The 72,089-nt window shown below is 39.5% G+C and overlaps 3 protein-coding genes across 3 annotated transcripts; 1 reads left to right on the plus strand and 2 right to left on the minus strand.

The window, feature by feature from the left end:
- Positions 1–31,845: 31,845 nt before the first annotated feature.
- On the minus strand, positions 31,846–38,530 carry LOC135477984 (glutathione S-transferase P 2-like). Its single transcript, XM_064758219.1, has 5 exons — positions 38,317–38,530; positions 35,645–35,837; positions 34,550–34,684; positions 33,408–33,561; positions 31,846–32,459 (listed from the first exon to the last, which is right to left on the minus strand). Exons 2-5 carry the CDS (start codon positions 35,826–35,828, stop codon positions 32,249–32,251), a joined length of 684 nt encoding a protein of 227 aa, XP_064614289.1. The 5' UTR covers positions 35,829–35,837; positions 38,317–38,530; the 3' UTR covers positions 31,846–32,248.
- An 11,854-nt stretch (positions 38,531–50,384) lies between these two features.
- On the minus strand, positions 50,385–61,553 carry LOC135477912 (uncharacterized). The gene is made up of 4 exons (XM_064758127.1): positions 61,197–61,553; positions 52,147–52,237; positions 50,977–51,293; positions 50,385–50,489 (listed from the first exon to the last, which is right to left on the minus strand). The coding sequence occupies exons 2-3, from the start codon at positions 52,210–52,212 to the stop codon at positions 50,997–50,999; spliced, it is 363 nt and encodes a 120-aa protein (XP_064614197.1). The 5' UTR covers positions 52,213–52,237; positions 61,197–61,553; the 3' UTR covers positions 50,385–50,489; positions 50,977–50,996.
- Positions 61,554–66,789: 5,236 nt separating this feature from the next.
- On the plus strand, positions 66,790–68,136 carry LOC135478109 (protein FAM186A-like). The gene has a single exon (XM_064758379.1). It carries the CDS (start codon positions 66,790–66,792, stop codon positions 68,134–68,136), a length of 1,347 nt encoding a protein of 448 aa, XP_064614449.1.
- The last annotated feature ends 3,953 nt before the right edge of the window (positions 68,137–72,089 follow it).

The following is a 72,089-nucleotide window of genomic DNA, read 5'->3' on the forward strand; positions in this document are numbered from 1 at the left end:
GAACCTCTCCTAATGCAGCTGCTATGAGCTCAAGTCCCGCTCATACTGGCTTCCTCTCTGGCCGTGCGTGAGAGCTACCTGTGGACGGTCGCGGGTTTCTTGCGGGCTCTGTCCGGTTTCCTCCCACCAGAATGCTAGCCGCCGTCGTATAAATGAAATATTCTTATATTATTCCTAAAAACTTCAATCACATTAATGAATCAATTTGTTTCACGCTACGCCTAGGATGATTTCAACTTGTTTTAAACAACGTTACATCTTGGCCAAGCCATTCACAACTTTATCATAAACGGTCACACACTATATCCTGCCTCATATATAAATGATTTTATATGGTCTGTATATTTTGAAGAGCGTAAATCAAATAAGAAATTCAATCAAGATATGTTGCATTGCTGATTTATGCACACAGTGGCGCCCTCTAAGCTAAAATTGCTCTAAAATCTATAATGATAATTAATGTTTCCTGTAAACAGATCAATGAGTACAGTAACTAAGGTCAAACATTATAAGGCCATCTTTATTACCAAATACCAGTGGCGAAAACAATTGGACCCGAAATGACATCACAGTGTTTTGGTAGTTGCTGGGAGCGGTGAATTTGAAAACGTAGCTTAACGATCAGAGAGTTCGAGTTTTGACGTCAGCGTTCCGCTTATTTGCTCATGATCCAATAACCTCTGATTGAAAACATTGATTCACAAACAAAATGTTTTTACGCTGCATTGCTTGGGAATACCTTCCTCTTACAAGCAGAAGGTCGTGGGTTTCCCCAGGCACTACCCTGTTTCCTCCCACCATAGTTCTGGCCGCCGTCGTGGAAAATAAATCAGTTATTGACCAATAAATGCACATTTCCCGCCAGCACCTCTCCATGTCAGTTTGCAACGACAGAGGAATGATGATAAGTGAAACTAACACAAAAAACAGTCAGAAGTAAACGATTTATTTGGTCGAGAAACTGGTAAATTCAGTTCAAGGTGCTTCCTGAGATGGTAACGTTGCCGAGAATTTGATGAGCATGTGGAGCCGATTTCGGCAGACTCAGGCCTATAACTTCTTCAACTCGGGTCACGCGCTGCGTCTGGGTAACGGTTACTATGGAGCCGGCGCGCTGACACAACTCACAGAGGCATCCGACGAGTGGGAGGAAACAACGGTTGAGTTTAAAACACTGCTCAAAGAGAGGGGCTGTTCTTCAGACGGCCTCTGGCTGTATGTAATTCCTCAGGCTGGATTCGTTCCGATGGCCGGTTACGGACATTATCCCAGCGTGGCTCGGAACAGTGGCTGCAATGGCAGTGGTTGGTGTACCGTCAACTGAGAACTGCATCACGGGAGATGTTTGCCATCATCGAGCTTAAACTGTTCACTTCAATCGCTTGCTTCTAATGCACTTATCCAGATATAGTACCTAGACGCTTGTTGTTTGATGCCACTTTTTATATCTCATACATGGGATAAGTGCCTATTAGCCACATGATGTAGGTAACCTGACTGCCTGACCAATTATATGTAAATTCATTTTGCCTTTGCCCTCGGAAAATGTGAGCTGTTAAATTTTGAAGAAAACAAACGTTCTGACAGCACAACCCAGACCCCCTATTTTAATGGCGAAATGGAAGCGTCCCAGCGTCCATGACGATAACGGTAACCGTGTATAGATTATATATTTGAGCACACCATTGCTTTTGGTTTGTACAATTTTTGGAGGTATGTTAGAATACGGCGTGAAACACCAATCAAATAAATGAATAAATCACAAAGAAACAAGTAATATGAGGACAATATCGATGCATTGTAGAGAGGAGATACAGGGACGATTTCTTTACTGCTGGCAAAGTAAGTTGATCATCTCCATAGATGGAGCAAAGCTATTGTCGTTCAACTTTTAAAAGCACAAGGCGCTTGATTTGTTTATCTTACGATGAATTCTCACTGTTGTGACCCGAGATGTCGATCCACTGCTGCACAAAGTATAAGAGACAAAAAAAACATGTTTTTCGTCGTACTCAAGAATATTTCATTTATACATTACAGTAAGAGTAAACTGAGCAAAAGTCACGACCATCCGCAGGAGGCTGAAGACCTTCCTACGTACGCCTAGAGAGGAAGCCAGCATGAGGTGGACTTGAACGCACGGCGACCACATTGGTGAAAGGCGATTGAGTCATAGTATCGTGCACGCACGCAAATTCCTCGGTTACGGAGGACACTCAGAACAAGAAGTTCACATTACATTGGCATAAGCAGAAATAGAGAATGTTTTCTGTAACCTGTTAAAGTAAAATCCAAACCACTAGTCATCAAAATTATTTCACGTTCACTCGATGAATATCACCTGTCGCGAGCTGACAATGCCTGGTATAACATTCCAATGCATAGCCAAGTGTAAACGCCCACCTCACGAGGTAAATAAATTCTGAAAAAAACATTCCTGTAAAAGCACTCAGCAACTATCCAATAGAAAACGCCGTTTCACGCGAAACGTCCTGTTGCCGCCGATGTTTGCAGCTTACTATATCAGTTAAAACTTGCCGGAAAGAAGCGTCACAAACCCAGTGCATGACGGGATTAAACCACGTGTGCAAAAGTGTTAAGACATGTACAATTTCTCCTGCAAGTTCAACACCAGCACTGTTTTGCATCCGCGGCACTGATATTGGTACCAATGCGTACGCAAAGTAACATCCAAAACACATGCAAAACATGACAGCTATAAAAGTAAGATGCATCCAAGACTTCTTCAGCGTACTTCCTCCACCACCTCGTGCATTTCCGCCAGCTACGGACACAGTGGATCTCTTCTTTAGTATACATATTGCACACACTGTCAAACTAAGAAATACCAATAATGGAAGAACCATGTCGAACGTGAGATTATAAAACGCAATAGCCTTCACCTTGGCACTGCAGATAAGAAAGCTCGTGGATGTCCCGTTCACGGGAATAGCCTGTAAAGAAAAACATGCCATGTTTATGTTAAAAATGGATAGCCGCTGACTTTTTGAACCATAACGATTACAATACAGGAGTTACTAAAGTGATGCAAATTTCTTTGAGTTGGTTGACATTTTTCACTGTTCTGCATTATTTTTTTCAAAAATTCAGCATAAGAAGGTAACGAAATGATGCCTCAACACAAAGCAGACTGTAGTTATTTATCAAGTGGGTATGTACCTCATGATGGGTATGTACCTCGTAAGCTATCACTGGATAGATTGTAAGTATTGTGCACATTATCCAACCACAGGCAAGCTGGAGGTGAATGTTTCTTAGAGTGGTTAACTTCCGGAAGTAAATCGGGAACCGTATTGCGCAGAATCGTTCAAGGGCCAACAAAATTAGAGACATGACGCATGCGTAATAACCAAGGAAATCAATGAACACGTATATCCGGCAAATGGTGCTATTTAGTAGTCCCGCCACAGCGATACGAAGAAATATGCACATACCAGACACAGAGTATAGCAGGTTTCCTGTCAACAAAAAAATGCATGTAACAAGCATAAATATCAAAGAAATCATGTTTTAAGTCCTCGTCTGGAGATGTAGCAGTAAAACCCGGAGAAAATCACTCGGCAAAACAGACAATTACAGTGAAAACATTTACTTGAATGATAATGCTGGCCACTGTCGAATAAGTGAAATATTCTTCGGTACGGCGTAAAACACCAATCAAATAAATAAATTTACTTGAATGTTTGTGAAAAGGTCAAAGACTTGAAAGACATATGTGTCGTGTACACGCATGATGCGTTCATTAAAACACATAGCTGGACAAGGAAAGCTTGTCCAAATGTATAAACATAACAAGACAATGTAACAGCTTAATACAAAGGATAAGCTCTTGGAGGCTTTATTTTAATTTCCGCCATCTATTAATCGATTGATCATTTCAGGGAATTCGACCATGGAATGAATGAATAAAGGCATGATTCTGGTAAAACGCCACGTCGGCCACGTTCATCTATATTGCGGCGAGGACATGTTTAACCGGAGAACTGTAAATGGCTTTGGACGCGCTAATAATTTTTAATCGTGGACACCTCTGACACTTTGAGTTTTTCACACTTGATTAGAATTCGGGTATTCGGTAAGCTACATGTTTGTGGTTAGGATTTTCACACTGTATGTAGTCTATACTTCCCTTACTAAAAATGAAAATGTGGTTTTGCAACTTAGGGTCATTTCTCTTTTAATTTCTTGATTATTTTAGGGAATTCCCAACAGCTAACTGTTCATTAATATTTATTTTGATTTATTTGATTGACGTTTTCACGGCGTACTTAAGAATATTTTATTTATACGACCGCGGCCGGCATTATATTGTGGTAGGAGGGAACCTTGTGGATACCCGGTGATTTTTCGTGAGGGAATTCAGCTTTAATCCATGCTCTGAGCGAACTACCAATCTAAAGCTCAATTTTTTTACATTGCCTTCAGTATTTGTCTGCAGCGCTTATATTAAGATGAAGACATCATTATGTGATTGATTCATGTGGCATTCAGCATACATTGACAATTTAACAACTTGGATAGTTAAAAAAGTTCGAATAAAAACAATCCATAAGCGTGGCTGTTGTATTACCTAATCCAGAGTCCTACCTGTGCATGGCGATCGTAATTGTAAACCCTACAATTGTTTATAGCTGATTGCAAACACAAGTTATGCAGCTTGCACAAAGGCATTTATAACCTTTTGAGTTACGATCGCGATCGTACGCCATATCTGAAATAATGCTGGTCTGTATAAATGCAAAATGTATCAGCCAACAACCTGTTCCTGTCGTTTTTGTTTTCAAAAACAGTTCTACGTCATAAAGATTTAACAACTAACAACAGCTAGATGTAAAAAAAATCGTAACATCTTTTTGAGACAATTAAATCGCACATGTTTAAACCGAGTTGAAAATTACTTACAGTGTACGTAATGCAAGTATTTGTCCTTAACGTTAGTTTTGAGACGATTGTAAATATTTACAATAGGGTTGACAAGTTTATATTTCTTCATTGTAAGTTACGACAATTTCTGAGTATTCCTTCTTGAAAGAGGGTGTCATGATCGTCATCTTGGTGGTGTAAAATCAACTTAGGCGTACGATACTTTTATGCAACCATCCCCAGTACACCCATTCAGTAACAGTCACTAAATTAACAACTAAACGCATCACCCTTCAGACGTTCCACGTAATTTAATTAATAAGAGGCCCTCAAAGCTTGGTTGCAGTTTTTGACTAATGCAATTTCAGAAGGCATTTGCAGAAGTGACTGTTTCTGGCCCTGTCTAGCTTAAGCAGTCATAATACACGGCAGCTGCAACTGTCAGGTCTTTGACCATTGGAATTGCCTTGGCTGCAGTTTAAAGGCGCCAGCCTACCCACAGTTTTCTTCCACCTATATATTTTTACATTTATATGGGTTAAAATTTCTAGAGCATGGCGTTAAACACCAATTATAAAATAAATCTCTAAAATACCCTTACGGTAAATTAGAACTCTCGTCCTCATTGCTTTCCCAGTACATCCTCAGCAATGCTAGTCTGATTAGAAGCGCGATGTGGTTGAGCTAGAATGCTGTGGTTCTTACCTGATGCCAAACTCAGTGAATACCTCTTTGTGTAAGGTTTATTCCGAATTTCCCTTAGGAGCACCACGCATACAACCAGATTAGAGAGGAATCCAAAAATGCCAGAGACAAGGCTCGTGATGGCATACCATCCCACCTTGTACATGTATGCTGGCACTTCAGATGTGTTGTTCCGAGTCTCCATGATATTTTGTTTCGTCAAGTATCACAAATTTTCCTGATAATCCCCTAACAGTTTAATCCTTGTATCCATCCTACTATGCTGGTCAAAACACAAAAAGATTTCAGCTTGAAACAGTCCGAAAAACATCCCAACGTCTCAGTGTTGACAATGGATGCGTCGGTGAAAATAGTCGAGGCCTCCAGAATGTAAGGGTGCAGAAAAGTGCGTTAGTCATCGGTCTCCGTATTGTACAAGCTAAGGCACAACGTCATAGACGTTACTGTATACATTGCCAACGAATCAGAAAGGTATTAAGCGCAGCCGCTACTCTAGGCAAATCGAGTGGGATACAACATGTGTAGTTTGTGAATAATATGATAGATTAACGATTCCTTATCCTAAAGGCAGAATTGTCACCATGACCACCTGGCTTATTTGATATATCCCAAAGTAGAGGAGACACGGGTCGCCCAGTGCCTTAAACACGACCATGTGAGATTCTTCTCGCGATGGACTGCACAAAATTGAAAGCAAATTACGTCTTATATATAGGTATTATGTTGGAGTCCTAAAGTAGCGTGAGAATGATCAGCAATATGGTGTAAGGTTTCGTACGTACATGTGGAATCACATAGCTTCACATGACGACCACATGCCGACCCTCCCATATGAGTGTTGAATTACTCATAACTTTCTCCAATGGCTAGAGCAGTTTCGAAGAGACCAGGACTAAGTTCAACAAATTTGCTTTCTCTGTGCGCTAAAACCACCTGAAATGGAAGTGTAAAAGTGTCTTTCCAAAAAGGTCATTCCAGTAGCTACAGTTTTTTGGATGCACACGTTTTTCATAAAAAAAACGAATTGTGCGAGTTTTATCGAAGACTTCTATCGTAACTTCATTCGTCTCACAGTTTGGAACTGCTGTAAACAAGATCGCCGCTGTCACGATTGCTTATTTCTCTGTGATCCAATATCAGTAGTAATTCTACAACATTCGTCGTAGTCTTAACCGTTGTTACACTTGTACAGCAAAGCCGGACCGTCAAATGTTTGGCCAATAGATTCCATACCACGGCAATGGCATCTCACCTTCCTGACAACCTGTGCGCGCAGGATTTCACACACAGCATATATCTATAGGCTTGTTTCAACTCAAATCAAGTCCTGAGTCATCCGATAATGTGAGTTTCTCTCCCTAGACTGTCAGACTATTTACCCAAATCATAACCGTGTAAGTTACTGAACTCGACTCGGTGCCCTACCTAGGCCAGAGTCAACGGATATCTCTTATCACACAGATATAAATGCTTTTAGCATGTTTAGTTTAGATGTTGACGGACACGGAGCGAGCGGCAATTGCTATACCTTCCTTTAACAACAGGGTAATTAGTATGCGTGCGTAGCTGTCCTGAAGCGTTTGTTTTACTCGATAGGCCTTCGGCACAGAGGTATGCTTGATTATTTGCCCAGATCACATTTATGAGGTATTGAGTAATTGAGTAATTACTGTTTCTTTCAAGGTACAAACAAAAAACTATTCATAGCATATGTAACCAAATCAAAATCTATTCTTTAGAAAATCTAAAATGAGCTCCGTCGTTGGCGTGCACTTTGGACGGGTATACGCCATTACAAATTTAGCTCCACCCCTTTCCCCAATACATGAAGCTCACTGGTGGAAAGACAAAGACCCGTGTGGTAGAATGTAATTACCTAGTCTTACGTCTACACACAGTGTCCATAACAATCCTCACATTCTTTTGAAAATGACTACTGAAGACAGTATAATGACATTGCCTTTGAGTTACACATTTTTGTGCGAGGCTCAATACGCTTAGGGATAAATCAGTGAAAACTAGTAAACTAGTAAATTACAACTGCTGATTATTTTCATGCTGTCTTGCCCGATACCCCTATGTTAACCAGGCGAGGCACTTCCGAACAGTATTGATGTGTTTTGCTGCTAATGGCATGTCACAGCAGAAAGAAGATATTTCTAGTTTCCTAATCAAGACAGCGAAATGAACTAAACGACGTTTTTGTCGTATTACTTTAAAAGGTTATTATGTTTGACCTACTTTTGTATTATATTTATTAGCCTGCTAAAGACTAATCGGCACAACAATCACGAATCAAAAACTAAACACTTTGGAAAAGCCATTTTCCCACTTGCACTATTTTTATGCCAGTATATTACTTTATTTTAGGGTAGTATGTCTCTAAAGGGTTTTCTAATATGGCCTTCAAGCCAGTGGACTGAATTAGCCCAAAAATTGCGGGGCACAAATTCAAGTACTGGCCTAAAACATACTCAAGTTTTTGACCGGCCGTTTTCAGTAAAAGCACGTCACAGTTATGCTGAGAAACATGCCTGTTTTCCGCTGGGATTATTGGTTTCTGCTGACAGCTACCTTGAGGACTTGAAGATTGGGTATACATGGCATACATGCACACTGAACGATCGGATCAGGACACCCCGATGGCACGGTCGGTCCATCTGACACGGGACCCAAACACACTGACATCATCAAACAGCAGAGACCACGGGTTACCGTATATAGGGTGAAGACTGCTGCCACAAATTGGTCTTTATGGTATCGATCCTTGGGGACTATAAAGCGATGTGCCAATCTGACGTTTGCCGTGTAAACTGACGTACATCTCATCAGTTTGCACACTGTAAAAATGTTCCGGTATTCCCGATCTATTGTTTTCGGAACATGTGGAGTTTAGACACAGCGATGAAGTAGAGTGCCAGATATTCTGGTAGCTCTGTTCATATTAACTTACACGAGATTTTATAGCCATATTTAAACGTGAGAAAATCCGGGTGAATTGACTTGGAGGAATAACCTTGATACATCAGTTTTGCAAAGACAAAGCAGGAGATATGAAAACAAGATAAAAACAAGAGAAGTATGTTATGGAGCCACTTGGCTCAGTACAGTGTATGAAGTGGAGAATTTCATTTAGGCTTTAATTCATTGTTGATAAAGTATCTTTGAGAAATGCGTGCGCCGGTGTCAGAGATTGTTTTAATTGAATCATAGGGCTCGTGCTGGATCATGTGAATATGTTTCTGTGCAAGCTGTAGACTCTCGTCTGAGGACGGACTTTACCTTTTTTCTGGTCATTGGGGTACGAACTAAAAAAAAACTGCGTTGCAAACGGTATGAATCCGTGAAAGACGTGTAGAATTTCCTGTCATTTCAACCATCGTCCCTTTCTCCACGGATAAAATTAATGAGCATTTTCAAAAATAACTGATCATCGTGTTTCGCAAACACGATAAACCTAGCGGGTCCTAGCATGCCTAGCCCCTGGTTAAGCGAAATTATAGCGCAAGTGATTCTAGACGCTTTCCAAATGTTTACTCACAAGAGAATTATACTCATTGCATAACTTAACAGAGAATGCGCTTGGAATGACATCGAGACACCAGTTTTTACTTCAACAACTGACGCTTTGTCTATATTTACTTACAAAGCAATTATACTCATTGAAAAAAAAACTAATCCATTTGAACTGCGTCCAAAGCGGCGGAGGTTTCATCCCAAACATAATGCATGTATCTATTTATTCAAGTGTCGTTTAACGTGAAACTCAATTTTATGTCACTTAAAGATTAACTGGTGCATGAAATCGGAATCCTGTGGTAACACACCGGCATATCGCAACTTACTGACGAAATTTGCACTGTTTTCATGACATCGTATATTTAATGTGATGGAATAACAGTAGTTCTGAGACGTCTAAAGAAATAAAATTGGTATCATTGCATTTTTATACCTAACTGCGCTAATACTGGGGTACTTACATAAACACATTAGAATAACACCCTTGACAAGAACAACAAATTGACAAGAGGCCGTTTTTCACCGGCTACTTGCGACCATTTGCCAACATAATCTGTGACCAAATCACACTGTCGTCGCTGCTCCTGTTTTACTCTCTACGCTTTATATATATATATATATATATATATATATATATATATATATATATATATATATATATATATATATATATATATATATATATTAGATATATTTTTATATATATTTTTATATATATTTTCCACGTTTGACATAACAAATTGCAATTTACATCACTGCATTTATCTTGCTAATTCTGCCTAAACCATGCTGATGGTTGGGGCTGTAAGTTGTTATTATTTAAGTATTTCCCTAAATAGTTTAAAAAAAAAATAAAAACTGATGTAAACTAACAAGAGGTGGTGCTACCATTTGCCAGTCATCACAGAGTCGTTGTCGCTGCTCTGGCTTAACTCTGTTTTTAAGTTACAGATATGCCTACCGTGTTGGTGGAAAACAAGAGCGTTTTGACGAAACATAGGCGACACAGACGGGTACATCAACGTTTGTCACCAAGGCGGGGTGTAGGGCCCACCCCCTATAAGCGAATACTTCTTAAGTATGGCGTAAAACACCTATTAAATAAATACATAACATTGGAACAGTGAGAGCGTTTCAGGCAGACTAGGGATGGGGTTGAACTCTGACCTTGTGTTCCTAGAAGTTGTAAGTTCGCCCTTAGCTTACCCTCACGGACCACGTGCTTCACACTACATCGAAAGTTCAACACTGACAATGATCTGACTTTGAATCTTCTGACACACAAACATCTGACGTACAAACAACTAGTAGTTTGACCTGTCGAACTACTGGTGTTAATATAAATTTCAATTAAATATATACAGCCAGAAATTCTTTTAACGAGTTACACAACAGTTGAAACATGCTACATTTCTAGCCTGAAACAGTATGCGCATGTAGCATCCTTCAAGAAGGTAGCGCTTTCCACTAAACAACTGTACATAATCTGATCAGGGGAAAAGATAAGCTTGGCAATTTATCCAGCCTGAAGGAGATCCAATCAAGTTTTTAGGCCAAGCCAAGGGACAGTTATCAGTGTAAGGAACATACGTCAAATATAAGTGCTCTGGTTATATGTGACACATTTCCGATAACATAGCGTGTTGAAACCCTGATGCATCAATAACATTTTGAGCAACTCTATAGACAAGCGATTAAAGAACTGCAGTGAATATCCCTATATTTTTCCACCTAATTCTGTTTAAGTAATGTTGCTATAGGAGGCATCAATTTCGCTATTTCGCTATTACTGAAGCATTTACGTAAACAGTTAGACCAAAACCCTGACTAATGTCTATCCTAATTGTCAAGAGGCCGTATTTCACCGGTTACGTTTTACCATTTGTCAACTATCACACTGTCAGGAGGCCGTATTTCACCTGTTACGTTTTACCATTTGTCAGCTATCACACTGTCAGGAGGCTGTATTTCACCGGTTACGTTTTACCACTTGTCAACTATCACATAGTGGCAAATGATCTGGTCTTCATCTCTATCCTTTTTACCTTTGTATACCGCGACATCAGTTGGTCGGTTGGTCCACAATCGTTTTTCAAACGAACTGCTCACCACGATATGGCTGAAATATTGCCGATGTGGCGTTAAGCCATAATCATTCATTCAAACGAACTAAACTAAATCCGTGTTATTGATATATGCCCATATTTAGTTAAGAGCTTTAGGCTTTAGGCTTCGATCAATCTATCTGCGACTACGGCAGTTGATAACAAGCTCGCCAGGTAACCGTATATATTCCTCTCGAGAGCAAATGCCTATAGTCTAGTTTAATGAATTGGACGTTGAATGCTGGCAATATATGGTCTAACACAGTCTTCTTCCCAAATCGGCTAAAGATCCCTGATCGATAAAAAGCTACGAACTTCTAATTCCTTATAGGAAAATACCCAGAGTTTTGGGGAAAGGCCCTTCCGTTAGACGTTGTATCGTTAGCATCAAACGTTAAATTCGTTAGGTTAACTATAGACGGTAACACAATATCTTTTAATTGTAGTTTGGATTATGGATTTTCCTCTTGACCGCATAAGAGTTGTAATATTCTTGTACTTAAGGTTTCTTTTATCTAATTTACAGGGTTTTCCTGGCATTGTCGAACAATTTGATTAGCAATCCACTCAATACTACCATCAGAAACAACAGCGAACGATTCGTCGGTTGGTTCAGACTACATAGCACCATTTAGCATCACACGTTATGCTTACGTCTTACCAATAACTGGTACAATATACATTGTCTTGAACATTTTCTTGCTTGTCTTTATTCGGGTGTTATCTTTAAGCAGCGAAATAATTGCAATATACATGAAAGCAATAGATTTAGCGTAACTGCCAGCTTTATTTTGTTTTGTATCAAGTCCCTTTTTGAATCACCTGCATCTAAATGCTCAGCTAATTACTGTGCTGCATCTTTGAGACTCCATGTTCCCTCTCTTAATTGATAACAAAGGAATAGTTATCCGCGTCCTTCAATAATACAGCCGTCAGTGTTCGAACGACTTTTATTATCTGGGTATTTTGTAACTCAAATTGCATCATATATAGACGTTGATAAAGAAAAATATGACTGATACGTAAAATAAACGTCATAACATGTAGGTGGCTACTTTTTTGCCTTTCCCCTCAAGTTGACTCCATGATTTATTAACACTCGATGTGGCTTACATCGACACATTCTTCACTCACAAAAGACTTGGGTTAAACTGTCGAAGCAAAGGTGTTAATCCATAACACATGTTTAACTATAGGTGCTCTATCTCAGAACTGCTAGTTTCTTATTGTGGCAAGCCATGCAACAGTTAAACCATTCTTAGTTTCGTTCTCTGCTGCATACTTCACGGGAGCCGCACCGTTCACTCAACAAGTACCATAAGATATTTGAGTCAGAAACATTTTGCTGGCGATAATAGAGGCGAAAATATCTGTTCCAGACAAGGTAGGGGTTTATTTAGCTTTAATACTTACTCACCCCAGCATCTGGCTTGTAGGTGGAACCGATCTGTCTGGAAATGTTTAAACTATGTCTTTTACCTGGGAGTTAAGTATACTGCAATAAATCCCTTATTTACGTTTCTCTTGAATGCAAGGTATTTAATATTTGTTGGCTCAAAACGCTATACCTATCTAGTATCTATCCAGTATTTGGACACCAGTTTAAAATACTGATACCTTTGTGTAAGGTAAAGCTTCCGACTATTCGAATGTCTCTTAAAGTTTGCGAGAAAATGACATATTTTCCTTGATTTGGGAAAAATTTAGTTTTATGTGCAAAGAAAAGTAAAAAAAATTGTCCGAGTTAACAGAACATAATCAGCTCAGTCAAACACGATATATCTAATTTATATATATATATATATATATATATGGAACTTTATTTTCGGGTTCGCTGTTAATATTGACCCTAACAGATGGTAAAATTATAACGCCAAATGTTTTCTTCATTCTCATTAACAGGCCAGTCACGGAAATAGTTGGATAGATCCGAATAGTATTTTGAGATGGAAGCCCTCAATTCTAGCCTCAGAAACAATGGGTCTGGTGGAGCAAACAATTCGTTGGCTGGATCTGCCCATAAAGCATCATTTAGCGATACACTATATACTTACGCCCTACCAATAACTGCTACAGTAGGTACTGCCTTGAATATTGCATTGCTTGCCATTCTTCGAGTCTCATCTCTAAGGAGCGAAATAACTGCCATATACGTCAAAGCAATCGCATTTTCAGATTTAGGCTTTCTGGTATTCTCGTTGTTTCCCTGGGTGCAGATGGTTTTCCAGATCAACGTATACCACAGTGTCGGTTTTTGTCAGCTTGTGAACTTCGCCATGACGGTTTTCCCGTCTTTATCTCTTTTCTTTATTCTCTCGTTTGCCATTAACGGTGTCATTTGGAAGACTCGCCCTTGGTTAAGACAAGATCTGCCAGAAGCGTTTGGTTCAAAGATTATGCTTGTGGGAATCGCTTTCTTCGCTGTCTACCTCCAGGTTTATCCATTCTGGTTTTGGGAGTCGTCGTCAGAGACCTCTAACCAGTGCACTGTACATTACGAGAACTCGCTTTACTTCAGTGCATTTTTAAAGTTCGACATGTTTTTAGACATTATAGTACAGGTAGCATTCATTGCACTGGGCGTGGGTTATGGGCTTTTCTGTCAAAAATGCGCCAGAACTAAACAGGCAACTTCCATTTGTGAATCCACGCCTTCACTCCCAGCCCACGCAAGAAACACGTATACTGACATCTATGGTGTATATTTTCGTCAAATCTTTTTAGTATTTCTTGTATCAGTGGTGTTTTTCAGTTTGCCAACCAGTGCTTTTGTGCTGGCTAGGTTATGCTTCCCCACTATTGAATTGCATACCTGGTCGGACTTGATAGGGTTACTATTCTACGTGCACTTCGCTGTCAAACCCTTAGGGTATATAACTTTGTCGACTGAATTTCGAGACATAATTAAAATGGCCATACAAACCTTTGCACGAAAAATACACTTTCTTTGGAATGTTGATAAAAGCTATGTCGGTGAAGAATCTGAAAGATTACACAGCAATAAATAAAATCCTCTTCTTTTTAAGCTTGAGAGGCCTCCGTGGCTCAGTTGGTTATCGCGCTAGCACAGCGTAATGACCCAGGAGTCTCTCACCAATGCGCTCGCTGTGAGTTGAAACCCAGCTAATGCTGGCTTCCTCTCCGGCCGTACGCGGGAAGATCTGTCAGCAACCTGCGGATGGTGGTGGGTATCCCCCGGGCTGTGCCCGGTTTCCACCCACCATAATTCTGGCCGCCGTCGTATAAGTGAAATATTCTTGAGTACGGCGTAAATCATCAATCAAATAAATAATAAGTAAATAACTTTTTAAGGTCTTATGCCTGCCTCCTAAAATATGCTTAGCGAATCCTAGCGAATTGTACTTTAAAAGATCAAGTTTTATATTCATCAATGGTGAAAACGTTTTGTCATGGATTTAGAGTAGACATGGAGAAAATACGTCACTGCTTTGTGCAAAATAGTTTAATTATTGTTGTTTGCGACGCTCTGTATTGTAATGTTATCAATAAAGAGGATCATTTGAATGGGAGGCTTGGGAATGAACGATTTTTACCAATAAATGTTTTAGGATTGAAGACTCACTGGTTGTGTTATAGATAAATACTTTTATCGATATCAGTAAATAGTCGTACTTATCGATATCTACAAAAGAATTAATGATGTGAATGGATGAAGTATTAATATAGATACATGAAGTAAAAAACGAATTCTTGAGGATGGCGTGTTCTCGAAGGCGGCGCTCCCACTGCAGTTCGGTCATTACCCAATGAGATCGCCTTTTCTGATCCAGCGATTGTCGGTTCAACTGAAGCTTTTCATCAGTCTATTCGTCAAGTACCTGGTAAAAGAAGAAATTCTTTCAACTGTTGCAACTTAAGCATTTAATTGGATTGGAACAACTCCACCATGGATCCATTCTTGAATTTAAGTAAGTGGCACATTTAATTGTCACTTTAAATACCCAGTATGTCTTATTATTGCGCCTTCGCCTGCTCGCTCGTGCTCTCCCGCGCACGCGCTGTGAACAGAATACATCCATCTGGTTTGTTGATAAGCAAGCATACAAGTGTCTGCTACGCGAGCAAAGCTAACCCAGTGTGTTCAATATATTGACATAGTTGCTTGCGTTGCTGTAGTTCAGTGTACTTTAATATATTTTTGAACTGGCATTGGTATTTGTATAAAATCTATATTTAATGTGGTTTTCACCTTTATCTGTCATGTCATGTTTTTCGGTGGTTATGAAAAAATGACAATGTTTTGTTCTGAATTTGAATTTTATTGTTGTATGGTCAAAAGCCATGAGTGTTTCCGAACTCTGGCATGTTCTCGCCACTGTATGGCAGACATACTGCCAGTTTAACGTTTAAATTGCCTTTTGTTATTGTGCATATTGTATTTCTAACATCTTGTGACTTACTCTTGGTGAATAAACAAAACGCATATTAATAAAAGTGAATTATGTATTACATAAGACGTAAAGCTATAAATATCAATCAATTCTTTGTATGTTTTTGACGATTAGTTGTACTTGTAGATATGAGTTGTAATAAATGGCGTATTACTTCTAAAATCAAATCTTTTTTCTCTTTGCCTCGTGGTCTACGAACATCAGAAAGTCATCTGAAAATTGTGGACTGCAGTGAATCTTGAAGACTCCCGTCACCCCTACACCCCCCCCCCCCCCACCACCACCACCACCACCACTGTCCTTAGAGAGTCGGACGTCCGTATATTACATTTAGTCCATGAAAGAACGTTTTAAGTCGATAATCACCTGTTCATATTCTGAAAATTCACAAAGTGTGTGTAAGAAATAAATAAATAAAATAAATGAACCATGTAACATGTCAGAGAGAAGCTTTCCGATGATGCAAAAATATTCTAGGCGTGTTATGTGCAGTTGGGTGGGGGCGTGGGCAAATTAATATTTAAATGAAAATTAGCGATATCGATAAATCCTTCATCCATATCAGTAAATTAAACAGCTATTTCAATAAATACATTAGCGATATTAATAAATACTTATCAATGTCGATAGACATTTACCGATATTAATAAATATGTATCGATACAGCTAAATCATTCATCGTTACTGCATTGATCGATATCGATAAATCATTTACTGACATTGATAAATCATGTATCGATATAAATAAATGTCAGCGATTTTATCGATAAAATTAATAATCGATAAAATTCAGTAGTGATATCGATAATTATTTATCGATATCGCTAATTCATTCATTGATATCCACTATATGTAAACTATACCATTATCATACACTCAGAAGAATCTAAGCGTGAATGCCGACTTTTGTGTACACTCATAGGCCACGAAAGAATTGTTCCTAGACGACCATATCCACACTCATGTCCACAATAGCCTTAAGCACCATATACCAGATCCCAAACGTGTATGGAATTAATTATAATATAAATCGCAATTTTAGGTGGTAATATGTAAGAGAGAAGCTAACGGCAGTTTCCAGCGATACGGGAGAGACAGGCGATAGTCTATGCATGACTTATCCAATTTAAATCTCGGACTTGTTTTTCCTTGAAAACTGTCCAGAGCGAATATAAAATACATATACATGTAAGTGTCTGAGTCAGGTTCCGGGAGCATATTCCCATTTTGACAGCAGCTCACGTAATTGGTACCCTAACACAGTTTTTTTTACACCCCATGAACAAAGATCGGTTAGACAGGGTTATCAATTAATATCATAATCTAAGGCAGATATTCCTAGGTCACATTTTCAGCTCCAACTTGGAAAGTCTCTTGACCTTAATAAAAACATGTTAAATCGGCAGAGACGACTACAGTAATAGAAGACTGCAGAAAACATGACGACCACGACCACCGCAGGGTCCTGGCAGACATTCCCACGTACGGCCGGAGAGGAAACCAGCATGAGCTGGACTTGAACTCACAGAAACCGCATTGGTGAGAGGCTCCTGGGTCATTACGCTGCGCTAGCGCGATAACCAACTGAGCCATGGAGGCCCCTCAAGCTTAAAAAGAAGAGGATTTTATTTATTGCTGTGTAATCTTTCAGATTCTTCACCAACATAGCTTTCATCAACATTCCACAGAGAGTGCATTTTTAGTGCAAAGTTTTGTATATACTGTCATAGTATAAGACAGCACCTGATTGTTGTATTTAGGAAGACTAGTTTCTTAAACCGCCATTAAATATTTATTGGATTTTTCCAACCCAATAAGTTATTTTGACAGCGCTCCAACACGTCCCTGTTATCGAGAGAAGTGACGCCACCTGTACTCTAAAGGCTGGTATGAATCGAGACCGACATCTTGGGAAATTAATCCAATCAAACGCGCTGTAATTCCATTGCGCGGTCTAGGATGTGAGGTTGCCTTCACCCATCCACTCCATGAAGTGATAGCTCATAACACCTATCAACTCCACAAGACATCATTCTGAGATTGTTTATAACAATTTATTTACGTGTACATTATCGTGTATACGGGGCTATTCTCACACAGTGTTGTGGTATAGGTGTTTGCTATTTAGCCTACTGACCATCACAGATACAAGAACAGTTGATTTAACGATTTAACAAATTATGTCGGACGGTAGTTTATAGTGTTGCAGCCCAAACCGCATTCAATTCCCAATTAGGCCTCATGTGTTTAGTCAAGCTGTTCAAATATACGAATATATATGTACGGTGAAACATTGTTCATTTCATGCTTAGCAAGCAGTTTTAAACAACAAAAATCAGAGGTAGAGAAAAATAGATCTTCGTTAAGAAATAATTGTTTTCTCTGAATTTACATATAAATTATAAATTATAAATATTATAAATAATTGATTTTTTCATGAAGATTTTTGATTTTGATTAATTATCTTTCTATTTCACTTTTTTTGAAAAAAAAAAAACAGTAAAGCAGATTCAGCAAGAAAGCTGATGTTACAATCCACCACAGCTACACTTTGGATATAAAGGAAGGAGTTGATACAATTCTTGACTCATAAACAGTAACCATGCAGTTTATCTCTCTGGCGCTGATTTAATGGTAATTGAACACAGCTATTCTTCTAAGCTTTGATAAGAATATCAACTTATCTCTCCTGACGGTCCACGCATGCCCCCTAGCCTGCCTTTAGATTTAGACTACACGAACATTATTGTATGACTTACAGTTTTATTCGAATCGCACGAACACCATACTGGCAAATATATTTTGCTTCAGAATCAGCCCCGAAAATATTCATTTAGTGCTTAAAATAGCGAAACTGATTATAACGAACCAGCCACAGTTGACAAGCGTTGGCCTGTGTCATTAACCGAACTTGGGCTTAGATTTATTTTCATGTTTTAAAAATTTAAAATGAATCCTAGTGTTGCACAAGCCTACTACAATGCTGTAAACAGCCCCTAGTGGGAAAAGTCGCCCCGTAAGAGACGGTGACCTGAACTAGGAATGCCCACTGCATCTGCAAGCAAACTGGGACGCGGGTGAACTCTCCGGCGGTAGCCATACATTCTACCGTATATTGCAACTGAGGTTTCCGAGACGAATCCGCAGATATTGAGCCGGTGATCGCTGTGAATGGTAGTAGACTTACTGTACTAAAAAGGTTATTTTACTTATCGAGAGGTTGATCTAGAGTTTGATCAAGAGTTTTACGCAATAGGGGCCAAGCCAAGAATATTGCGCTTATGTTGTCTATACACGGTCGGTTACTTATATTGCTGCAATACTGATAATACTGCGATTAGTCAGAATACATTCATTCATTCGGTTGAAAGACCTTCACAAATGACAATTTTCATGTGGCTTTTATCAACTTACAATGGAATTGCTTGCAGAACAAATAATACAGGCGCCATTCACAAACATAAGGATCATAATAACAATAATTACATAGCAGTTTGAGGGAACTGAATATTATACTATTCCGGATTCTCTCCTATATACAAACAATCTATTATTTATTCCACTGGCATTTTACTCCATTCTCAGGAATATTTCACTTATAAGGCTGCAGCCCAGTATTATGGCGTTAGGAAACCGGGTAGAGCCCGAAGAAGGGTGGGGAGACGTACGAGCACCCGCGGATTGCTAGCCACCTCGGCCAAGGGGGAACAAAATAAACAATTTTTGTGTGTGCTTTTCTAACCTGTAAAGATATTTTCACATGTTTGTTTCGGGGCCTCCATGGCTCATTTGATCAGCGCGCCAGCCCAGCGTTATGACCCAGGAGTCTCTCACCAATGCGGTCGCTGTGAGTTCAAGTCCAGCTCATGTTGGCTTCCTCTCCAGCCGTACGTGGGAAGGTCTTCCAGCAACCTGCGGTTGGTCGTGGGTTGTCCCCGGGCTCTGTCCGGTTTCCTCCCACCATAATGCTGTCCGCTGTTGTATAAGTGAGTACGGCGTAAAACATCAATCAAATAAATAAATAAAAACAATAAATAATAGATTAAGAGGAATAACGATTTTTAAATGGATTTATGGATAGTAGGCCTACTACTGGATTTTGTTTGTTTACTGTTTATATATTTCTTCGCAGCGCCTTGCTCTGTGGTTTACAGCTTTTAATTAGATTCAGGTTTAAATCCTCTGAGTCAGTGTGGAATATGCTTTTTCTGTATTTGCCTCCAAGGGGACACAACTGTGAGTAGCAAAATAACAAAAAAAGCGAAGTTCCGCTCTAATTATGCCTGGGCGCACACTCGACAAACTATTGACAATGCTACGGTGTGGGACGAGACCGGAAAAGGTCACCAGCCGTAACCCTGGCAGTGTACACGGGATTTAAACTTTAGGCGGTAGTTTTCCCAAGTCATACATGTATAACCTACCGATTATTTCAGGGTGAGAGGACCGGCCGACAAGAAAAGTGGGGCACTTAGACAAGCGAGGGGAGAAAGGGGTTGTGCGTGTGGACAGATCAGAGCTGTTAGCAACGTAACATGTGAGTCGTGACTGGTGTCTTCCGCTGTTAACTCGAGATATATGCGTCTGTCCAAGATACACCTGCCTATCTTAAATCGCATGTGTTATTAGTGTTCCTTGCATATCCTATGAGTATACAAAGCCTATCGCTTCCAAAATTTTCAGTTATTCCCAGGCCATAAAGGAGTTCGATTTGGCGACGTATACTTCTGACGGCTATAACTGTGATTGTGAATCCTCAGTTTTTACCTACGACAAATGTAAACATGTCCTGACTGGTGACCTTAATATTATTAAGAATCATGATCTAAGGAATCTCTTTGTGAGGGGTCCTAAGTATAGAGAAAAGAGAAATGTCAACATTCTATCAAACCCAAAAAAAAATATCATCTCGGCAGTTGAGGAGCATGTTAAAAAATGGTCAAAACGGGAGAAAGTGGATTCTTCGGTACTTAACGATTGGCTTGAGATTGTCAAAAAGAAGGTTAGTTTAACTATACACCGCCTAGACATTGATACTCTACCTAAAGTTAAACAGGTTCAGAAGGATCCCACTGTCCAAGAAAAACTCACTGACCTTCATAGTAAATTTGTCATCACTGTAGCAGACAAGGCTCCTAATAATGTCATCTTTATTTGCAAGAATTATTACTACCAAATTCTTGTTCAAGAGCTATGTGCATCTAAAATGACATCCACGTATTCTGCTACTACATGTACTCTGGAGGAACTGTTTAACAAACACAAAACCTTTCTTAAAGAAAGGCACATAAATATACCTACCCGTCATACAGAAATACCACAACTTTACTGGATTCCTAAAATGCATAAATCCCCATACAAGGCTCGATTTATTGCGGGTTCAAGAAGCTGTACTACCAAACTCTTGTCAACCCTACTTACGAGAGCGTTACAAGAAGTAAAGTCATTTAGGAATAAGTATTGTTGTGCAATAACAAAAAATTCAGGTGTCAACTGCATGTGGATTCTTAACAACTCCAAGCGTCTTCCAGAAGAACTTGATGCTCATATGCATATACCGTACAAACATGTATCCACATGGGATTTCTCTACTTTCTATACTACGATTCCTCACAAAGATCTTACTGAAAGAATATCGTCGTTAATTGTCTCGGTATTTACTAAAACAGGTCACCGTTACATTAACGTCAGAAGCAATAAGGCTTTCTTTAGTTCTACTCTTTATAAAGGTTACAACTCATGGGATGTTACATTATTTATTGAACTACTTGAATTTCTCATTAATAACATCTATGTGAAATTCGGAGATACCATTTACCAACAGTGCATAGGTATTCCAGTGGGTACCAGTTGTGCGCCTCTTTTGGCTTACCTATACCTGTTTTCATATGAATACGACTATATGCAGAAATTACTTAAAAGTAATATATTTAAAGCTCGATCCTTTTCATTTACCAAGCGGTATATTGATGATCTACTGGCGTTAAATAATCCCCATATTGCTGAAGCGGTGAAGGAAATCTATCCGCCTTCATTGAATTTAAAGGAGACAACAGATAGTCCTGATGGTACATCTTATTTGGATATATATCTGTACACAGACGAACAAGGTCTCCTTTCACGCCGCCTTTACCACAAAAGGGATAATTTCAATTTTGATATTGTAAATTATCCTTATTTAGATAGCAATATACCAAAGGGTCCTGCATATGGCGTATACATATCTCGCTTTGTAGCATTTGTCAGATCTTGCGTTAATCGTGATGACTTTAATCTGCGTAACAAGTTGCTAGTTCAAAAACTAGTTTGTCAAGGATACTCCATCAAACGTCTTCATTCTAGGTTTCTCAAATTTTACAATGAGTATAACACTCTCGTTGGCAGGTATGGACAGAGAGTTCAGAATCTCTGGCGATCCGTATTGTGATTAACCACATAGACGGAGCTGTTTATCCCTATGTGCATATCTATCACATACATGGTATTTAACAACATAGATGACGCTGGTTGCCCAGTGTAACCGTCTATCTTGTATGTCATGTGTAACATCATAGATGGCGCCTCTTGTAGTATGAGATCTTTACATATTAACGGGGAAGACGTACTCGTCCGTTACTTTTGAATCGCAATCTGATCGGTTAGGGTCTGTAACGCTCGTCATTTTCAAACTGTATCTAATACCGCTTAACCTGGGGTTAGGGGCCGTAAAGGTAACCATGCTCCGTACATCGGCATGATACCTTTATGAACAGTTGCAATTAAAGCGCAACTGAGATACTTGTTTAATTGTTATTTAATTGAATTTGAGCTTTGATATAGAAATCATGCCTGGAATATTCATTGTCTGCCTGGCATCATTGAAAACTGATGACCGCTTCTCTCTTGTGTGTTACCGGCTTTATTTCTCATTTGTATAATTTCTTACATACCTTTGTCTTTGGGAGTCAGTGTTATTCGTTGTTTTGGAAATGGATCTTGCGATTATCGACTCGGAACGCCCTTTACGGACTACGAATGGTATATGAATGTCGGACTTGACGCTTATATTCCTAATGTAGTCAAGGTTTATTTGAGTGAATAGAAGATCAAGGACGTTAAGACCGCCAACAGTTTGGCTGATGAATATGAGTTAAATCACACGACTAATGGGCAATAATATCAGCCTAAATTTCAGAAGAAATGGAATTCCGTTAAAAAAAATCTTCAAATTTTAGCACTGACAAGCAGACCGGTGAGCAGCATAGGTGAAAGGTGGGTTTTTCTTCTGACAAGAAAACTTTCCAGTACAAACCTCATGATGTAAGTCCACCTTCTTGCCGTTAATCAAGAGCTTAGGACACCTATTATCCGCATGCCCAGAAAAGGAAAAAGGAGTGAATGTCAGTAGCTTTTGTTAACTCTAGTTGTATACCAGTGAGGCCACAAGTAGTGATAGGTCAGCGGGTAATATAAATTTGTCTGAAACTTTCATGATATTGATGGTGTAGAGGGTAGTTAGGAATTAGACCAACATGTGTTCTGTCGATCTGCTGTGGTTAAACAACAACAGTCAGATCCTGAGTCAACGGAATTTATCTGCTTTATCTTGGAAAGGAATAGCTGATGTACCTGTTGGTTATTACAAGGAGGATAAGCTGTTCAGAACAAAGTGTAGACCCATGATGGATTAACTACTGATTATTGAGTAATTTTTAATCAAGTTGTCATACCTCTAAGGTGCAGTTCGTGCTAATTTGAAGACCTCTACGGAGAAAATGAAACTATGCTACGACAAGAAAGCTAAGTCAAGAAATTTTTCTCCTGGGGATCAGGTTCTAGCTTTGTTGTCCCTACCTCAGGAACGTATTATGGCAAAGTTTAGTGGGCTATACCAGGTGCTGAAGAAAGTTAACGATGTTAACTACATTATAAGCACACCTGGTCAAAGGAAAAGAGTATGTCACATAAATATGAACATGAAGTACATTTCCCGTGATGCAAGTCAGGCAGTGGCTGTCGCTAGCACTGTAGTAAATCCGGTAGAGGAGAGTGGTGAGTTGTGTACTATAGGTACAAAGCCCAAATAGACACATAACATTTAAGTTGATTTCTTAGATCATCTGTACTCCATTGTCTTTACGTGTGTGATTACGAACTTTGTGTGATTACGCACATTTCATCCCAGTTTATCCTGAAAGTGCTTGATCGACTGCTCGGCATTACGGACACTACTGTCAGCCCGTCCGTCTTGAGAAGGAGATGCCAGCGTCCAAATTCGGATGGAATATTCCGGCTTCCAAAGGAGAGTCAGTCCACGTAAATATAAACTTTACAGTTAAGATGAATTCCCCTATAGAAGGATGACAGTCCGATAAATGACAAGCTGTAGTGGACATGGCACGCGGACGATGTTTATCACCACTGCCTGTGAACGTATAGCTCTCCGGGCGGAAGGGTTCACAGTAGTGCCCGTGATGCCGAGCTGGCGTTGTATGTTTAGCCGCAAGCTCATAAAATGCTGCATACAGAAAATGGAGTACAAATGACCAATGTCGAATGGCGTGAAAGCCGATATCTCCAAACCCAGCAAAATCATTCATAATAAATGAATGCGAGCTTCACAGCTCCGTCGCGCATATTTACCAGACTAACGATCGGAAAATTCTGGATGGTTTTGATTGTAAACATGTTTACAAAACCGATGCATATTTCCAGAATGTATACTCTATGTAGCATGACGCTAAACTCATAAACACCGAAGCCTCGAGGACACTCGACTGAATTACAGTGCAGGCTATAACGTACACAGCGGGGAAAAATGTTGACGAGACACTTAACCAAAAAATATATATAATACAATATTTACACAGGGGATTCGTAACACGTATTACGTCTAAAATGAAATCTTTTTCCTATTTACTTCGTGGTCTACATGGCCCAGTTGTTCAAAACTGGTTTAAGATTTAATACCAGGTTTAACCTTAAGCCATGTATTCAGTTTTTTATTTGGGCTAAAACAAATTGTGTAACACTATATTAAATGTGAACTAAAACTATATCGATCGATATCGGTAATTCATTTATCGATATCGATAAATCATTTATCGATAAATCATTTGTCAACGATTTTATCCATATCGTTAATTTATTTATTGGAGCCTCCGTGGACGAGGTGGATAGCGTGCCAGCGCGGCGCAATGACCCAGGGTCCTTTCACGAATCTGGTCGCTATGAGATCCAGATCATGCTGGCTTCCTCCCCGTTCGTTCTCGTCAGTTATGGAACGGCGGTCAGCATTATGGTGGGAGAAAACCGTGGAAAGCTCAGGGAAACCCATGACCTTCAGTATGTCAGTATGAACTCCTTGAACATTCCGCCGCGCTGGCATGCTAACTATAGAGGTCACGGAAGCTTCTTTGTGCCCTCTGTTTCTAACCTCTACTTTATCTCGTTCATATCAAGATCAGTTCTGAATCATCTGGTTCTAAACTTTACATTGCTGCCTTCTTGCCACTCCAAGTCGAAGACTTACGGTCAGCCCTCAAATAATAATAAATGAAGAACAGTGGAGTAGCCGTCAGGTACAAAACCACCAGTGCCCACCATATTCGAACAACTTGTTTTTTCTGGGTATTTTATAACGAAGGCTGCACCATCGAAGGCAAAGTAAAAATATGACTGATACATAAGGGTGTCCATTTTTTTTCGTTTCACCCTAAGCTGACTCCATTATTTGTTATCACTACCTACGAGCTTCATCACAATACCCCTCACGCACAATGGTTAGACCTGTTAATTCAAAGCACATGCTTACTTTATTGGTATAAATATTTGAGCTATGTCCCAGAATTGCTAGTCTACTTTTACGGCAAGCAAGACAACAATTAAACCATAATACATTCCTGTTTTCATCCTTCATTATATTAGATACGAAATATCAGTTCCAGACAAGGTAAGTTTTTATTTTAGCTTTACCACTGACTCTTCCGAGGCCATGACTTGTTAATGAAGTCAAAAGCCTTTATTGTTATGCTGTGTCTTTCTACCTACCTGTAGGATTCCAGTACACGCCATTATAGCATTTATTTACGCTTATTTTGAAAGTGAAGTTTAAGGAATCGAATTGTAATGCAAGGTATGAAATATTTTCTTGTTCAAAACGCTATACTTATGTAGTATCTATCCAACTGTCGGAAAAGATTTAAAAGCGCTAATTGTTTAATGTAAAATAAGTCTTGCCGGTCATGTAAAACCGGCAAATCCAATCTCTGCTTAAGTTTCGTATACATGACCTGTTTCCTATTTTTGTAAGAACTCTTATTGTAAAATGAAGTTAAATATATCCGGGTGGACAGAGAAAAAAACCACACTTGCCGAACACCCGGATAACTGTAATTAGGGATTAGGGCTTTCGATCTTAACCGCAGCAGATGCTAAATTGTAATATTTACTCATTTCTTTGTTTTCATGGGCAAGTTTTCAAGTAAATTATCAGACAGACGTGAAGCTCGCTTGTGATGGAAGCCCTCAATTCTAGCCTCAGAAACAATGGGTTTGGTGGAACGAACGATTCGTCGGCTGGATCAGCCCATATAACAACATTTAGCGATAGATTATATACTTACGCCTTACCAATAACTGCTGCAGTAGGTATTGTCTTGAATATTGCATTGCTTGCCTCCCTTCGGGCCTCATCTCTAGGGTGCAAAATAACTGGTATATACGTTAAAGCAATCGCAGTTTCGGATTTAGGCTTTCTGGTATTCGCGTTGTTTCCCTGGGTACAGATGATTTTTCAAATCAACGTTTACCACAGTGTCGGCTTTTGTCAGCTTGTGAACTTCGCCATGACGGTTTTCCCGTCTTTATCTCTTTTCTTTATTCTCTCGTTTGCCATTAACGGTGTCATTTGGAAGACTCGCCCTTGGTTAAGGCAGCACTTACCGGAAGTGCTTGGTTCAAGGGTCATACTTGTGGGAATCGCTTTCTTCACTGTCTACCTCCAGGTTTATAACTGGTGGTTTTGGGAGTCATCGGCAGGGACCTCTAACCAGTGCACAGTACATTACAAAAACTTCCCTAAGTTTTGTGCATTTGTAAAGTTCGATATGTTTAAAGACATTGTGGTACAGGTCACAATTATTGCAGTGGGTGTGGGCTATGGGCTTGCAGGTCGAACATGTACCATCACTGAAGCGGCAACTTCCATTTCTACCACGATTTCACTTTCAGCCCACTCAAGGAATACTGACATTTACGGTTTGAATTTTTGGCGAATATTTTTAGTGTTCGTACTATCCGTGGTATTTTCCAGTTTACCAAGCAATGTGTTTCTGCTCCTTACCCTTTACTTTAACACAACTGATGTAGGCATCTGGTCTCCTTTGATAGGCATTTTGTTCTATATTTATTTCGCTGTCAAACCTTTAGGGTACATAACTGTGTCGAATGAATATCGAAACATAACCAAAATGTTCACAAACAACTTCGTACGAAGAGTATGTTCGCTATGTAGTTTTGAAATCAACGGTGGCCATGAAGTGTGAAAGGTAAAACTGTTCTATTGAAGTGAGACAGGGGGCCTCCGTGGCTCAGTTGGTTAGCGCGCTAGCCCAGCGTAATAACCCAGGAGTCTCTCACCAATGCGGTCACTGTGAGTTCAATTCCTGGCTTCTTCTCCGGCCCTACGTGGGAAGGTCTGCCAGCAACCTGCGCATTGTCGTGGGTTTCCCCCGGGCTCTGCCCGGTTTTCACTACCATAATGCTGTCCGCCGTCGTATAAGTGAAATATTCTTCAGTACGGCTTAGAACACCAATCAAATAAATACGGTGAGACTGTCTTAATCGGAAAATATCTCTGTTCAGGAATGTTTGAATTAGCGAATTACACACTAAATTCTTTAGTGTCAGCATCTTTATTATCATGAGAACTTTTTGTTTCATTCATGTATTCAGACGTGAACTGGTGAGATGTGTCAAAATATTTGAGGCATTGTTGCTTGCAACGCTTTGTAATGCGAGTATGACTTCATTGAGGATTTGGGAAATGAAAGATTGTTAATAAAAGTATTGATTAGGATTGAAGGGTAATTTTTGAAAGGCAAGTCCCTAACTAATGAAGTCGGCTTTTAGCATCCAGCCCTCGCCAGTCCAACTGAAGATTTACGTCAGTCAGTTTGTCACTAATCTGCTAAAAGAAGGAATTCTTTCCTCTCTGAAGATCTTCACCAAAAGACTTTATTTTCGATTTGCATTTAACATACTCCACATCAATTTCCATTCTCGCCTTTTAGTCAGTTACACATTTATATGCTACTCTGCCCGTTTTCAACCCACCATAATGCTGGCTGCCGTCGTATAAGTGAAATATTCATCAGTACGGTGTAAAACACCAATCAAAAAAATCAAATCAAATTTATTTGCCACATTAAATTCCTCTTGTGCTCTTAATAGCAACTAACCTAGAGCTCTACAATGCCGGCGCAGTGAGCAGAATAGGTTGATCTGGCTTATACTTATACATAAGCCTCGAGGGAGACATATAGTCTCCGGCTGAGTAACATATTTTGGCAGCGCATGTAGCGATGCTGTGGTTCAGTGTATTTTGTGATATTGTTAAACATATGCGGATACTGTATACAAACTATAATTATTGAGGCTTTCCTTATTTGATGTCTGTTGTCCATCTGTTCTCATGTGAAAACCATGACTGTATCCTGGTTCTATTATGTTCTCACATGAAAGGTCATGATTGTTTCCTGGGTATAACATGTTCTCATGCGAAAAGCGATGATTTTTTCCTGCGTCTAACATTTTCTTATGTGAAATGCCATGATCGTTACCTGGTTTTAACTTGTTCTCATGTGAAAAGCCATGACTATATCCTGGTTCTAACATGTTCTCATGTGAAAAGTCATGATTCTTTCCTGGGTCTAACATGTTCTCATGTGAAAAGTCATGATTCTTTCCTGGATCTACCATGTTCTCATGTGTAAAGCCATGATTGTTTCCTCGGTCTAACATGTTCTTATGTGAAAAGCCATGATCGTTTCCTGGTTTTAACTTGTTCTCATGTGAAAGCCATGACTGTATCTTGGGTCTAACATATTCTCATGTGAAAGGTCATGAGTGTTTCCTAGGTCTAACATGTTCTCATGTGAAAAGCAATGATTGTTTCCTGCGTCTAACATGTTCTCATGTGAAAAGCCATGATTGTTTCCTGGGTCTAACAGGTTCTCATGTGAAAAGCCATGACTGTATCCTGGCTTTAACATGTTCTCATGTGAAAAGACAAGACTGTTTCTTGGCTCTAACATGTTCTCATGTGAAAAGCCAAGATTGTTTCCTGGGTCTAACAGGTTCTCATGTGAAAAGCCATGACTGTATCCTGGCTTTAACATGTTCTCATGTGAAAAGACAAGACTGTTTCTTGGCTCTAACCTGTTCTCAGGTGAAAAGCCAAGACTGTACCCTGGTTCAAACATGTTCTCAAGTGAAAGGTCACGATTGTTTCCTGGCTTTAACATGTTCTCATGTGAAAAGCCAAGACTGCTTCCTGGCTTTAACATGTTATCGCCATTATGTGGCTAACATATACCGCGGGTTTATCATTTACATGTTTTTTGTTACCGTCTATGTTGTCTTCTGACTGATTGTTGTTGAATAATACTCATCCTATAAGATGTCAAATTCCAAATATCATTCAAATCTGTTTGTTTTTGACAGTTAATTCCATTGGTTTTGTGCATGTGAACGATAATAAATAGCACATTACGTCTAAAATTCTGTTGGTTTCTGTTTTGAACCAAACTTCAGAATTTCATGTTAATATTAGACACACGTGGTGTAGGTTTTTGAGATTTCTCGTTTATTATTGCCGTTGTGACCTTGATTGTTGTTTTAAAATAACGCCATACACAGGAACATATCACTGATACTATGGTGGTCAGTTGCATAATGGAAGAAAACCGGAGTGTCCGGATAAACCAGGGATCTTTGGCAAGTTACTGACGAACTTTTCCACGTATCACGTACATTTACACCATGCTGGTGGAATGTATGATTGCGTGAATGGTCACCAAAGCGTCTTTCCACAAGCCCTGAGAGCACGAGGATCAAGGCCTTCATGTACAATTTCAAGTTACAAAATGTAGCAATTCGAACTGACATTCTGCAATTAGTATACTTAGAACTTCAATGGAATTTAGAACATTTAAATTTCCTTTTAATATCTAACACCACCGTGTTAACTGGTTGACAAAAGACGTCCTCGACTGGAAGATATTGTAGTTTTGACACCGAAACCAAAGTCGTTGACTCACTTCCATCATGGAATAATTTTTTTTGTTAATTTTCGAATGTTAAAATATATCTTAATGTACATATGTAAAACTTCTTGCATATAGGCTTGTAAAACTACATATTTCACTAATTTTCAAAAGCCGCAAGCAATGCGATAAATTGCTGATACAGAAAAGGGCGAGCACATCGAAGCTGTCGAAATAAATTGCCTATTTGCGATATTGATGTGGTTTTACATGGAGGTATAATATACTTTCATTGCATTGGTTTCCTGACAACACAGGTTCCAAAAAGTAAGCATGGGGCTGGGAATATGAGCGCGAGTTTTTTTCGGTGAGCGGAAATACGTAGTCTGAATAGCTGGCTAGCGGTTATACTAACAGAGCCAAAGAGTGCTTCCCAATAGCTTAGATAAAGCGGTGGTCCCAATGTCACGAAACTTCTGAAGTCAGTAAATTGGTTACATCGGTATTTTTTGACTTAAGTCTTACAAAGGGTGCGTCTTTAAAAGGTTTAATTTATTCATTTGATTGCTGTTACGCAGTACTCAAGAATATTTCACTTATATAACGACGGTCAGCATTATGGTGGGAGGAAACCGCACAGAGCCAGTGGGAAACCCATGACTATCCGCAGGTTGCTGAAATACCTCCAAACGTATGTAGAGGAAACCAGCATGAGCTGGACCCGCATTTATCAGGCAGCTTAAGTCTTACAAGTCTTTAAAAAGCCAAACTCAGAACAGGAAAGAACTCAAACTGTTAGTACATTGCTCTACAGCAAAGAATCAGTGTACAAATTTTAGGCTTTCTGGAGCAAAACATCTTAATTGTAGCTGTGTTTGAATTTTTGCCTTACGTGTTAAGACGTTTGATAGATACGGGTTCTGGTCATGAACTGACAGCTACCGCATTGGTGAATGACTGTTGTGACATTGCGCCGCGTTGGCATGCCAACCACCTGGGCAACGGAGGCCCCCGAAAAAGTTTAAGTCATATACTTCATAAGTATGGTATTATGTTCATTAACCAAAGCCCATTTACTTTAGACAGAGAGATCCCATTTCATATCTCGGCAGATGAGACAGCCATGTTTTAAATGGAATCTGGGAGTATTAGTCACTGTTAGGATACGCAAGTATATGGTGCCAGAAAGCCTAAAGGTTAATGACACCATATAATTGCGTGACCTATTACTGAGTAACCATGTAACGAATTTATCCTGCAAAGATCCATCAATTTAACACAGAAGACCGATGTTGAGGTCAATCGCTTCAGCGTTGTGACCATTGTATTCACAACCCAGCAAAGGGAGATAGCCTACTCAACAGACACATTGGACGTCGCCTGCAGGATTTGGGAATATATCTGTACCCATGAGATCGTTGTTGTCCAATGAAAAGCGTACTATTTTGTCTGATGCGGGATAAGTTAGTATATTACTCCTTTGGGTATTTAAATTCCCAAACTAAACTAAACCAGTGGAAGTGAAGGATGAATGACTTGCGGCCAACACCGGAACTATTGCCTATTTTCTCCTGTCCAGTCATTCAAGAATACACTGCCCCGACTGACACACAATCGGCTGGTAAACAAAGTCAGCCTTTAAGTAAGCCTTGGTATTATCCTACAGAACTGTCACAATGAAAACAATGTATCTGTGCAAACTTATATAGAAAGGAACCTGTAAAGTAGGTCCTGTGTGTATATAGCCTGTTTCTTGGACGAACATTAAACCACACAAATAGACTCCCCAGTGCCCTTACTAACAGCAAGAGCGGGGGAATCTACAAATGTCCTGTGCAAGACAGGATCTGAACCGTCATCTTGTTTCCCTCATGCTTAGGAGTCGTACATTTCACCGCTCCCCAGTCTTCTTAGCCTGATGCTCCATGTCCTTGTCTAAGTCTTAACCCAGACGGCGCAAGACGAAACAATATGTGTTTTAAAGAAAGTTAAGGTTTATTTTAAGTAACAAAATACAAGGATATAAATGCATTTCCTAAATGACTTAAAAATGATATAAAGGTAAATACTGAAATATAGTAACAAGAATGCATGTTGACGTAACTTCTATTCACCTTCCTGAGAAGGCTTCAATATATGTTTAATATGTGAAACTAATAGGTATTAAAACCTAGCACTTCTGTAAGAACTATTTCTAGTCTGCTGGGAACTATCGGGTCAGAGTTTGATACATCGACTGTGCTAACTGAGCGCGCTATATTGCCGTTACCCTTATTACCCCATTTTATCCATATTATGTAATAAAGCAAACTTCTAGGCATATTAGTCGTTGTTTCAGGCAGTGTTTTAGCTAGAACTCATCTTCTCTCCTCCCGTTTTACATCATACTATTTCCCTCAAAAGGACTGCACCTGTCAGACTTGAAGTAAGCAGCCAGATTAGGACGTTCTGATATTCTAACCTTAAAGGCTTTTAGTAGTGGAATATTGCCAAGGGCATTCCATTCCTCGGGAAATTGCGACTCGGTGGCCCGTAGGATGTGGAGCAGCGCTAAGTCAACGTATGTCAGCTTTGTTCCAAAAAGATACCTGCAAAGAAAAGAAAGTCCTTTCATATACTGATTGTTTTGTACCGGGAGCAGCTTTCCAGTGCTTATACTAGCAGTAGCTAGCGGGAATTTCCATTTAGCTCAATTGGCAGAGCGCTGAACTTCGGCTGCAGAGACCCCGAGTCCGAATCCTTGCGTGACCCACGTAGTGAAATCCGTCAAATGGCGCCGTGACCTAACAGGTTCCAAGAAGCGTGGAGCTCTGGGCCTGTGAACGTGGGTGTGTCTTGGGAGAGTGGGGAGGTGTGTGCGGGAGCAGCTTTCCAGTGCTTATACTAGCAATAGCTAGCGGGAATTTCCCTTTAGCTCAGTTGGTAGAGCGCTAGACTTCGGCTGCAGAGGCCCGCGTTCGAATCATTGTGTGACGCAAGTAGTGAAATCCGTCAACCATTACACCTTTAATTAAGGACTAGAGTATACAATATAATATTTCACCTGTACACACTGAGAGAATAACTGAGCTGATCTGGTCATAATGACAGGTTTCTGAATGGAATTAGCTTAATTGTGTAAGTCAGTTAACCGAAACTGCAAGACGCCGAAGTTAGAAAGTGAAGAAAATCATCAGGTACAGACGTGCTGACCTAAAGCATAGTGTCCCCTACAGTAAAAGACCATTTTTAACAGAGTTACTTATTATTCAGGATCTGTATGATGGCCAAAAGCTGTTATCAAAACGTTCTATGTTGCTTCTTGGACGTTGGCAAGATTCAGAAAGGGCAAAAACATTTGGATATTTTAGAAATGTATAATTACAAGCGAAAATTCACAAAATCTTACAAAGGATGTCAAAGAATTGATCAACCCACCAATACTAGCATGTGTGGCATTAATGGTTACATCTGTAATAGAATCTGAAATCTGTAAGGCGTGATTTCCAGGCCATATAGAGGACGAAACTGGTGTTTTTTTCGCTTGTGATACCTACCCTTTCCCACCATCATTTCTGCTTAGTGCTGTTTCAAAATGGTTCAGGAAATTTGGGATTCGATTAGTTGTAAAATGTTTAATGTAGGGTTTCGTTTCCTCTTGTTGAGTAAAATACGATGCCTGCCAGTTGACGCCATGGAAACAGAGTCTTCCTGAAACATGAAACCAAGGTCTCTTATTAAACGTAACATACATTTAAACTAGTCGGGTTTATGTCTTAGTTGAAGCAACCGAAAAGGTTTATAAAACTATTTTAAATGTTAAATAGTTAAAAATATGCATTTAATGTGATTTTTTATCCCATTATATGAACATCTTGCGATTAAAGAAAGTTAGGAAGAAAAAAATGTTATGTATCTTATGATCGAACACATGCCACGACCGAATTGATTGATTGACTGATTGATTGATTGATTGACTGATTGATTGATTGGAGTTTAACGCTGTGCTCAAGATGTTGTCAAGTATATGACGGCCGATGGGTTTATGGTAAGTAAAACCGCCGACCTTCCTCAGCAGGATCCCAGCATGAGACCTTCGGTGTAGTCAAGAGTAGTCTCAGAGAGCCATCGCTTTAACCATCTGAGCCAGTCTTTGCTCAGAAGATCAGAAAAACAATACTGCATAAAAGGCCAGTTAAACTTCATGTGGAGTCCATGAAGTCTACAGATATTTTAGATGACTTCTTTATATTGACGACGACGACGTGCCAAGAAAGTAACCCTAAAACTGATAGAGCGAGAGAGCCTGATGCTACCAAACTGATTTTGATTTCTTTAAGTTTGCAATCTGATGTTAACGTTTATTTCTTCGGCATAAAAGTGGAAACTGCGTACTGTGAGATCATATATATGCTACGTATTATACTGAACTAAAACACACTGAATTCGAAATCAGAATCGCGAATTCGCCGCAAATACTGGCCAGCCCCTGAGCGATTCAAGTCTTGGTGTCTTCGCCGAACCATGACAGAGAGAGCATCACGTTTGGTGTCTTTGGCATGGCCTACTAGTGATGCAGCACTGTAAATATGTCGTCACTGGGGACAATCTGATACAACGAGGACAACTGTGTGACAGGACATATTATAGAGAATCAGATAAATACAAAGAAATATTTGATATATCAAAGTAGACAAACCTTCCGTGATGTAATCGCTGATGGTGGCCATGACTTGCATGGCATGGTACTCATCTGCTTCGTTATCCGGGTACAAACCGTACTTCTTGCCGAGGTACATACAGATGACAGGCATTTGTGAGAGTTGAAACTCACCTGGTGAGAAATGTAAACGGAAGTAAAGCTACAGTGAAACCCAAATTGAAGAGGAATTTACCAGGCAGTAGAAGTTAAGATAGCAGAGTGGCTTTAATTTGGGAAGCATTACCAGAGAGACTGAAAAAACCGCTTCCATTTCATCATAAATAAACAAGTCAGGAGAATTTTTTTTTCATTTTTGAGGCATATTTTATATTTCTTAATCACCCCTCTATTTCACGCGTATTTTCCGTCAAAACACATCATCGATAGACATGCTGAAAACACGGGACCAGCTTAGCGCTACCAGTTCGGGTTCTCCTCCCAACAAAGTTGTAATGACAGCTATCACCACTAATATCACCACTGCAGGCTACTTAGTTTGCGGGCTGACCGCTGGGGCCTAAGAAAAACTGCAGCTTAAAGATATTTTCATGTCCCAAAAAAATGAGAAGATGTTTTCTGTTTTATATGTTAAGCCACATCATATGCTTCATATTAACAAATTAAAACCAAGCGTATTCATTTATTTATTTGATTGGTGTTTTACGCCATACACAAGAATATTTCACTTATACCCAGGGCACTCCGCAATCCGCTGATAACACTGACTGCCACCGTATAAGTGATAAATTCGTAAATATGACGTTAAACGACAGTCCAAATAAATAAACAAATAAGCAAATAAATAAATAAGTAAATAAATAAATAAATATCAACATATTTTTTCCAGGACAGTGTCCGCCACGCCAATTATCTCTTACAACACAGACGTCATCTATTGCTCACGTGTATTTTCTGTGCTAAATCGTGTGAAGCGTGAAAGACTACTTAGAACTCCACACAATATGCTGATGTCAGAAGCAAAGTGACAAGTCTGCTACAAACTGTTTTGTTAAAGCAATGAACAAATGAAGAAAATTAGCAAGAATGTTTTGCTTTCCTTGGAACCCACTCTCAATTCTCAAGTCTTCTTACCGTTCTTGATCATTGGTGGGGCTCTAGTGGGGTACCCCTCTAACTGACCCGAAGTGAAAACTGCTGGAACACCCTTGTTAATCTCTTTATATTTCATTCCCAGTTCTTCAAAAATAAGGCGGATGAACTCAGCTCTGCCCACCACGTTTGGGCCCCAATAATATAACTCCCAGTTGTCTGGCATTTTCCAACTCTGCAACAAAGCAACAGTACCATGATAGACACTGATTTTATTAGTTACATGATGATAGACACTGATTTTATTAGTTACATGATGATAGACACTGATTTTATTAGTTACATGATAATAGACACTGAAATGATTTTATTAGTTACATGATGATAGACAATGATTTTATTAGTTACATGATGATAGACACTGATTTTATTAGTTACATGATAATAGACACTGATTTTATTAGTTACATGATGATAGACACTGATTTTATGTCTATCATAAAATGTTATATGGAAATATGTGGTGTCAAAAAATCTCATATATGAGGGTCACTGACACCATACATGAGATTTTTTTTGTCCTATCAAAGAGTAACCATGTTATGAATTTTTCCCGTAAAAGACCTGTTAGTTAAGCTCAAAAGAACGACGTGTAGGCGAATTGCTTGAGTGACATGGTCATTGTTTTAACAAGCCAACAAGGGGACATAACCTAGTCAGCAGACATATTAAGTCGGCCGCAGGACACGAGAATATACACCTATCACCAACGTGATAAATGTGATTTATTTGATTGGTGTTTTACGCCGCACTCAAGAATATTTCACTTATACGACGGCGGTCTGCATTATGGTAGGAGGAAATCGGGCAGAGCCCGGGGGATGCCCACAACCATCCGCAGGTTGGTGCAGACTTACGGCGGAGAGCCAATCACAATTAAGGGTTACGCTATAACCCATCTTTAGAGGGGAGGCTACTGCCTGATTGTCATCATGCTGTCCAATCTTGTTTAACGCCTTACTCGAGATTATTTCACTTACACGACGACGGCCAACATTATATGGTGAGAGGAAACCGGCCAGAGACCTGTGGAAACCCAAGACCATCCGCATGTTTCTGAAAGACGCTAACCACCACAGCCACGGAAGGCTCGTTTATGTAGTCAGTTAGAATGCTAATTGGCCCGCAGTTTTGTAATGCATATAATTATAATATGTACACAGAGATCCTTCCAGATTTGGGTAAAGGATCGGGATTTGCTGTTAGAAAATCAAAATATTTAAGTTTTAAAAAAAATAACAAACTTTCCTTGATTCACTGTGAGAGGTGAAGTTTTCTGTTTTGTGTATCAAATTCGTGAGGAGGGAGTTACATACACAAAAAAGCCATCCCGACAAAAAATTCAATTGAAAGTGAAAGTCGTTTCATAAAAAGTGCGTGAGACATGTATAAATAACGAAGACAATGTCCCTTCACGCTTCAATAATTGTATAATTAAGTTGCCTAATGAGTCATAATAACATCTTCCACCCTTTCTTAATATGTTCACATACACCGTTCTGATACTGCCGATGGACTAGGTGCGTTAAGCGGACATCTTCCTGAACACGTGTTGTCCCTAACACCTACTGTATGAATCACACTTCGATCTTTTAAATTGTGATGACAGAAAGGCAATGGTTTTGGTCTACATGATAGCGAGAAAACAGAATACTTCAGTATTTAGTTTGTTTCCCCCCCCCCCCCGACCCCCCCGACTTCTCCGCCAAAAGCGAAGCACATATGGCGACAAATTGTGCATGGGGGTCACACGGGTGAATATCGTATACCGTCGCAACGGCAAGATGAACAATCTGAAATACTTTCCACGCTATTAATGTCCCTACATCTGACAGATTTAAAAATATGTCATGTCAAAAAAAAATCATAAAACAGAGAAAACTTGTGATAATATTTAAAATTGAAATGTATAGGCCTACCCTAATTCCGATTTGAAGTTTATTTCAGGTGGTGATGAAATCTTGTACGGCGGGCCTATTTAATGGTGTACATTAATACAGGACTGAGGGACTCCACTAAATGCTGAAGTTCTGTTATGTTCTTCATGCTGTTCAAGTCTATGATGAAATTTGCAATGGTTAAGTGGCTGGTCAACTATATCGACCCATTTTCCACCCAAGTACATGTGTTGTAACAATGTTCAGTTTATGTGGCCACGTGTTTTTATGTATGTACTGAATTATTTATTAAAAGTGAAGGCAGCTCAGCGTTTTGAATAATTCTAGATCATGTTGACAAATTGAATTCAATATCACTGCATGTATATAAGTATTCACATCTATATAAACTGTTAGAAGAAACCCCTATCTGAGGCTAATTTACAATATGTGCAATATCACAGGTTACGTGTGACCTTTCGCGGTTCACTATCGTACTGCCGTGGCTGCGCTGGTTGTAGCCCACTCTCCGCGATCTGGTTGTACTCTCGATGCTGTAGTCGTTTAACTATCAGCATAGTTAGTGTCACTCTTCATGTTGTGTAGTAACATGGCAGATAAACCTGTTTGCGTGTTTATAACCACACAACAGTGCTCTGCATCCTGCATAAATCAAGCCCAAGTGAAGGAAACAAACAACACATGTGATTTAAGATGGACAGGTGTTTGAACGCATATCTCTCGAGTTAACAGCGGAAGACACCAGTCACGACTCACCTGTTACGTTGCTAACAGCTCTGATCTGTCCACACGCACAAACCCCGTTCGCCCCTTGCTTGTCTAAGTGTCCCACTTTTCTTGTCTGCTGGTCCTCTCAGCCTGAAATAACTGGTAGGTTATACATGTATGACTTGGGAAAACTACCGCCGAAAGTTTAAATCTCGCGTACACTGCCAGGGTTACGGTTGGTGACCTAGCGACTTTTTCGGTCTCGTCCTTCACCGTGGTATTGTCAATAGTTTGTCGAGTGCGCCCAGGCATAATTAGAGCGGAACTTCACATGTTTTGTTATTGCCACTCACAGTTGTGTCCCCTTGGAGGCAAATACAGAAAAAGTATATCCCATACTGACTCATAGGATTTAAACCTGAATCTAATTAAAAGCTGTAAACCACAGAGCAAGGCGCTGCGAAGAAATATATAAAAAGTAAACAAACAAAATCCAGTAGTAGGCCTACTATCCATAAATCCATTTAAAAATCGTTAAAAAAGATAAACAATTCCTCTTTAACTACTGAGGTCTCCTTTACGACATTTTCGTATTTTCATTTCTTTCCCTTAAAACGTACATTGTCACTGATAGGCTATATGCATGCATGTGTATGCATTTTCGCACCATGTTACATTTAACCTTAATGATCTGTGCTCTTGGTTGAGTTATAGATTAACCAATTCGTTTATACTGCAGACGAGCAATGACAAAAACTGCAGGTTTTATTACAATGTACTATTTTATTAATGAAGCCTACAGCCTTGCAGTAAGCGGATTTATGTGCCTTGTGTTTTTTCTTTAATTTTATTATCTCAACAATATATTCTGGGTCATGTGATTTTAAATACACACTGTTAAGAGAAAAGGGTCAAATCCACCAGAAAAACTAGGGTCAGATGTGACCCAGATATTCAGGGTATAGACAAGACCAACTCCAAATGCAAGAGTCACTTATCAAACCCTATAATTTTGGGTCAAGCCACCCTTAGATGTAACTCTGTGTTAGGGTAGAAATGTCATATATCAAAATGCTCCTCTTCACCCCCAGAAGACATATGTACCGTCATTTTGTACAATCACACTAAGTTGTGTAAGTAAGAGAGACCACTGTTTGCAACACAACTGAAGAAGAAAAAAAAAACCTAGAAAAACTTAATTAAGCCTTAGTAGATCTACAAGTAGCTACTGGTGTACAAACTTTGCATAAATCTATATGCATAGGGTGTCGTGTTTGCATTGTAAACTAACACATTTGATCCGCAGACCATTATGCTGTGTCATAAAGTTCAAAATTTGAAAAATTCCGTGAAATTTCAATGCTGCAGATCAGAAAGGTTATTGAGGATAAAAAAATGCAAATTAATGTTTTGGGTTTGCCTTATGAAGTGTAAAACTGAAAATGCTAAGTAGATTTAAGTTATGAAAGGAAACTTTATTTTTGTACTTTTGTAATTATTGCGGATAAACATTTCACCCATTATGATGTTAGGTTGAAGGAAAAGCTGTAATCTAGAAACTTGGGAATTTTACTGACTGTATACTATTTTACTGACTATACATTGTTTTACTTTAATTTCTCTTTCCTTTGTCTCAGCTGAAGGAAAATGTGTTTTCATAATTAGGAAGTAAAAGAAAAAAGTTGTTTTGACTATGAATGGAAATAATTATGAACACATGTATGTATGAAAACTCACGGCCATCCGCAGGTTTGCTGACAGAACATTGTTTATAGACCTCAATGTGGTGTGCATGTCTTTACATGCATTCTGGTGCAGAATGTATTGGCACATGAAAAGCTCTGAATTGCATAGAAAAGGAGTAGCACTAAATTTGGATCAAACTGCTAGAAGGCCTCATATAAATATATCTAACTGTTGTAAACCAGCTGAGATTTACAGATAGGCCTACTTTAACCAACGAATTGCACTTACAAACTTACAAATTGATCTATAACTTATACAGCCAATATCTAAATGTTTTGAGGTTGTATTCTGTCAGAAATGAAAGTGAAAACAGGTCTATGAGAGTTACACCAGGTACATCCACCTCGCCTGTAATCACATCCCTCAGCTATAACTTGATCAGGTACACCTTGAATACACTTCAGTTTTTTTACCTACTCTTTCCAGGGTACACCTCCACTGTGGTGTACTTTAGGTATTAATTTGCAAAATTGGCAGATACCTCAGAACGATGAAAAAAAAATTCAGGCGCTAAAAGCATTTGAACTCGGAGGTCCTGAATGAAAGCAGTGTCATTGGTGTATCCAGAATATGTCAACAATGAGACCACGTGTTAAGATTTCACAGTTACAGGGATAGAGAAGTTTGTGGGTCTTGTCATGTTGGGGTAGTCTCCCTTGGGCCATTTGTTCCCGGTTCTGAACCTGTTTGTCATCTTACATAATTTATGAGATTGAGTTGAAAATGAAATAGAGACGCAATCCAAGCAAATATCATTACATCCCCGTTAGTAAATATAACCACTTTCTGAAAACCACGCACATCCTATTCCCAGTTAGGCTTCTCTTTTCTTTTTGAGGAAATCGCCGTTTTGTACATGTTATAACTAAAGTCGCGACAGTCCAATTAGACTTTACTCTCGCCTTGCTGTCTTTTATACATTTGTTTTAAAGTCTTAAATGTTTATACTAATATCTTCTTTATTATATTGGGGCCGTCCGTGGCCGATGGGGTTAGCATGCCTGCTAACACAATGACGCAGGAGCCTCCCAGCAATGCGGTTACTGTGAGGTCTCCAACCGTACGTGGGTAGGTCTGCTAGCAATCTCGTGGTTTTATTCTAGGCCCATTCGTTGAGAATGGGCATTGGTGGTATCCAAGTAGATTACTGTCATACTGAATACGTAGGTAAAGACTATGAGGATACACTGACAATAAACACGTGGGCGTACTTACAGGTAAATAATTTAATTTGTAAAATAAGGGTCGAATTGGTCGAGTCACACCAAAGACCCTAAAAAGAGGGAGTTGTCAGTTCCTAGCTTGGAGTTCAGCATGAAAGGGATACGTTAAACCCCAATCACTTACTCGCTCGCTCACTCTATTTAATGGTGCCGAGTAACCCAAGATTTCAGGATTATGTCACCCTTATTCATGGGTTAGGTCAACCCTAACAGTATGTACAGAGCCCTTATGTTGTTGTTGTAGGCCTACCTAACCTTGGCTTTAGGCACCACCTAAACTGCGACCGCCTCCCTCCAAGTGGTCAAACAATAGATAAATAATAAAATCACGTATCCTTCGCAGCACTGAAAGTATCACTAGCAAAGATATATACATATATATGTGTGTGGGTGGATGTGTATGCAAACGAAGCTGTACAACTTCGAGTCGTTTACCTTTCTGAGTAGCCTAGTGATGTGGCTCGCTGAGGAGCTGTCTGGTATCAGCATGACTGTGGAGATTCCTGCTTAAGTGTTACGTGATTGGTTGGCTGGCAGTGAGTGGTCTTACTAGTTCACATATCCTGGCTCCCGTCTTTAATGGAAGGGGTCAGAGACTTAGGCCGGGATTCCATGTGTACGTAGTGCGTGATGCGTAATGCGTGATTCGTAATGGGTATTTAACACTATGTAGTAAAACAGTATAAGTGATAAACGCGTAGTACGTATTCTCTGGAACGCTAGCAGGACAGTCCGAATACGCAATACGCGTGTATACGGAGACAAGAAGTGGGGAATCGCCAGGAGGTTTCCGATCAGCGGGCCACGTGTTTTTTGCACATGAGTTGTAGAAATGCCTCGCAACTTCATTTCAGATTCAATTCTTGAGAAGCTTATCGAACTTGTCAGGCAAAATCCACCGCTTTATGATGCCTTAAGGAAGTGCTATAAAGATGCACTTAAAAACAGCAACATTTGGGCCTGCATTGCCACCACGCTTCAAGAACATGGAGCCAAAAAGGAAAACACAGGTATAAGCTATATCCAAACATATCTTTTTATTGTTTTCACATACTTGAATTATATGCAGTTGATACATTTATGCATGTAACATACTTTTTTCCAATTAATAGGTGATTTCTGGAAAACGAGATGGAGAACACTGTGAGATACGTAGGTGCGGAAAAAGAGAGAAATGAAAGTAAAGAGAAGTGGATCTTGCGCTGCTAAAGGGAAAAGATGGAAGTTCATGGACATCATGCAGTTCCTAGATGGCTTCACAGAGGAACATAGGTACAATTTTAATCAGAGAAGATAATGTACATTCTGCTTATTGTAATTATATCTACCATTATGTTGATGTGCGGGAGAATATTTAACGTCATATTATAATTCTTTTCTCCAGCACCGAAAGCAACTTGGCTGTTGAGTCTCAAGAAACCGAAGACAACAAGCCTGAGGATTCCCCTCATGGTTCTGGCGACAGTGATGAAGACGAATTCAGCGACTCTGGATTTCCAGATGAGGAAGACAGGTCTTCAAGGTTTGTGGTATATTATTCTGTAAACTGTCCTCTTTGAATATACTGTCCTTGCCATGGCAGACAGTTAACAGAAAAGTATTGTGTGAAGACTTCTCGTATTCGACCTGCATCGATTGCAGGCCTATGTCCAAATCGTCTGAGGTTCTGGAGACCTTCACATGTTGCCTCTTCTCCGTATGCTTGTTGTAGTACATAAATCTGTGCAGGAGTACTCTGTTGCTGTAACATGTTATGTAAGACGCATGTTGCTTTGACAACAGATTTAGCTTTTGAAGGATTTGTGGCAATTTTGGTGTGATATACCCTCCAACGACAAGCAAGAATCCCAAAAGCACTTTCTACAATGCGACGATCTCTGCTTAATCTGTAGTTAAATATCCTCTGGTCAGCTGTGCAGTTCTTTCCTGGAAATTGTCTAAGGAGGTTTTTTTGTAGAGGGAAGGCTTCACTTCCTACGATTACATAGGGCACAGGTCCAAGGTGCTGTGCATCTGGAAGTGGAGTATCGGGAGGCAAGTTTAACTTTCTTTCCGCGAATGCTTTCCCAAGACTTGAATGAACAAAATACCCCCATCACCGTTTCGTCCATAAGACCCTATGTCTATGTAGATAAACTGGAGATTGGCATCAACTAGTGCCAATAAAACCATAGAGAATGTGTTCTTGTAATTGTAATACAAAGATCTGGCGCTTTCATAACAACGTGCTTGCCGTCAATGACCCTTATCAGATTAGGGAAATTCCACGTGTGTTGGAAGTTTTCTGCAATTACCCTCCACTCGTTGCTCGTTTTGGGTGGTACCAAGTACAAATCCTTCATTTTGTCCCAAATTACGTCACAGACCTCTGCCACAATATTTGCGACAGTTGTTGCACCGAGACGAAAACTATATGCCAGTGATCTAAACGTTTCTCCTGTTGCCATATATCTGTAAGAAAAGCAAATATTTTAAATGTTATAATTTTCAGTACTTTATTTATGTTTTGCAGCATCCGCGTACTACCAAAGAGTGCATCATCCACGCCATCTCTCGCGGTTCACTCTACATCTTTATCTACAAGGACTTCGTCTCCATCCCCTTCTTTTACAACATCGTCTACTCCAAGAACAAGCACACAGAGGAACAGAAAGAAAAGAAACAGCGATGATACAGACATTGAAAAAGCTATCATTGATCTTTGTACCAGTACTAAGCAGAGGCGGGAAAATGAAAGGATGAGGATGAATTGTTCTTACAATCCTTTTACTATAGACTAAAAAATCTACCCAAAGATATTAAGGGAGTAGTGCAGCTCCAGATGGCTCAGATATTCTTCAATGCAGAAAATACACATCTTCCCCCGCAACCAATCATGCCTCTGCCTCGACAGTATGCTCAGTCCTCACACACCCACATGAACCCACCCCCTCCTGTATACCGAGAGTACTCCAGTGAGATGGCGGGATCTGACACATCTGACATTGTGGCCATGGCTATGCAAGAACTCCATTAATTTGTTAAAGTGACTTTTCGAGTCAACACTGATAAACTGACAATAGACCAGGTATGTTCACTGGGATATTTTTGTTTTCGAATCAACACTGATAAACTCACAATGGACCAGGTATGTTCATTGGGATATTTTTATTTTCGAATCAAGACTGATAAACTGATAATGGACCAGGTATGTTCATTGTGATAATTTTATTTTGATAATTTCTTTTAATTTCTTCATGCTAGTTTTTCTCAGAATGAGTGTTTATTTTATATTTCTCATAGTAATAAAAGAATGGTTTACAAAATTTACCAGTTCCTGTATACTCGTCTTTTATTTACCTCAAACAAACTGCCAGCCGTTCCTTTGGATCAATTGCTTTTCTGGTCATGCTTTTTTTTCCAGGCTTGGTCCAACCAAAAACAATACATGTTGAAATTGCTCTTTAGTTAAACGAAAATATCGTTGGAATTGTTCTGAGTCAAGCTCTAAGTCCTTCATAAGATGATGATAACATCCAAACTGTTCTCGTCCTCTTAGTATATCGTGAATCCACCATCTATGTCTTCTCTTTTCCTTCTTTTTCTTTAAATAACAATATACTAATCCAACAATTAGCACAACATCTTCGTCAATCTCAAGTTCTCTCTGAAGACTCTTGCACTTCGACATGGCCATTTCTCTCTTGTGCAAAAAAGGTCAAACTAGATAAAAATGCGCACTGTATACGTCACTCACGCTGCAGTCACGTACACATGGAAAATGACAACATGCGTCACGCTTTACGCAACACGCATTACGTAACAAGCATTGCGTGCGAATACGTACACATGAAATCCCGGCCTAACGAGCGTTTTTGTAAAACTGAGAGAGATTTTGCTCCGCGATCTTGTGCAAGCAAGTACGCCTAGTAGCTTAGTGGCTGGAACTTTGTTGAATGTGGGGAAATTTTGGTGGAAAGTTTTGTGTTTTGCCTAACATTTTTATAGGTCACAACGTACAGATCGCTGGTTCCCTCCCTCTTACGTCAGAGGGCTCTAATCGCTTCAAGGTACGCAGAAGGCGTCAAGTGGAGGGAACCAGCCAAAGAAACAAACTGGTGGTACGGTGGAACGTTTTTACCTTGAGCGTTAGATGAGTGCGAACTTGAAACTCCCCTTACGCTGACACATTTAGGCGTCTTTGTAACACGATCGAGTGGAGCACGCTTCATACATATGCATTACTGGCGAGTGACATTTGTTAACCCAAGCGCAGGCCGTTGGATGAATGATTACGGCTTAACACCATTTCTGCGTTTTCTCTTTCTGACGTTCAGTACGATTTTGTTATATACGGTAAAACATATGTTTAAGGGCGTAGAAATGATTAGGCCTGTATATACACAAAAACACAATCAGCATTTTTGTAACATAGTATACCTTTTCAGGGGCGTAGCGTCGATCTTGACCGGGGGGTGGGGGCGATTTGACAAGAGCGGAAGGACTATCACAGTCTATTAGACGAGGGTGCAGGGGCCGCCTAGAAGAGAGAATCTGAGTGATTTCGAAGTGTTTCGAATGCAGATTTGGCCAATGTGTACACATTTATTTTCACATTAAAAAAAAACAAAAACAACTCAAGTTCAGCTTAGATGGGGTTGAAAACAGGCTGTCCCTGAATATATAGTATTTATTGGCATGGCTTCCAAGGTTACACACAGTACAAGTAAAACTGCGGCGTCTGTCCACCAGACGGAAATGTCTACTGCTGCCTGCGCGGTACGATTCAAGAGAAGTAATTTTGCAAAACACCCCGTCTTCCACCGGGAACAATATGGAATGGTTCACATAACAGAACATGTCTAAATAGGCCTATATACTATGTAGTAAATTGGTACGAAATTGAAATATTGGTCTATATAGGCTACAGCAAATATCTGTGGAATAAATGCTAATAGCTAGGTAAGAAATATAGGCTAAAATAATTCTTTCGTCGACTTGAGCAGAATTCCATACGATAGGAACATTGATATACATACGTACACGCGCATATATATATGTGTACATGTACATGCATATACATGTATATACATAGGACAAGGAGTATACGTAGGACACAGAACGAGGACATAGAACCAGCACAGACGGATATTTAATATTTAAATATTTATTAATCGAAAAGGGCAACCTTCCGTGGTCATGCTGGCTTGCTCTCCGCGAAGTATGTCAGCAACCTGTGGATGGCGGTGGGTATCCCCGGCTTTACAGGGTTACCGCCCACCATAAAAAATATTTACTCTCTTCAGGCTACTCCCAAAATTTGTTATTCAATTGAACAGAGCCGCGGCGGATTTTCCGTCAAGTCAATTTTCGAGGACGTGGAAAATGTGTATGTGTATCTGTCATATCTTTTACATGTTTTATTTAATGGTTTTATCACTGATTCATGCTTGTTTTACGCTTTATGATATTATCATATATATAAATATATGTGTGTGTGTGTGTGTGTGTGTGGCTTTAAATTGATGTCGATCTTCAGCTTACAATACCCATATCTGTCAATTGATTTATTTATTTATTTATTTGATTGGTGTTTTAAGCCGTACTCAAGAATATTTCACTTATACGACGGCCAGCATTATGTTGGGAGGAAACCGGGCACAGCCCGGGGGAAACCCACGACCATCTGCAGGTTGCTGGTAGACCTTCCCACGTAAGGCCGGAGAGGAAGCCAGCAGGAGCTGGACTTGAACTCACAGCGACCGCATTGGTGAGAGACTCCTGGGTCATTACGCTGCGCTAGCGCGCTAACCGACTGAGCCACGGAGGCCCCTCTGTCAGTTGAATGCAAAATGAAAGGGTGAAGCGATCATTTTAGTATTTAAGAAAACTTGTAGATGTTCCAAGAGCTTTAAGTTAAGTTATTATAATTTATTTATTTACCTTTTTTTTAATTATTTAATTTATCTAGACAATGGCAGTCCGTATATAAGGGTGGAGGAAACCGGAGTACCAGGGGTAAACCACCGACCATACGGCAAGTTACGGACGAATTTTCCCATTAAAATCATTTAGTGCATGACAAATGGTCTTCAAATTGACACACGAGCCATTTACTGTGACCAAAGGGCCCAAACCCCCGACTATACGGCTATAGTTATTTTATTTTTTTATTCGAATGGTGTTTTACGCCGTACTCAAGAATATTTCACTCATACGGCGACGGTCAGCATTGTTGTTGACACTAACAGAGCAGAGCCCGGTGGAAACCCATGCACGGTCTATACTTATAAAAAAGAGAGGAGTGATTAAATAAAGAGCCCTAAGACAGATGAGTTAAGATTGACGTGCAGTCGTTGTTTTGCAACATATTCGTAGAACATTTCAGAAACAATATATATCAGATCCTTCGCTCAAAATGGAACTGTTCATTTTAAAAAAAAAACACGTTTAATACAAGCAAGAATCCTACGGCATTGAAACACCCATAAAATAGTGGCTGGACATGTCTATGTAATTTTATCAAACGTTAGGGTTGCACGTGTTTTATGAGTCTTTTATTTGCATTTTGACAGTGTCTTTTCTCCATTCAAACATCTTCGAATTACCGTGAACATATAAAATTAAACTAAAGCATAGGAGTAGCATTGTAAAAGGTGAAAAATGTTCCACCTTTATATGACTGTATTATTGTATAATCTGCGTAATACATTTCAACAGCAACAAAGTCAAAGATATTCCAAGTCAAATTATCAGCAACAATTTTCACACACACATATATTGTACATACACATTATATACAACCTTATACCCTGTTCAAAATCCTGGGAGAAATTGAGTTTCACGATGAAAATGTATGAATATGTATGTATGTGTGTATGTGTGTATGTATGTATGTATGTATGTATGTATGTATGTATGTATGTATGTATGTATGTATGTATGTATGTATGTATGTATGTATGTATGTATGTATGTATGTATGTATGTATGTATGTATGTATGTATATATGTATGTATGTATGTATGTATGTATGTATTTATGTATGTATGTATTGTTGGAGCTTCACGTCGTACTCAACAATTTTTCAATCCCATGGCGACGACGAATAGAAATAAAACTGACAATAATACTAATGATATAAATGATGATATTAACACGAAGGGGAACTATTTTCTCGTGTTTGCCATAGATCAGGATTGAGGCTGCTGTTGAGAGTTTTATTACAGAGGTAATAGTTATTCCTCATGTTATTAAATAATAAACGGATATATCGTATGGAAGGACAGGTAATGCTCATGTGTTATGCAATTCTTCAACCATTTCGCACGTTTACAAGGTGTTTATTCAAGCATATTTTGAAGGCATTGTTCCGCGTTAGATGTTGAAAAGGGTACAGTAGTTGGATACAAAAGGGTACAACGTACCTTTACGCCTAAACATGAAAAATAATACTGACTGCAGGTAAAGGTTTTGACACATATATTGCATGAAAGTGATTCTGATATGACAAAATTGATTCAATATTATATGTGTCTCTTGTCAATATTTGTCAACAACCAAATGTAAATACATGTACTAATCAAGCATACTTGTACGCGCAAAAATACAATAATTGTACAGTCCATGCTGTCCGCTCTCACGCCAACCTCCGGAAAGTCATAGAAACGCCAAGAATCATAGACAGCTACAAAATCAGCTGTACTGAATCACAACAATTAATATCTTGCCAAAGCACACTTAACTTATTCAAATAATTGTTTTTGAATGATGTAATGCTCGCAAACTGTATCCAATATTTCAAGATAAAGCAGCATTTTAAAATTAATAGCAGACAGAGAAGTATCAGAATATGTTTTTCAGTTTGTCTCATTCTTCAAATCTTTGTATAGTTAAGACTAAATACATGTACATCTAGAAAAGATGGCTGTAATAAACAGTGCGTCTCATTTTTTTCTTATTTGCCAAATTATCACATAGAACTTTTGAGACTCGCAAATATGTTAAATCTTTTCGAGGCAAAGAAAACACTGATGTGAGTAATGCATGTACATAAGATGAAAAACCATTAAACGATGTCCCGAAAAATATTTCGGTTTATTTATTTTACACTAATTTTTCTTTCAAATTAGTCAGCTTCATTTGCATAATTGAATTCTACCATGGCCTTTTCTGATCATATTTGGACCAGTGAAGTCACATCAGGTTTTTTGCTTCTTAACAGACATGAACTGCTAGATTTCGTCCTTCAAAAAGCACATACATATAGATCTGTGAATGCACTCGACGAATGGACCTTGACACGAAATATTATAAGCAAAAACGGGAATGTTATTTCACTAATGCTCTGTAGGATCTGACGATTTAAAACAATTTTATCTCATTAGAAATTTTTTAGATACGCTGAACTGTACCCTGAAAGTATTTGCTGGTCTTTAATCTGATATACTTCGTTTTAAGTAAGTATACTTCGGTGTAAGTTTAAACGCCTGAATATTTATATGCAACTCTTTGTCAGCTTGTGGATTCAATAGCACCTGACAGACAGGAAAGTCTTGAAGACCTGAATGTCTGCTCAAAGTATCTTGGTGGGATGAAGTGGAGACAGTTCAATGATAAATCATTCAACAATCCAGTTTGATTTACAATGAGAAATATACAAGCAGTAGAATGTATGAAAATATGCGCTTTCGTGAATGGCTTTTTGTCAATCTGTATCAGTATATTGACAAAGGGTGTACAGCAAATGACGAAGACGTCTCGGTATCTTCAGCCTGTTCAAATGTTCATCCACAGAGGAAATGCAGAAATCCGTCAGCGTATAACAACTTGGGTGTCGATAGCGTCTACTAATATGAAATGTTCATTTGGCACAAGTTCTTGCAAATACTTGTACAGTTTTCACGCGCGTTTCAGAAATACCAGTGCACTGCGGTGTGCGAAATCTAGGTGTGAAACGAGCTGCAGAATAGCCCATTGGGGATAAGTGTTCGGCGTGCGTTAAAATGGTAGTCCACAAACATGTCGGCAATAAGTGTTCAGCGGTAATCACTGGGCATATACACTTGTACAATGTATTGGTCCATTTCGATGAGTCAGCCAATAAGAACGCAGCTAGCAGTACATCTCTCGGATGCCAGATGAACCAATGAGAAATACTTGAAATCACGAGTTAAAGTTGCCATCCTATTGCATCACTATCAGCTCTCCAAAACGCCAACGCCGGCTGATGATTGCTTCGGCCACCTTGATTTGCTCAATACTGCGATAACCTGTAGCAAAATAAAGAACTCCAAATAACCTTTTGACGAACTGCTTTTTTGGGGGGGGGGAGGGGAGGAGGGGGGCATTACGAGGTTGTATCTATTTTTTAAGCTTTCACTCACTCGTTTATCCTTTGGATATTTACAACGAATTCAACTGTTTTACCGCTAGAAGGCGAGCAGGATGAAGAATGAAAGCAGCCAGAAATTTGTAAATCAGTTCTATTAATTTGTAAATATATATATATATATATATATATATATATATATATATATATATATATATATATATATATATATATATATATATATATATATATATTTACAAATAGCAATATATGTTAGCATATATATTATGCTATATATTAGCATCGAAAATACGATTCACTGATGCGCAAAATGTATTGGTCTCTGCACTTTGAGCTAAAATCTTTTACGCCACTTGTAAATTAGCTATAGGCCTAAACACAGTATAGATGAATAACGATGGACATACCAACTAATGACGGCGGATCGTCATGAAAACAAGTCAAATTCTGAGTCCATGTCATGGACTACTTGCAGTTCCTGATTTTCCTTGCTACTCGACGAATAACGGCTGGTGGAAGATCCGGCACTGGAGATCCTGGTTTGCCGGTCTGGCGAGGGCTCTCTGAGCTGTGATTGACACGTCGACCTCACAGCCCATGCGTCTTCCTCCACTTCGGGTTCGGGTGTTATATGTATTTCCTCTACTTTAGTCTCTTTCTCTTTCCTTCTAGAACGAAAGCTCTTCTTCATCGTATTGTACATCCGTTTTGTACTTTGTCTTAACTGCAACAGCGAAAACACAACATTGTCAGACGTTGGTGTGAGACTGAATTGCTAGGATGCTAGGACATAAGAAATGTATTTATTTTTCTTAAATAATACTTTATCAGTCCCAAAATGTTCTTTTAGACGACGAGGAAAGCCAACTCGATTTACAGCATAACCTCCAACAATCTGGGATTATTATTAATAAAGTAAACACTCAACCAAATAATACGATAAGATTAAGACTTATCACAGCCGTCCTCAGACATGTATGTGACACAAAGATGAGGCCTTTGCCCCTAACGTATATATAGCTTGGCTTAGTTCCACCCTGGCTGGATCAAGTACATGTATTCGAATAATGTCTCACAAATAGCTGAGGCAGTTGAGATGGAAAGAACTCAACTAAACTATATAATGACGAGGCTGCACGCTATATTTTGTATTTTATCTTTATTCAGTCAATATATGTCTCTTTCAGTCTGCTTATTAACAAGCTGCCTCGCTGATATAGAGAAATGCAAAACAAGTCGGCCTAAAGCGATGTACTCTTTTTTTTTCAAAACGTAGTTATCAGTGAGAGATCAGTGTAGCTGCCATATTGGCTGTTTGAAGACAAACGACCTGTGATTGGCCGATTAAGTCGGGGTCCAGAGTTTCCAAGTCGGGGTCCCGAGTTTCCAAGTCAGGGGTTAAAAAAAAATTTCCCTTCCCTCAAATTTTTCTTCATCATGTCAGTTTTACGGCTGCATACGAAGCTGATATACGTTAATTTATATTACCAATCAATATTACATTTAATTCAAGCTTCATCTCCACAGTTTAACAAGGAAAAATAAAGGCAAGTGCCATTTTGAAGGTGAAATCATACCTCTTTAGCCCCAGTCTTTATAGTTTTCCAAGTCGTTTCCTTCTCGTCCCCCATCGTGTTCAACATCAGTGGTAAATACTTAGGAACGAGCCTGGAAAATACACACAAAGACAAATGTTCAGCCAGGGAAGCAATAACACTCACAACTGATACAAATCAACGACTGTAAGGCTTTCTCGGCCAACGTGTTAAGGTCCTCGGGTGAGTCCTTACAACAGATATGATGTGGCAACATATTCACATTTATCAACCATCAAACAAAACACTCCAGTTTTCACTGGATGGCAACCGTCACGTGGAAGATATGTATATTCCCGTGTCATGCTGTCGATGCCACATACGTATATATCTTTTGACTAAGTTTTATCTCGGCTGTGAAAACAATGACGTCGCTGTAGTCACTCGCCTTTAAATTGACCGTTTCCGCTAAAATTGCCGGGAAAATTCGTAACACGGTTACTCAGTGACAAGGTATAAGATGCCATTAACCGACATATCGGTCTTTGCGTCAGTCGAATACGTGGGTTAATGTTGTTTTGTCCATTTTGAGGTCTACTGACACCATATTTTTCTATATTCCGTTACTGAGTAACGTTGTTATTATTATTATTAACACAAGGTTGATTTAGAGAGCAGTACGTTTATCAATGGTAAGCAGTCTAGTTAATTCTAACATACATGTAACATAGCAAACGTTTACTAACAAACATTCAATCTCCTATATATAAGATGAACATTTAACTAATTGAACCAATCTCAAGAGGACGGTTTCACTAAATATTGAGTATTGATACATGTTTATAAGAAAAAAATAAGCTATGCTTAATGCTTCTACAGTCATGTAAAGGCTTAAAAAATTGTCACACTGCTCAAAACATGTGACCACTGAACCAAATTCTTAAGAAACAATGGTTATAAGAAATGTCTAAAAAGGAAAATCTGCCGTTAGCGTTGTCATGATCCAAAGCCAATCTGATAAGAACATACGAGAAACGTATGCGAAAATACCGGAACAAGCTGAGTAGAGCGGCAGAACATGCGAGAAAGTGCTGTTTGTTGTAGAGTCTGCATTACCAAGCTTCACCTAAGTTAAGCTGCAGTATAGGTAATCGATTTCGTAAGAACACACAAACTCCGTTAGCATATAAATGTGGAAATGCACTGCACTGGCTGTGCAGTGCAAATCAGCTCGACCCAAGCCCGGTATCAATATTTACAGGTGTGGCAGATTACGCGAAATCTCCATTGACTCAACCATGTATCAGCACTGAGTTATTAATGGGTCAATTTGGAGAATATGCTTCATTGATCTTAGGGGTGTGAAGATTTGAATGGACGTATCGTCCTAATTGATGTGCAAAGTGTGGGGGTGGGGGGGAGGGGGATCACGTGAGTCACATCAGCCTTCCCGCTGGTTAATATTCTTGAAGCTGTCAACCGCTAAATATTGCAAGACATAACCATCAGTGATGGTTCCGCAGATGTCTGGTACCATTGTATACACTTGTTATTCTAATACTGTGTCCACTTTTCCAAAGAACAGAAAAGAGGACATAAATGGTATTATAGTGTGTAAGATATGATCGTGCGCTCTTGTCGTATGGTCTAAGGATATAAAACCATTGTAAAATATTAGCCAATGTAATTAGGTGTACAGCGTTTTTGTTTAATGGTTCTGGTTACAGGTTTGTGGAAATTTTCCTGATTTTTTTGTTACTATGTAAATGTACATAAATTACCCTCGACTGGAAACCGTCTGTGACACGTAGATAGCTGGACCGGTGCCAAAAGTGGGTAGTATCAAATCTTGTATGTTTAATGAAGCGAGCCGTTTCATGGTTAAAGCGCTATAAGAATATACCTATGATATAGAAACCCAAGTAAGTGTTGGAGTTAGCAAGAACCAATGGTTGTTAGACATTATGATAAGTAGCACTATCTTTGCGGATGAAGGGAGGCAAGGATATCGTTTCTATGTGACCGAAGTACAATGCCTCTGGGACGCAATAAATCCAACCACTCATTTATTAGTGATAAACATATGACAAAGTGAGTTACAGCAACGATAACTGGGCTAAAGCAAAACGATAACTTTCACAAGACTTCATAAGTGTTAAGGTATTAACTAGGGTAGCCCCTTGTTTTTTCGAGATTTGGCGAAAAGTTTGATTTCCAAAGGTTCGTCAATGTAGTTCTAACCAGAGGGCAGTGGCCACTTCGCACTTCTTCCTTCTGTCAAGATATTATGCTCACGTTTGTTCACATTGGTTATATTGTACATATTTATCATCTCCGTTTCAGCAGAACTTGGCATACTTGAAGAAAGTTTATTAAAGATGGAAACGATATACGTACATTAAAGCTCAACTACTATGCTCTTTAGAATATTTAACTTAATAATACAGTCACAGTAGATCGGTGTTATCCTAAAGATCAACTGTTTGAAAATGTTCTAGCTAATACTGGCATTAAGTCATATTTATATTTAAGATTTTAGTCAGATGCAGCAGCCAATACAGTTGTCCAATGTCCAAGTATAACAGCAGCAGATTTAGTTCATATTAAATATACTGTTATGCAATTACTTTTTTGGATAAGTACAAAATTGAAGGCTTGGCTTAAAGTTAAATCTGGTATTAAGTTTTAAAGGAAAAGAAAATATAAAAATGATATCAAAATCAGATGAAAGAGAGTCAAAGCTTAATGGCAAATATGATCTTTAATATTTTGGGGGGTTATTTTTTTAAGAAAAAAGGGAATTTGAAAATACTTTTGTATGATGGGTATTTGGGACCAACTTTTGGTATTTATCGTTGTTGCATAATAATGTGCTAAATAAGGATGTGATGCATGTCTAATAAATTTATTTGAATGTAAATTTGTTGTTTATATCGAAGCATATGCATTTAACCTAATTATGATAATATTTATGAACATATTAAAAACATAAATATGATCTAAATTGAGGTTTAATACTTTTGTTAGCTGAAGAGAACAAATTCTAGTGCAAAAATATTTATTAAACCTGTGTTACATCCTCATTTATGACATTATTAAACAAAGACTATAAATACCAAAAGGTGGTCCCAAATACTCACCATGCAAAAATTATTTTCAAGTGTCTTTTTCTCCTTAAGAAAAAAATTGGAAAAAAATATTGGAGACGACATTTAGGAATAACTTTTCGCACTCTTTCATCTGAACTTTATATCATTTTTATGTTTTCTCCACCTTCAACACAATTTTGAAAAGCCTGTAGAAAAAAATTTATTTATTTATTTGATTGGTGTTTTAAGCCGTACTCAAGAATATTTCACGTATACAAGGGTAGCCAGCATTATGGTGGGGGAAACCGGGCAGTGCCGGGGGAAACCCACGACCATCCGCATGTTGCTTGAAGACCTTCCCACGTACGGCGGGAGAGGAAGCCAGCATCAGCTGCAGTTGAACTCACAGCGATCGCTTTGGTGAGATACTCCTGGGCCATTACGCTGCGCTAGCGCGCTAAATAACTGAGCCACGGAGGCCCCGTGTAGAAAAAAATAACACTTAATGTGCACTACACTTTCAAATTCTGTTAATCTGTGGTCATGGGAATGTGCACTACTACCATCAGAGTAACCGACGACAAATCTTGCAAATGTGTAACGCTAAAGTAAAGACTTGTCTTTACTAATCATATATAATAGTATATATATATATATATATATATATATATATATATATATATATATATATATATATATATATATATATATATATATATATATATATATATATATATATATATCAAGGAGAAGCCAAACTCAGGACAGATATGCAAGTAATACAGAAAAAAGCATTTGTCATTCTCAAGGGATGGTGTCACCCAAGTCAGATTACAAACATAAATCATGTCGTTTTAATGACGCAGACTGTTTGTTGAGCCGTTAGGTTATCATAGAAGGGGTCACACTATGACAAGATCCTTGACCAACTGTCGCTGATAAATTATAACTCTGTGACACACTGAAATGTTCAGATTCCGTACGTCAAGGCAACTCCCTGGGGCCGACACGCCATACAATCTCGGCAGGGGGTTTCAGCTCGCCCTCAGGGGTATTATAGTTTTATAGTTCAAATACTCGGCCCCGTACAGTCTTTGACAAAGTAGTTATATACATTGTTACACCCGCTGAGGACACCTGAATTATCTTCTTCTGCCTGAGTACTCGTGGCATGATATTTGTAGCCATGTTCAACGAAAGGGCTTAATGACCAATAATCTGTGCGTCATAACGTGTGTGCATTGGCAGAATTCCCGGGCAGGTTTAGGAGCGATTCATGACACTAATCGCTTCTTCAAGGTGCCATAAAACGTTAACATTTCATAGTCAAAGATAGTAGTGAGTACATGTTAAAATCTAGACCTAATTACACAGCCGCTATGTGAGTCCCACAACAATTATCTTCATGTTATGTTTTCATAGCCTAGGCATAAACAACAGAAATATTAATTGCGCGTTAAACCCCTGTTGTAATAATCCCTTTATGTGTGTCTTTAATCAGGATTTCAGTTTATTGCAATGACCATTGTGAAGAAACAATAATTTCTTTTTTTTAACAGCTGGGTCACCTTCATTTCGGGTTACAGGAACAACAAACTGTTCGGTTCTCTAAGTCAAATATTACTCAGGTAAGGAGAGAACTCGCCTCAATATAATGTGTAAATACGACAGGAAAACTCAGCTTACTGTCACGCTCCTCTTATGTGTGGTTATACAAACATCTTACATAAAAGAAGGCAAATACAGCATTGTATTTGCCTTATACACAAACGACTGAGTGTAATATGTAGGGACAGCCTTTGTGAAGCTTCAAGTCACTTAGTGGTATGCAAAAACCAGGATTTAGTAGTGCCTACCAGGATTTAGTGATGTTAACCAGGATTTAGTGATGTCAACCAGAATTTAGTAATACCAACCAAGATTTAGTTAAGCAGCCATGATTTATCACTGGCAACCAGGATTTATCAATGCCAAGCTGGATAAAGTAATGTCTACCACGATAAAGTAATGTCAAATAGGATTTATCAATGCCAACCAGGGTTTATTAATGCCAACCGTGATTTAGTTATGCCAGCCAGGATTCAGTTATACCAACCAGGATGTAGTAATGCCAAGCAGGATTTAGCAATGTCAACCAGGATTTAGTTATTCCAGCCAGGATTCCAACCAGGATTTAGTAATGCTAAGCAGGATTTAGCAATGTCAACCAGGATTTAGACATACCAACCAGAATCTAGTTATGCCAACCAGGATTTAGTAATGCCAACCAGAACGTAGTGATGTTAATCAGGATTTAGTAATGCCAAGCCACGATAAAGTAATGTCAACCAGGATTTAGCCATGCCAACTATGATTTAGTAATGCCAACCAGTAAATAGCAATGATGATGTCAAACAGGACTTAGTAAAGCCAAACAGGACTTCGTAATGCCAACCAGGAATAAAATTAAACATTCTTTGCTGTGTCGGTAAAGTTTAAAATAAGAAATGTTAATTTAGTGACTCATCATCCCTGTTAATAAATTCTGTTCCGCCGCTGAATGTTTCTGCGGTTATTAGGCGCATGATCACACTTTAAGCATGGAATTCCATCGATATTTGTGAATGAAACATTCTCTATATTCTTCAAATTAATCCCGAAAGTTATACAGGAAAACCTAATGAATTTTCATGCAGATTATTTTGAAATTCATTACTTACTGTATTAAACGATAGAAAACTTGATCATGCTCAGAATTGTTTAACTTGTCTTTAAGTATTAGTGTAATACACTGATTAATTGTTTCACAATATCACCAGAATTGACGGTTTAGAAAAAGCAGGCAGTATGTCAAAGATTGATTTTAGATCCACATTTAAAATGTCACTAGGGCTCTGGAGTGCGACTATCAGCGTGTCTGTAATGGTTGGTGTGAATGCTATAGCTAGTGTCTGTGATGATTAGTGTGCCTGTCATGGCTAGTGTGCCTGTCATGGCTACTGTGCCTGTCATGGCTAGTGTGCCTGTAATGATTAGTGTGACTGTCAAGGCTAGTGTACCTCTAATGGTTAGTGTGGCTGTCATTGCCAGTGTGACTGTGATGCTTAGTGTGCCTGTGATGATTAGTGTGACTGTCATTGTTAGTGTACCTGTCATGCCTAGTGTACATGTCACAGCTAGTGTGCCTGTGATGATTGGTGTGACTGCCATGGTAAGTGTGCCTGTCATGGCTAGTGTGACTGTGATGATTGGTGTAACTGCCATGGGTAGTGTACCTGTCATGGCTAGTGCACCTGTCATGGCTGACTTGCCTGTGATGATTAGTGTGCCTGTGATGAATAGTGTGTCTGTGATGATTTGTGTCACGGTTAGTGTACCTGTCAAGGTTAGTGAACTGTGTGTCTGTCATGGTTTGTGTGGCTGTCATAGCTAATGTGGCTGCCGTGGCTAGTGTGGCTGTCACGCCTAGCGTCCGTGATGAATAGTGTGCCAGTGATGATTTGTGTGACTACCACGGCTAGCGTACATGTAATGGTTAGTGCGACCGTCATAGCTAGAGTGCCTGTACTGATTATTGTGTCTGTTATAATTAGTGAGGCTGTGATGGTTAGTGTGTCTGTCATGACTACTGTGTATGTCATGTCTAGTGTGCCTGTGATGATTGGTGTGCCTGTCACAGCTTGAGTACCTGTGATGATTAGTGTGCCTGTGAGGGTTAGTGTCAGGAACAAGAGAGACCCATTTACTGACAGACTAAATAAATGGTGTGATCTTGGATTCTCAGTGTCACGTTACGTTTCAGGCGCATGTGGTCATTTCTGTACAGTCGAAAAAAGTCGTGCATATGCAGAACTAGAATGAGTGAACATGTGAACAGACAGGCCCAACCCGACTAACATATAACGTTATCACACGATGTATTAGGTCGCACGGGATCATATACTAGTATACCCCGTACATAGCAACGTTATCTTATCCTGCCGTGCCCAACAATGAATTCCCTCTTCACAAAACATGGTTTGTCCTATAGCCAGAGACGACTTCATTAGGTTTTTGTCAGTTTTGTGACAAAAACTGACAACCTAGTATAACCTAGTATTTGCGAACCTAGTATAATGTTATTCAATAAACATACCACACAAACATTTACACATAATTATTCTGGCCTACACTCAAAAAAGTAATCTATTAAATTTAACAGAATTTCTGTTATCTCATTGATGCTAGGATTCTTTTATTGAAGAACATTATTCTGTTAAACGTAATACACACACTCCATTAATTCAACATAACGATTCTGTTAGACTAACAGGATATTACATGTATGTTGAATATGACACAATATTGTAATATGATAACAGAATACATTCTAGCATCACTCAGACAACAGGCTTTCTGTTAAAATTAACCGATTAATTTAACAAATATTATTTTTGTTGCAACAAACCGAAAGTGGCCTCTGCATCCCCTCAACGACATCATTCTGAGAGTCGCATAGCTGCCATTTATTACAGTAGACCTTGATGAAATCCAACTACGTTCTCAGTAGGCTAAGAAATGTCTTTGTTAAGCATGCGTGAAAACCATTCAGTGATTCAACTGGGAATGTCCGGAGAGATTCGCATGCCTAGGACGAGAGTGAAGAACGTGTAATTACGTAATCCTCTTCTGAAGCGGTCATTAATTATACATGTGTTTATTAGACATCCCGAATTAAATCAATAAATGAGATGTGTTTCCTCTAATAGATTATTCATGAGTAATGTAATACTTGCGTAGAGAAATAATACACTGCGTATCAACATATGCCGGACGTGAGAAGATCAGTCAGAAACCTGCGGATGGTGGCGGTTTGCCCAGGTCTCTGCACGGTTTACTCCCAGCATAATGCCGGCCGCCGTCGTAAAACACCAATCAAATAAATATATACAAAAATAAATATAAGCATATACATTAAAAACGATTAGCAAAATTACTTTAACCAAATGTGCTAGTCATAGTTAAAATTTAGTTTAAATGCAGTGTGTTCTCTATGCGAATTTTACTTTAAAATTGATTGCAAATTATTAAAAGTTTTGCCGAATGCGTTACAACTTTTAATAGTTAAGATTTGCCATGCAGGATTCAAATAATCGAATTTTAAACCCATGCATTTTGATCAAAAATAAAAAATATTGAGTAAATTAGAAATAAAGTATATTTGAGTAGAATGGTATGAATTATAGTGAGAATTAGCACATCACACAAACATATGTAAAATTTACTTGCGCTGGAAAAGTGAGCCCGCGTACCTAACCGGAATCAAACAGTTCGTATCACATGGCCTGGCGATTAGGCGGCTCAGCTATTAAAGTGGTCGGTGAAAGGTGACTTTGATCAGTACTATGGGTGCTGTGTGAATGGAATGAGATTTTAATGCAAATACGAGATTTAATCAGTTTGACAGTGTTTGCTGATGTTCACCTCCAGCTCAGGTGTAATATTTGCGTGTTACATTAAGCAATTAAGTCATAAACACGCAATGTGGAAATAGTGGTCTAAGGCAGAAGCCTTAAGAATCACGACACTGGTCATGAGTGGCAGAACTTCCCACCTCTCTCTTCATAGGAGTAGGTGAATGCTTGCAGTCACACAGTGCATCCATTTACAGATCTGTTTCATAACATGGTGGAAATTTTCTGGTGAAATGTCTCAAAGCGATTTATTTTCGTTTCACCTTTTAACGACACTGAAAATTGCATTAAAAACATTTAAAAAAAAAAAGAAATACTTATTTTTGCAATCACTTTTGGGTTTAACTTTGCCTTTCAGATCTCTGAGGGGAAAAGGCCAATGTTGTTGTTGTTATATGTATATTGTTTTTTAGTCTATAATATGCACTAGGCGTAGAAAAACCAATGTAAAAACTTCCTTTCACTCAGTTCTAAAATACCAGATTGGCAATATATGGTATTTTTTCTATGGATATGGCATATATTTGTCACTGTACTTAATTTCACTGGGAAAATGTTTAGTGTTCCTTACCTTATGATCTTCAGAGAGTCACTCCTTCTATAAGCGGTGAAACGTGTGTCAATCCCTCTACAGCTGCCGTCACGGTAAGTCCGCACCAAATTCGTCTCTGATCGTTAAGCTCAGGCGATTCTCGCGATCCTCTGTCTACAATCGACTATTACTGCACTTCAAGAAAATTTACTACTGAGATGAGGCGTTAACTGTACACAATGGCCCTTAACTCCTCCTCGATATCACCACAGCTTTCTTGACCTATGCGAATGTCCAATCGCTTCAGAAAAAATTCTCAAAATAATTCATGGTCACAAACACATGATTCCGTGCAATTCTACATCACAAGCTATCTTCGCTCTCCCGTCAGTCGGTGTATGCAGACAGTCTGCTTGGGTGGACTGTTAACTGTCTAAGTGGAATTTAAGTAATTGCGTGCGTATTAATAGATCGGACTATCCCGCTGAGGCTCTGGCACGAATTCACACATTGATCCTTGTATTTGTTTATCTCGGTTGTTGCCATAGAGCCGTGAGAGCAATTTCCTCGTGCTCTTCAGTCCATGACCTGCTATAACGTCGCTTCCATATATTGAAGTAAACATTCGTATATTTACCCGTCACACATTTTTAGTGTCTCACGCGTCACCATGTTACGCATAACATCCTGGTTGTACTTATGCATTCTACATCAACAGTTTAACACAAGGCAGCACGTCTTACGCATGGGTACTGACATTAACATCGAAAATGCGATGTGATAATGTCCTTTACGAAGATGAGATGGAATCAGTGATCAAAAGAAATATTAACGCAAAAACAATTACAACATTTTTAAAAAGGGTGGATAGTACTGGTACTGACTTGTTGTTAGAAACACAAGACGATTTCGAATACAAACTGTAATGATAAATTTATAGCTTCCTGCAAGGATTGTTATCATTTCCAGAGCAACTTCTACTATTGTGCTTCTTTAACTGATAGACAACATTATCTCATTTGTATATACTTTGCTAATATTTCGTGATTAACGGCTTCCAAGTCTGTAACTTCAAAACGTGAGTTCTTCACAAGCTTTTGAAAATATCTCGAGAGTAATGCGATCGCTTAGCATCATTTCGAATTGTGGTGTCCTTGAGTCCATGTTTGGCAAAATTCGGCCAAATCCGCACCTGACTTATTTTTGAAATACATGTATTTCGTTCAAGCTTAGATCCCCAGAACTGCAGAAGACACACTCTAAGCAACTCATACCAAACGATGATAGGTAGTCATAGCAACACCATTATATCCTACCGCTGAAAACGTGCTGAGTGTTATGAACTGTGATAAAGGCGTCATGTCAAACACAGATCGCCATAACCCGTCAAAAACAATCTGATAATATCCAGACACAACTAGTGACATCTATTGTTCATGTGCTTGTTTGACTTACAACCAGATGGCCATGTTATCTATTTGTTTTCTTCTGGTGTTCACGTCAACTGTAATACTGTGTTGCTTACGTTCCGATAGTTTTTCATGTGTGATCGAGCATTAAGGATAGAGTACCGTTACCTTGTAACACCGCCTCACTAAAGCCTCGCAATACATATATGCATGTAGCAAAGCCACCTGCAGGATACCAGATTGCCTAGTTCTACCGCATTCCACTAAATACTGTGTCTTAAAATGAAAAATCCACAAATTATAGCCATTCAAAGTGACCTAAAATTTTGTCAAAAATATTATTCCAAACAAATCTCACAACACTTTTATTATATCAAGATAACTATCAAATTCAAGTAGGCGTGCAGCTTTGGTAAGGGCGGAAGGCTAGGTCATTTACCGTATATATTTTGGCTTTGGATCACTGCATACGAGTGCGTACTTTCCACTTGAAGTCATCATAACCTTAATGCTAATATTAGAAAAAACATTAAACTCACGAAAGCAAAGGTTAATCAATTAAATTGATTGCAGTGTGACGGTCAGGTCGCTCACCAAGCACAGCCCTGATCTGATGTCAAAAGTAATTACCATCTATGATGACGCGTTGTGTTCCGCGGTTTTACACGGTCAACTGAACACACGTATACCACCCCAGAAACACAAAGAGCCGACTGACGTGTTGGCGCAGCAGATATTATGGCTTTCGCGATTCGCATGACCGACCCATTTCTGTTCCCGTACACAACGTAAATTGAGTAGTGTAAACCACGTGCATTATACATTCTGTCAAAAATGTAATTATAATAAACGTGTTCACTGAAATATAATGATCATAATTCTAATGTTGTAGATTATACATTGCAATTACCTACATAAAAGGATATACACACCTAGACTTGCTGGTCATCGTGTAGTTCAAAACAAAAGGGACAAACGTCAGATATATTCACCTATCTTTCACCTATTCATAGTTTTGCGGTGATGCCATAGCTGTTCTGGGCCAGTCATCAGCATACTAGAGTCATCTATAAGTGGAGTAATGGAGATGAAAACAAAGGGAATTTAGCTCAGGTTAGATAGGCGTTGAAGAAAATTTTTGCATAAAAAAATGAAAAATATAGCTTTTAGGTACAAACGTCAGACATACTCTATTTCCGTAGATACTGAATGCATTTGCGCTTCGAAAGTTTGGTTAGCATGTATACTGTTCATCCGCAGACACGCAGTTGAACAAAATTCCAGTAATTTTGCCGATCGACAGAGTCGGTACATACTAGTGTTGATTAACACATCATTCTTTACTTAATCAAGCGAATTATCAAATAAGGTCTCAGGCATTACGGCATCCGCCGGAAGTATTGATGAATTTGTTGAACTTGTAGATTCCCCTGCTTTGTTCCTGAGACCCTGATGAAAATAGCGAAAGACGAGGTTCGTGCCATCTCGCTGAATAACCCGAGTTGTAGATCACTTATTTTTTAACACATACGATGGTCATATTTGTACCTCACATATGGAGACATGAGTGTGTTTATGAGTAACTTGCCTAAGATGTGGAACGGAGACACACATGTGAAAATTCTGGTGGCTAATAGCGGCCATCTAGAGGTCAACTCGAGCGACCCCGCATCCTGCGCTACTAGCGCCCTTGGGCCCCTATGCGGAAGTCTCGAAGATGGCGGTAGAATGGGGGCTATCAGTCACCGTAAAAAATGATGCCCGCCTCAAAACAAAATGAAATCAGTTTTTCCCAGGATAAATCGTTCATTTTAACAGTGCAACAGTTGGATGGATCAAAACAATTTCATGGCTGTAGTGACAAGTACAGTGTAAGGTAGTAGACCTTTTTGTCTCTGTCTTGCGTTGTCATAAACACAGAAACTTTCTTTTGTTTTCTGTAGGGGAACTACCTCTACTGACATAAATGCTCTTTTTGTGTCATTAAAGCTGTTGTTTGCGTAAAGCAGCTGAATCCACATAATTCCCATTGTTCCCTTCGTTCTCTTGTATTCCCTCGTGTGTACACCATGACTGATCGGCCTTACCTTCCATGTCAGCCGAGTCGGGTAATATAATCTAGTCAGCAGTCTGATTGGAACATGACTCGATTTTTGATGATCCTGGCTGTGACGGTTCTCTTTGTCGCTTTCGGAGATGCACGTAAGTATAGGGACTTTCATTATCCGTTACCGCGACCGTATGGGTTTGCCATTATCCTGAGAATGACGTGAGATCGAATGTGTCTCTCGTCGTGTCAGCATCTCAAAACTTTATGACTTAGCATCTGTAGATATATTGCTGAAAACTTTGTCTTAGAACTCTTCCGCTCATGTACTTGGACTTCTGAAAATGAAATCAAACGCATTCAAACGTTTGAAATCTAAAACGCGCTTTACGGACTGTAATGCGAGTAGAAGGGTACTTTCAAGTCACATCATCTTTCCTTTATGTCCACCTAAAGGATAAAGTTCTGTCAATTTTATCAAAACAATCTGTTACTCTTTGGTACGGTACTAAGCGCTGTTTCAATATGAAAAGCTGTGTTTACAGTTGGATAACTTATTTTAACGTGAGAGAGATTAATCACCAGCCATATGATTCGTACATGTAAATAAAGGCCAGTGTAAAATTCGAACACTTGATTCCAAGGGAATAAAACCATAGTTGAGGTAAATTCACAAGAGACTGTATTTCACCGGTTACTTGTGAAAATTTGCCAACTATAACACTGTCGTAGCTGCTCTGATTTCTCTCTCTATGTTGTAGTCTTTTATATTTAAATCTTACTAAAATGTAATCAAAACATAAATGAAAGTATTCCTACGCATAGTTTTCAGCTGTCCATCTGGCGGACCTAACAGTTTTCACTTGACTCTGTAACTTCAGAATTTCAGTTGTTGAACGTTCCTCCCTACATCACTTAAAACTGGTCAAACCCTTTCTGGCGTATGTCCTGGAGTATTTCACTTGTGCACTTCACTTACTTATATTTTGCCTGAATAAAAATGTTTCTTCATGAATGGTTCAGAATTTTTTACGGGTAAAGTTTTACGAATATGCGGCTTGATAATGGCATGATGTATTAGGCATTTGGTGAAAACATTATCCTCTATGGATACTTCGCAACTCTTTGGAATGTTTCCTGACATTATAATAAAAATTATGGAGAAATTGAAACAAAGTAAACCACAGACTGGACCGCAGGCCAGAGCAACGACGACGGTTATAGTTGGCACATGCACGTGCGTGATGGGTAAAGACGTCTTTTTTGTCAGTTTGGGTTTTATTGTAACTGTTCATGTACAATTCAAATAATGCTCAAAATGCTGTGTTATTCATATCACTGCATTTGTTAAGCGATAACATCAAAATGAAACCAAAGGACAAAACTGCAGCACGCGTTTTATGGAACCATGTGGCTAACATACATATTCCCTGTTCATCTATAAGGGACGTAACCCAGTATCTGGTTAGAACAATTTGATGAAAATAGATGACAAAGCAAACTTACACAAAGGTAAGTGTGAACACATTCACGTGGACATTTTTAGATTTTAAAAGACAAATGGAAAAGCAGCTATAATGTATTTAAAGAAAAAACAAACGTATAAAAATGCGAGTGGAGGTGAGAGCGAAAGTGTGGCTGCATATAAACGTTAGTCTGATTGGTGGGGGGAAAATCCAGATACGACCACACCTCACCAGAGATCTACATAGGTGCATTTATGTAGAAGTCTTTCGAAATAAATATGAGTGTTTTCTAGCTTTCATCTACCCGAACCAAGATACAAATGACACGCGTATAAATGTTTTTTATGTTTTCGGACTATTTTTTTTAACTATCTGGAGGTCTGCAGCAACCTGCGGATGATCGAGAGTTCCCCTTGGACCCTTCCCGGTTTCGTCCCACCATAATGCTGACCGCCGTCGTATGACTGAAATATTCTTGAGTGCTGCGTAAAGCTCCAGTCAAGAAAATAAATAAATAAATAAATGAATTATCTCGCAGTTAGGAGTTGTTTATAGTCACTTATCTAGTTTAGGCCTAGTACTGAAATGAATTTATCCATGAGATGGTTTTCTAGCAACGTTCCCTAACATGTAGGCTGTGAATGAATCTGTCCATTTTGTTTCTGCAGGCAAAAGTAAGAAATCCTCGGAATCCTTTGGGCAGGAATCAAATGGTCAGAAAGAGGTGTTTGCTTCTGCTCTGGAAAAGCGCCCCAACGCAGCGTAAAACAGAACAGAGCATCCCATATCCTCCCAGAGAGAGAACAGAACAGGGTATCCCGTATCCTCCCAGAGAAACAACAGAGCGGGGCATCCCATATCCGCCCAGAGAGACAACAGGGCAGGGCATCCCATATCCTCCCAGAGAAGCAACAGGGCGGGTCATCCCATATCCTACCAAGGGGACAACAGAACGGGGCATTCCATATCCTCCCAGAGAAACAACAGAGCGGGTCATTCCATATCCGCCCAGAGTAACAACAGAGCGGGTCATCCCATATCCCCCCAAAGAGACAACAGAACGGGGCATCCCATATCCTCCCAGAGAGACAACAGGACGGGGTGTTCCATATCCTCCCAGAGAAACAACAGGGCGGGTCATCCCACATCCTCCCAAAGAGACAACAGAATGGGGTATCCAATATCCTCCCAGAGGGACAACAGGACAGGGCGTCCCATATCCTCCCAGAGAAACAACAGAGCGGGTCATCCCATATCCTCCCAAAGAGACAACAGGACGGGGCGTCCCATATCCTACCAGGGGGAAAACAGAACGGGGCATCCCATATCCTCCCAGAGAAACAACAGAGCGGGGCATCCCATATCCTCCCAGAGAAACAACAGAGCGGGTCATCCCATATCCTCCCAAAGAGACAACAGAACGGGGCATCCCATATCCTACCAAAGGGACAACTGAACGGGGCATCCCATATCCTCCCAGAGAGACAACAGGACGGGGTATCCCATATCCTCCCAGAGGGACAACAGGACGGGGCGTCCCATATCCTCCCAGAGAAACAACAGAGCGGGTCATCCCATATCCTCCCAAAGAGACAACAGGACGGGGCGTCCCATATCCTCCCAGAGGGATAACAGGACGGGGCGTCCCATATCCTCCTAGAGAAACAACAGAGCGGGTCATCCCATATCCTCCCAAAGAGACAACAGGACGGGGCATCGCATATCCTACCAAAGGGACAACTGAACGGGGCATCCCATATCCTACCAGGGGGAAAACAGAACAGGGCATCCCATATCCTCCCAGAGAAACAACAGGACGGGGCGTCCCATATCCTCCCAAAGAGACAACAGAACGGGGCATCCCATATCCTACCAAAGGGACAACTGAACGGGGCATTCCATATCCTCCCAGAGAGACAACAGAACGGGGCATCCCATATCCTCCCAGAGAAACAACAGAGCGGGGCATCCAATATCCTACCAGAGAGAGGAGAGAGCGTGATGAGCTTGTCCCATATCCCCCCATCCCCACCCCCCACCCCCCACCCTACCCCTAAGGAAAACAAGACGAGATATCCCATATCCTCCCTGAGGGAAAACAGAATGGGATAGGCTTGTCCCATATCCTCCCAGAGGGACATTATTAACATTAATTGTGTTTTGACTCCGTCTTTTAAATCACGCTTTAAAAAGTTAGTAAAACTTGAATTCTGATTCACAGATGATTTGACTTTAATATGCACTGGATCATTTGAAGAAGGTCAATGTCAACAGTGAAGATCTCCCCAATAACGTTTTAATTTTGAAAGTACAAAAATTAGAATCCGAATGTCCAGAACACCTCTCCCATCCCCTAATATTTACAAAATTAAAAGAAAGGAAACAAAAATAAAATTAATAATCACTTTGTCATTATTACTAAACATATTGATGTTTAGATATTATAAAGAAAATATACACTAAGTTTTAACGAAACTGGTGCAATACTTAAGCAGGATTTATATGAACAAAATCTGTGTATACATGAAAGTTCATTATTGCACTATGTTTATTTGATTTGTTTGTTTGATTGGTGTTTTACGCCGTACTGAAGAATATTTCACTTTTACCATGGCGGCCAGCATTATGGTGGGAGGAAACCGGGCAGAGCCCGGGGGAAACCTACGACCATATACAGGTCGCTGGAAGACCTTCCAACGTACAGACGAAGAGGAAGCCAGCATGAACTGATTGCAATATGTACTTGAACGGGAATAACTACGAAAATAATTACCCCAATTGTAATTAATTGATCTGTACCTGTACTGTTGTTCCCCTGAACGTTGTGATCTGCACCTGTACCCATTGCCGTTGTAATCTGTACACTTACCCCTGAACGTTGTGATGCTTACATGTATCCTGAACGTTGTAATCTGTACCTGTACCCATGGCTGTTGTAATCTGTACCTGTACCCATGGCCATTGTAACCTGTATCTGTACCCCTGGAGGCTGTGATCTGTACCTGTACCCCAGAACGTTGTGGTTTGTACCTGTACCCCTAAACATTACGTTCTGTACCTGATCCCCTAAACATTGTAACCTGCACCGGTACCCCTGAACGCTGTGATCTGTACCTGTATCCATGGCCGTTGTGATCTGTACCGGTAGCCCTGAACGTTGTGATCTGTAACTGTACCCCTGAACGTTGTCATGTGTACCTGAACATCTGAACGTTGTCATGTGTGCCTGTACCCCTGCACACTGTGATCTTTACCGGTACCCCTGAACGTTGTGATCTGTGCCTGTATCCATGGCCGTTGTGATCTGTACCAGTAGCCCTGAACGTTGTGATCTGTACCGGTAGCCCTGAACGTTGTGATCTGTAACTGTACCCCTGAACGTTGTCATGTGTACCTGAACATCTGAACGTTGTGATCTGTACCTTACCCCTGCACGATATGGTCTGTACCTGTGCCTCTGAAGGTTTTTAACTGTACCTGTCCCCATGCCCGTTGTAATAGCTTGTTGAACTGCTAAACGTTGTGATTTATACGTAGCGTGGCCTCCGTGGCTTCTCTTCGGTGGTACGTGGGAAGTCTGTCACCACCCTGTAAATGTTCGTGGGTTTCCCCAGGGCTCTGCCCGGTTTCCTTCCACCATAATACTGGGTAGTGAGCTATTCAAGTACCAGGCAAATAAATTACTAATACATACGAGAACCCACCCTCACAAATGCTATCCATACAATAAGTTACGTCCTTTGGTGTGACACGTACGTGATCCCCTCACCCTCATCCCTCAAATCAGTGACATCGTATTCACGTATTCAGTACGTGAATCTCTAATAATTGTGATACTTCGTTATTTGTAATTTCTCACGTGTATGTAACTATCGTACCACGTGGGAGCTCGCACAAAGTATTTTAGGTGATATTGTTGGCACCATATTTACCCGGTGGTCAAGTTTATGGCTTGATCAGAGAACAACTCTTGACCCCAAGTTACAGCCTGTTACAGAGCTGGGTTCGAACCCCCGTTTATCTTGATGAAGTGTCTGCTGTCCTCCATGTTCAATTAGAGACGGCCCATGGAGTTGTAGTGATATTGGGGTAAAACTGTACACCCAATTTGTTTCTTTACATACACATTTGCCTTCGGGGCTATTATCTTAATCTGATGGAATGTAGTTAGGGAAATGCCATTACCTATTTCGTGTTCAAGTGCATTATCAATGAAAACTGAGAAGACAACACTCGCGCTTTGGTTGTGCTACACGATCGCCGAGTTGTTGTTTCAGCTTGTAATGCTACGTGGAACATGGCATGGCCTAAAATCAGTGGTGTGACCAGCTGATTTATTCCGACGTGTCCAGGCTAATACGTTTCTGGCGCGTTTGTTCAGTAATTCCTGTTACAGTCATCAGGTAAATATTATATAGTAAACAATAAGTAAAGACAAAAGCAGTCATACCAGATAAAGGATAAAGAAGCATATCAATGTATATATTTCGGCTTTTGCCATACTGAAAGCCAGTACATACCAGATGTTGTGAATGAACGCACAGCCTTTGAATAAAAAGGCTAAAAATGTCATTCTTTCAAAAACAAATGTTGTTCCATTACATTTAAAAATGTAACATACACAAACATAGTAAATTTACGCCTACTTTAAAAAAAGCAAAGCAGATGGTCCACATAGAAAAGACACGTAAATCAGACGATGTCTCTTTTTTTTGGCAAATTTAGCTGTTTCATATTATAGAAAATGTCTTTTGTCCTAAAGTTTGAATTCCCAGAGAATAAAGCGTTTTGTTGCCTGTGTTGACTTTATTTCCTATTCTTTCGTGGCGATATATTCCTATCACACTCACAAACTTTTGTCAAAGTCAGTAATTCTTGCACCACACAATTCCTAACCCCTCTCAACCTCTCACACAAAGTTAGGGCTTGACACATGTAAAAGCTTTAGAATGCGAAGTATAGGTAGTGCGGGAATACCAATCTTGCAAATGTGTCCGTTTTTCTGTTTCTGTCATGGCTGCCATTGGCTGGCTTACTCGCGGTGCAAAAGAATCCCATCACCTATGTTGTGGACCTTAGTACTTTCTACACAACAAATATCTCAGTGTGAACATTGGCCTGTACAAGAACTACATGAAAATAGAGGGAAAATATATGAACTTGCTTTTTCCAGAACGAATGTTGTATATTACACGTACACACTCGTCATTCAGACGGTCAGCAGGGCAACCTACCTAACACATAATGAGACAGAAGGGGGAAGTAATCCTACCTTTTATCCTGTAACGAGAAATGACCAAATAGTTACTCAATAATTCCACTGATACATATCTGATCCGTAGGTTAGGTGTTCTTGACGGATTGACATGAGGAACGGACACCAAACACAAACCTCTTGGTTGACCAAGCGACTGGAGGACGGCATCCGACTGGTCTAGACTTTTGGGAAAGGCTGAACGGTTAGCAGACCCCACTTGCCCATGTTAATCCTAGTTAAAGATATATATAAACCAGACAAAATGTATTGAAGCTGTGTTTGAGGGACAGTATGGGACAGGAGGAAAAGCACAATGTTTGTGGAACTAGGATGTCACGGTCACGTGTAGTTGGATATTTTCTCAACTTGTGTTTGAGAACAGTGAGAATATCTTAAACATAAAAAGAACTTAGTTGATAAGGGAAGTAGATGCCTAACTGGACCGGATTCTCATTTTCACTTGGGCAATGTTCCAACAAATCACTGTTACATGTACAGTGTATGCTAGATACTTGAATTTGCTTATTTTTTCCATCACTGTCAGTTCTGTACATAATGTGTCAGTGCACATGTAGCTTATCAGAGAAATGAATACAAACATGCAAAGACAACTACATGCCTAAACAGCTTTATTTTAGGTTAAAAGGCGAAAAATTAATCTTCTCAGATTTAAGTCTATGCACGAGACAGAGTCCTGTGTCTCAGAACAGCTGACTGTTGATGAAGTAGTGTGTTGTGCAACCTGGCTTGATT

The sequence above is a fragment of the Liolophura sinensis genome, chromosome 11, assembly GCF_032854445.1.
Source record: "Liolophura sinensis isolate JHLJ2023 chromosome 11, CUHK_Ljap_v2, whole genome shotgun sequence".
Lineage (NCBI taxonomy): Eukaryota > Metazoa > Mollusca > Polyplacophora > Chitonida > Chitonidae > Liolophura > Liolophura sinensis.

Coding starts and splice junctions, on each gene's coding strand:
- LOC135477984 (XM_064758219.1), bottom strand. CDS start 35,828: ATGCCAGACAACTGGGAGTTATATTATTGGGGCCCAAACGTGGTGGGC. Junction 34,685..35,644: donor CCCACCAATGATCAAGAACG/GTAAGAAGACTT, acceptor ATTTCTCACCAG/GTGAGTTTCAACTCTCACAA. Junction 33,562..34,549: donor CAGCGATTACATCACGGAAG/GTTTGTCTACTT, acceptor TTCATGTTTCAG/GAAGACTCTGTTTCCATGGC.
- LOC135477912 (XM_064758127.1), bottom strand. CDS start 52,212: ATGTTGAACACGATGGGGGACGAGAAGGAAACGACTTGGAAAACTATA. Junction 51,294..52,146: donor TAAAGACTGGGGCTAAAGAG/GTATGATTTCAC, acceptor TCGCTGTTGCAG/TTAAGACAAAGTACAAAACG.
- LOC135478109 (XM_064758379.1), top strand. CDS start 66,790: ATGGTCAGAAAGAGGTGTTTGCTTCTGCTCTGGAAAAGCGCCCCAACG.